The sequence below is a fragment of the Melanotaenia boesemani genome, chromosome 22, assembly GCF_017639745.1.
Source record: "Melanotaenia boesemani isolate fMelBoe1 chromosome 22, fMelBoe1.pri, whole genome shotgun sequence".
Classification (NCBI taxonomy): domain Eukaryota; kingdom Metazoa; phylum Chordata; class Actinopteri; order Atheriniformes; family Melanotaeniidae; genus Melanotaenia; species Melanotaenia boesemani.
Window position 1 is genome coordinate 314,788 of NC_055703.1, and position 71,867 is coordinate 386,654.

The 71,867-nt window shown below is 41.1% G+C and overlaps 2 protein-coding genes and 1 long non-coding RNA gene across 3 annotated transcripts in view; 2 read left to right on the forward strand and 1 right to left on the reverse strand.

Annotated features, from left to right (window-relative positions):
• LOC121634241 (leucine-rich repeat and fibronectin type-III domain-containing protein 2-like) overlaps positions 1-14,859 on the reverse strand; it is a 16,262-nt gene extending 1,403 nt beyond the window's left edge. The window contains exons 1-4 of the mRNA XM_041976772.1: positions 14,539-14,859; positions 6,253-6,313; positions 4,099-5,489; positions 1-148 (exon numbers count right to left, since the gene is read on the reverse strand). The exon at positions 1-148 is cut by the window's left edge and continues 1,403 nt beyond it. Coding sequence (XP_041832706.1) covers positions 1-148; positions 4,099-5,468 — 1,518 coding nt within the window. The 5' untranslated portion in view covers positions 5,469-5,489; positions 6,253-6,313; positions 14,539-14,859. The remainder of the gene's footprint in view (positions 149-4,098; positions 5,490-6,252; positions 6,314-14,538) is intronic.
• Positions 14,860-33,615: 18,756 nt separating this feature from the next.
• kcnk10a (potassium channel, subfamily K, member 10a) lies at positions 33,616-60,009 on the forward strand. Its single transcript, XM_041975068.1, has 7 exons — positions 33,616-33,810; positions 40,228-40,613; positions 49,198-49,315; positions 52,241-52,401; positions 55,635-55,827; positions 57,058-57,200; positions 59,335-60,009. Exons 1-7 carry the CDS (start codon positions 33,756-33,758, stop codon positions 59,971-59,973), a joined length of 1,695 nt encoding a protein of 564 aa, XP_041831002.1. The 5' UTR covers positions 33,616-33,755; the 3' UTR covers positions 59,974-60,009.
• LOC121633233 lies at positions 40,892-41,805 on the forward strand. Its single transcript, XR_006009018.1, has 2 exons — positions 40,892-41,303; positions 41,593-41,805. It is a non-coding gene; the product is annotated as an uncharacterized LOC121633233 (long non-coding RNA).
• Positions 60,010-71,867: the final 11,858 nt, after the last annotated feature.

Sequence of the window (71,867 nt, forward strand, 5' to 3'; positions counted from 1 at the left end):
CTGGGTGAAGAAACGTGTGCAGCCCATCGCGCTGGTGGCTGTGACTGTGGTAGTAGTGTCATCCCAGGCAGCCAGCATGCACAGATCATAGCGGGTTCCCGACACCAGATTTGTCAACAAGAAATTTTTCTTTGAAGCTGGAATCATCCTTTAAAACAGACAAATAGATTGCATGTTACAGTATGAAATTAACATTGGGCCTTATTCACTAATATCTTCTGATGAATCTTCTAAAAATTGGTTCTTAAATTGTACTTAAGAATTTCTTTCTGAAAACCATCAGATTCACAAATGTGTTTGTAGACCTTGAAATTGTTTGTATTGTTCCTCTTATATTGGTGAATACCAATCTCTGTAAGTTGAAAGGACGGATCAGCTGGGTCTACTTTGCAGGTAAATGCCCTAAAATGCCCATAAGGTTCAGTTTTACAGGCCGTGTGCAGAGACACAGACAATGGTGCGAGAAAGACAAATCAAATAATAAAGATGTGCACTGAAACCTGTTTGTCCCGATTTCAAAGTGATAACGTGTTTATAAATAATCACAGTGAGATTCAAATCATATAAAAGCACTTTTATGTAAAAATGGGTCATTAATTACTCTGAACTCAGAAAGCAGCCTGCAGTCTGGTCCCATGAATGCATCAGGGTGAACATCCTCGAGGTGAAGTGGATAAAGAGGAAAGGAAAGTGGTACATGTAGAATAAATTTTCATCTCTTTTTTTTTTTTTTACCCTGTCCTGTCCAGCATCCTAACATACAGAACGGTGGTCTGTGTGCATGGCTGCCCTTGATATTTTTATTATTTTTATTGTAATCTTATTTTCTTTAGTCTTTATATGTCAGTGCCGAACCTGACAGGGAGATAGAGGAAGAGAGAGAGAGAAAAAAGGGAGAAAAGGACAGGATTAAAATGTGGAAATAACAGTTGTCTAGGCTGCCTAAAACACACCTAAAAAACAATATAAACAACCACAGTACTATATGATACATAAAGAAAACTGGATAATAATGATATGAAAAAGTACAGTAGTCATCAAACGTACCTGCAGAGAAACGTACCAACACACAAACATCAGCAACATCTAGTCAGAAGCAGATGGAGAGACGAGCATGTTTGTGAGCATGCACGTGTGAACGTGCGTGTGTGGCCATGCAACAAGGAAGAAATGTGTGGTTGCAAGGGGGCTGTGATCACACCGCACCCCGAAGCATCAGCTGAGGACGGGAGGAGCCCGAGGCCCTTAAGGCCCAGCAGGTCCACAGAGCACCAAGCCCAGGACGGCCAAAGCAGACAGAGCAGCGGCCCACTCAGACCAGAGCAGAGGGGCCGCCAGACTGGAGCCCCCCGGCACGACGGGGCAGGGGCACCGGGCAGCACAGGGTGACGGTGAGCAGGCCCAATGGGCGCCGCAGCGCAGGCCGCACGGAGGGCAGGCACCCCACAGGCCCAAGGGCCACCCATTTCCCCCAGCAGAGCCCCGCCCAGGAACCCGACGGGGCCCGACCGCCCCAGGCAAAACCACCGCGGGCCATGCCAACCCAACACCAAGATTAGGCACCCTACGGACAAGAACATGTCCGCAGGTCCTCCAAGCCCTGGTGTCTAGGTTGTTATTAAAATCTAGTGGGGCAGGCAGTCGCAGGAGACAACCGGGGAATCCCGCAATGGGGGCCCCTCCGCCAAACCCACTGCCTCCACCCGCCCTACAGAGCCCTGTGTGTGGTGTGTATAATGTGGGGTGGCGGGGGAAGAGAGGGGCACAACCAGGAGAGAGATCTCTCTTCCAGGCAGCCAACTCCTCAGCTGGCTGCTGTAGGCGTCCCCGCCTCCCCAAGACCACGCCACCACACCAGGGGACCAGAGAGCCCCAGGTTGTGTGTCCTGGTGGGGCCCAAGGCACAGCGTCCCCACCCACCCCGAAGGAGCCCCCGGCGGGAGGGGAGAGAGCTGGAAGGAGAGCAGACTCCACCCCCCCATGAGCCCTAATCCCCCCCACTGCCCACCAGGACCAAAACTGCCCCCCTTCCCCCTACCCCTCCCTTCGTTCCTAACAACACATTGTAATGCCAAGGGCGCCTGCCCGGCATCGGATCAGCCCGACCCCGATGGCATGCCCAGGGCGACCAAGCCCCCCCCGAGGCCCTGGCAGGGTCTCCCTGGGGCACCCCCTAGACACCCGATTGCCCCCCGGCCCGCCCCCAGGGAGCACCAGCCCCCAGGTCACCAAGGCCCCGGATCCGGTCAGACACACAGTTAGATTAGATTGTTTTTTCTTCAAGTTCATTAGAATAGTTTTCTTTGCGATACATAAGGCCGTGAGGACCATGTGTGCTTTGTTAGTGTATAAATCTAAACTACGGAAACAGGCTTCAGCTTGAGCAGCCATTTCCCGCTTGGTCCTAGTGCTGGATGTGTCTCTATTTACTATAACGAAACATTTTTTTTGTGCAAGGGACATTTCCCCTGTGTCCCCTCCTAAAATTACGCCCATGTGTATAGCCTTATCTCTTTCAGAAAGTACATGTATTCACCACTAAAACATTGAAGTTAGGCAAGACTTTATCCAAAATATACAGGCAAAAACTGACAATCAACAAAGCAATCTTTAGTTTTTGGAATTTGTCTAAATACCACTTGAAACCATGTACAGCCTCTGTAAAAAAAATGATATTTCTTCATTTTTTAAAATACTCCACCTCTATGGGAACCCTGACAAGATCTTTATTCGTTCCCAGCAGGGAAAATTCTAGTGCAACAGCAGCAAGACAGAAGGACCAGCAGCGAAATCCCCCAAAAAATTATAAATAAAGTCATTGAGATGTAAACATAAAGGGGAAGAATTAAGAAATTAAAACAATAATACAATATTAATTCATGCTGTCTTTTTACAGTGCATTTGTGTTTTTGGTCTACTGGGAGCAGTGCTGGTTTCCAGTCTAATTGCTGCTGGAACGAAGGGTGTGTGATAGCGCTCCTTCACACATTCGAGATGAAGAAGTCTGTCACTGAAGGATGAAGTTTTAATTATGGACTCCAAACAAAATAAATGCATCATTTTTAAATAATTGTTCACGGTTTCACGGTTTAATAAAGGCCACATTGGAGTGAGACTTGAAAACTAACAGATGGGCAGTGGCGTGGTTCATTCTCCAAATGTGCCTGCCACAGCTTAATCCTATGCAAAATCCTCCACAGCATCCACTACACTTTTTACCCTTGACGTACCCTATGCTTAGTGGTGCTTGCCACAGATAAAAACAAATTCCTGTCAGTTGAATTCGTATGTTTTGGCCTCAAAGCCTAAAGAGGTGTCACCCCTGTGTTCCAGAATACAAGAAAACCCCTACAACAACATTACCATCTTCCTTTGGGGATTAATAGTATTTTTCATTTAATCTTTCATTTCATTTGTCTATTTTTTGCTGATCTTTACATTTGAAGAGCTCCATCTCTTTAAGGTGCACTTTTTTATACCCCAACACATTACTGACCTGTTGCCAATTAACCTAATTACTCACGAGCTGTTTAATTTTAGTACCACTTACTTTTTCAGCCTTTAGTTTCCTCATCTCAATATCAGGGGGAAATAGAGCCAGCATGACATTTAGGAAGGGATCATTCTTTTCATGAAATAGCAAAATATTTTACTTTCAACATTTAACATGCTTTCTGTGTTCTATTCTAAATAATTTATTGGCTCATAAGATGTGCAAATCATTGCATTGGTTTGAATAAATATTTTAGATAAAGCCTCAGCTTTTTTTCCCATCTTTGAATAAATCTTTAGGTAAGTCCTGTCATCAGTTAATCAGTGATCTCATTTGGCAGAGATCACCAACTCTGGACCTCTTGAGCTACTGTTCTGCAGGTTTTAGATATTTTCCTGCTTTGACACATCTTACTCCAATTAAAGGGCCATTGTGCAGAACTTAGCAAGCTGTTGGGGAACCATTTCATTTGAATCAGGTGTGTTGCAGCAGGGAAACATTGAAAACCTGCAGGATAGTGGCCTAAGAGGCCCAGAGGTGGTGATCCCTGTTAAATGGGCTGCACCAACATTGTTTAAAAAAAATAAATAAATAAAAATATTTACCTGTAGATTAGAACCTCATCAGAGCAATTGTACTGGAGTTGGTACATTTTCACCCTTGGAACAGACTTTCTCATTGTCCACTTGACCAGTGCTGTAGTAGTTGTCACTTCTGAGACAGATACGGTCATCTCTGGTCGGCCTTTTGAAGTCTTGCTAATTTTTGTAGTGTTTGCAATGTCAGACAGATGAGAGTTTTGTTGTTCTGGCTTTCCAGTGCCATTGCTTAGATGTGGGAGCTGCATGATGGACACCTCCACAGAGGCACTGGATTCCCCAGCAACATTGGAAGCAATGCAAGTGAACGTACCATAGTCCTTGGAGGTGGCAATAGTGATACTCAGAGTTCCATTGCTGAACACTGTGATTTGAGAAGAGTTGCCAAGCAGCTGCTCATCAGGTGACATCCAGTGGATGGTAGGGTTGGGGTCTCCAGTGGCCTCACAACTTAAAGTTGCCATCTGGCCTTCTAAAATAAGCATCCTATGTGTATGCTGTATAATACGAGGTGGTTGACAAACAAAGTCCTCTTCCTTTACATACCAAAAGTAAAGACCCTTCAGGGCAGGTGGGGAAGCACAGGTCTCCAGTTCATTCAGTCTTTCAAGCCTACGCAGCCACAACATCTCACAGTTACAGTGCAATGGGTTCCCACCAAGGCTCAGGGACAGTTGAGGAGCATACAGTGCTGTCAGGATCATTGGATCCTGTGCTCGAGCAAAGGCTGAATCTGGGGGAAGCTTCTGCAAGTGGTTTGATGTCAAATCAAGTCTTGCCAACTTTTCCAGGTTTGCAAAGGTGCCCTCTGGAATAAATTCCAAGAGATTGTGGTCCACACTAAGCTGGTGGAGATTAATCATCTGTTGGACGGAGTTCCAGGGCAGAAACATCAAATTGTTGTAGGAAAGATCTAAATCCTCCAAAGCTAGTGCCAGGTCTTCAAAAGCCTTGTCATGGATGCGTCCCAACTGGTTGTTGTTTATAATCAGATGCTGCAGGTTGACCAAGCCTCGCAAGTCGTTAGGGCCTAGCTCTATTAAACGGTTATTGTCAAGATGAAGTGAGCGAAGCATTTCCAGGTCGCCAAACGAAAAGGGCTGAATGTAGCTAATTGTGTTCCTTGAGAGGGTCAGGTCCACTAAGTCACTCATGTTAGCAAAGTCCTGCTGCATGATGCAGAGGATGTAGTTGCCTCCCAGCCGTAGCTCCACTGTGCTGCGGTCAATGTCTGAAGGCACAAAAAGAAGACCTTTGGAGGGGCACAATGTCCCCAGAGACTCTGAAAGATTACGGCATTCACAGTACATGGGGCACTTGTGGGCAGTGATCACTGTGGCTCCCAGGACCAGTAGGCAGCAGATGATGTGGTCCATGGTGGAATCCTACACATAAATCTGGGCAATAAACAGATTTAAAAATAGAGTGATTAACGGTAGCACACAACAGTTCAACAGACAGTTGCATTAAACTTCTCTTATTTTACAGCAGCCTTATTGGTTAATGTGCTTCTGTTTCAAGCCGTCTCTGCTTGACCAGCGGACCAGGGAACAAAATGGCGGCAGAGGACGTCAAAAGTCTGAAATAACTTCACGTTAAACTTACAAAATAAATTAATTACATGTGAGACCTGCTGTAACTGGGAACGGCAAATTACTTAATCGGCTTGCTTGTGAGCAGATGTATTCATGGTTTGTTTTATTTTTTTTAAAAGCAGGTTTGGTTAAACAAAAAGAGAGAATTATATAACATGTCCCCATACTTCAGAGTCAGAGCAGAACCTGTTGTGTATTTGGAAAGACATTATTTTCTATGTGTTTGAATACAGAATGTATGTCCCAAATTACTTTGAAATGTTGAATATGATTTTAAAAAATATATGAAGAATTGCATGTCTATTACAAATTTATCTGAACTTGACATTTAAAAAAGCAAAAAGTCAAAACTCCCACTCTTCAGTTTTCACATAAGCATAATTTTTTCATAATTGTCTTTACAGAAAAAAAAACAAACATTTTTTCCAAGTTCATCCAGCAGAACTCTCATTCAGGATAATATGGATGGTTTATTTAGAATATTTTGACCTTTACTGAAGCTGTCTTTGTTATTATTATTCTGGGGAAATTTAATGGTTTAGAAATGAAGTTATTTATCACTAACCTGTAAACTGCTGAGAAGTGGTTGCCAAGATGCAGCTTCGTGATAAAGCTTAAGGCCATCCCTGCAGGAAGAACACCAAACATGAACATTAGTTTTTAAGGTGATCTACTGTTCATGAAGAAATAATAATAATAATAAATAACTTCAAACAATCTGCAGTAAACAAGAAAAACTTGACCAGATCCATAATTAAGGGAGGGTAGTTTGTCTTTGTCCTTGGTACACTTACACTCAGTATCTTTGAGTGTGTGGTTGTGATTATGTAAGCAAGCAGCAAGGTTAGGCTAACCCTTTGAGTGCCAAAGTCACAAAACTGTGACAAGCACCAGGTTATCTCTCGGGGAGAGATTCAACCTGTTACTTATGGCTTGTATTTTTCTATAAATGTCTGAAATTCTGCCCTTTGTATAAGGATTAATCTCCAGCGTGTAGTCTATAATACTCATGGGGGACAGCGTAGGAAATGGAAGGTGTTTTTAGAAATGTGGTCCTGAAAGTATTTAAATAGGTCAGAATGAGGGAGGCTATAATCACGCAAGACTGTATCAAAAGAAGCTAAAGTGGCTTCTACAAAAAGGTCCCTGAAGAAAGTCCGGCCTTTTTTTCTCCATTGTTTGAAGCCTGTGTCCAGCTCAGATATGCCAAAAAGTAGCAACTGGTTAAAGAAACGACTCCCTTCTGCAAGTTGAAATAGTTTCCTCAGGTGGAATCTTTTCTAATGCAGTTTCTGACAACTGGATTGAAAACTTAAAGGTTTGTGTGCATAGACAGTAGACAGCCTATGATGGCCACAGGGTTAGTCAATGAGCAGGATGACAATTTCATTTTGGCCCACAGGAGGCCCTTGTCCCAAATCAAATCAAATTCTATTTGTATAGCCCTTTACAATAATCAAAAAGTACTCAAAGTGCCTCACAGCAGTCATAAAAAGTATGTAAAAATGCATAAAAGCGTAAAATAATTAAAACAACACATAGAAGCACAACTGGGAAGTGCTACAGTGCTGCAGGGTTTTAAAAGCTTTCCAGAAGTGCATAAAAAGAACAAAACAAGAATAACAAAATAGACCTAAAAACAAAACTGTCCTAGTAGAAACGAAGACAAGAGTTTATAAAAACAAGCAGGTTCGAACCTACAGAATTAAAAACGTTTAAACATTTTAGAGGAATGATGTTTAATGCTGGGCTTACACCAAACAGTTCATAGCTGCAGACTAAAAACGGAAGTTTTTAGGAGTTTTACAGGAGTCACAGCGCGCTCCAGTTATCTTAAACGTTAGATGTAAGGTGGTAATCTGTGCTGTTTAATGTCAGTCTTTCTCTAGTCTTGGGTCTGTAACAATATCAAACGTGGTTGATATTATCGCAAGTCACAGTGACATCATACAATCAACAACCAATAGATAAGCTCTGACAAAAGCAGAAACAGGTACCTTGACAGTCAGAACACGGCATACATATATACACATATATATATATATGTATATATATATATATATATATATATATATATATATATATATATATATATATATATATATATATGTATATATATATATATATATATATATATATATATATATATATATATATATATATACACACATACACATGTACATATGTATGTATGTATATGTGTATGTGTGTATATTTTTTTATTGTTACAGACCCAAGACTAGAGAAAGACTGACATTAAACAGCACAGATTACCACCTTAAATCTAACGTTTAACATAACTGGAGCGCGCTGTGACTCCTGTAAAACTCCTAAAAACTTCCAATTTATAGAATCTAATATGGCTGTCGGCCTGTGATGCCACAATATGAAATTAGATGAGTAATTTTACTGCCGTCGTAATTCTGGTTCATATTCAGTTGCCTTAAAAACTTAAGTTCTTCCATTCCAGACTCACTGTGTCCACACAGAAGACACAGCTTTGTCGTTTACATCCGCAAACATCTTCTCTGTTTTCTAAGTCCACTTTTTATTAAGCCATTTTTTGGGGAGAGGGGTCGTTGACGAAGGTGAGCAGCTCAGTCAGGCTGCTAGCGAACAAGCAAGTTACACGCTTGCCGATGGCAGTGCATTGTGGGACTTGTAGTCCCATAGTGGAGCATGCACTCTACCAGCGGGCCAGCTCTAATAGTGATTAGATATTATCATGCAGGCCAAAGATAATTCATCCACAGGCTTTGGGCCTTGAGTTTGACACATATGTTGCAGCTAATGTAAAGATGTTTTATTTCTCATGTCTCTCTAATGTGACCACAGTTATCACAGGAGTGTATGCGAGTCTGTGTTAGAGAGAGGAACACAATAATTTCCTTTCTTACTATATAAACCCTGCCAGATAAAGTCTTGCCCACCCTCAGGTACATTCTTGCCCCAGAATGTACCAGAAATCTACTATAACGTTTACAGGGGAACTTCATTTGCCTTTCTCTGAACTTCTGAATGGACCTAAGTACTTATTGTATAGCATACTGTACTTCAAGTTCTGGTTCAATAACAACTTCCTCATTCATTAGTTGGAGCGTAGCCAATGCTTATTCTGCTTTCATTCTTCTGCTTCTGTTAATGTTTTTATTTGTATTTTTGTATTTGTATTTTACTATTATTATGATTATTGGGTTTAAATCAATTTTCCATCACTATAATGTGTGAAATCACCTCAACTTTTTATGCCAAAATAACTAATTAATTTAATAACAAAGTAACTAAGAAGCCTCATTCCAGCTAAATATCTTCTCCTGTATGAAGAATAAATTAATCCTACACATTAACTCTGGATTTCTCTCAGATGGAAAAGGCTGCAGGTGCTCTACCTGGACGTGGGAGGCTTTTTCTGTAAACCCCGTTATAATGATTTTCAACATTTTTTTTCAACCTGTGTAGATAGTTTAGAAACAGGAAAAAACATCCAGCTAGCTTTGACTTCCAGCTGTCCTCCAGCAGAATAGCTGCCGTTTCTTTTCTCTGTAGGTAACGTTCGAGAACACTGCTGAACGCGTTGGGCTGCGCTTAAACACCAACCCGAGTCGGAATGACATAACATTTCATTTCAGTGCTGTTAGAAAAATATTAGTCGTTTATCCAAACTATTGTGCATATATCTTTACTGTAGCATAAAAGGCTGCTGGTTATCCTACAGGTGGTGAAATGTACTGGATGTATTTCCTCCTTTCTCTGCAACCTTTTACAGGCTGGTGGGCCGTCCTCCACAATGACACCTTTATGGGGCGCCAAGTGTAACTTTTACTTTTACTGTTAGCTAGCTACTTAGCTGTAGCTAACGTCCAGGGCAAATTTATCGCTATCACTGCCGTCACGTCACAAAGAAAAGTGAAGTGAACCAAGAATGCATTTCCTAATCCTTAACTGAGTAAATGTAATGTCCAAAGTTTGTGTGTGTATTATTTAAAAGCCACTACCTGTACTCAGTCCATTAAGAGAAATCTTTGTTTTCTCTTTTTCAATAGGCTCCTCTGCCATCTATCCCTTGACGAAATGGGGCTTCATCAGGCTACTTGAGCCAAAGTCAAAACATATAAAAACAAGATGCTTGCCTTTTTCTCCAGAAGCATCAGTCTTTGTCATACCCAGACCAGATTAGCTTAGGCTGGTCTCGTTGGAAATTTTTCCTTTTCCACATCATGGTCTAAAGATCAACTAAAGAGCTGAAATGTCCGCAAAATGTTGTTTAGAAAGTTAAAAATAAATATATGCATCTTACCATTAATGGTGTGAGTGGTTGGTTGGAAGTGTATTTTGAAGTGCAGCTCGTCAATGCAGAAAGACTTTCACAGTAAAGACGTGTGTTTGTGTGTGTGTGCGTGCGAGCGAGTGTTTCCCTACTAGCGTATTGGTTGAGGTTAAAAGGGGCGGGGTTAGTTAGCATATATTCGAAATATTTAGGTTAAACATTTAGATTTAGATTTAACATTTAACATTTAGATATAAGATTTAACATTTAGATTTAGATTTAACATTTAGATATAACATATAACATTTAGATTTAACATATAACATTTAGATTTAGATTTAAACATTTAGATTTAACATATAAAATTTAGATTTAGATTTAAACATTTAGATTTAACATATAACATTTAGATTTAGATTTAAACATTTAGATTTAGATTTAAACATTTAGATTTAGATTTAACATTTAGATTTAGATTTAACATTTAGATATAACATATAACATTTAGATTTAACATATAACATTTAGATTTAGATTTAAACATTTAGATTTAACATATAAAATTTAGATTTAGATTTAAACATTTAGATTTAACATATAACATTTAGATTTAGATTTAACATTTAGATTTAGATTTAACATTTAGATATAACATATAATATTTAGATTTAACATATAGCATTTAGATTTAGATTTAACATTTAGATATAACATATAACATTTAGATTTAGATTTAACATTTAGATTTAGATTTAACATTTAGATATAACATATAACATTTAGATTTAACACATAGCATTTAGATTTAACATATAACATTTAGATTTAGATTTAACATTTAGATTTAGATTTAACATTTAGATATATAACATTTAGATTTAGATTTAACATTTAGATATAACATATAACATTTAGATTTAGATTTAACATTTAGATATAACATATAACATTTAGATTTAGATTTAACATTTAGATATAACATATAACATTTAGATTTAACACATAGCATTTAGATTTAACATATAACATTTAGATTTAGATTTAACATTTAGATTTAGATTTAACATTTAGATATAACATATAACATTTAGATTTAGATTTAACATTTAGATATAACATATAACATTTAGATTTAACATATAGCATTTAGATTTAGATTTAACATTTAGATATAACATATAACATTTAGATTTAGATTTAACATTTAGATATAACATATAACATTTAGATTTAGATTTAACATTTAGATTTAGATTTAACATTTAGATATAACATATAACATTTAGATTTAACATATAGCATTTAGATTTAGATTTAACATTTAGATTTAACATATAGCATTTAGATTTAGATTTAACATTTAGATATAACATATAACATTTAGATTTAGATTTAACATTTAGATTTAGATTTAACATTTAGATATAACATATAACATTTAGATTTAGATTTAACATTTAGATTTAGATTTAACATTTAGATATAACATATAACATTTAGATTTAACATATAGCATTTAGATTTAGATTTAACATTTAGATATAACATATAACATTTAGATTTAGATTTAACATTTAGATTTAGATTTAACATTTAGATATAACATATAACATTTAGATTTAGATTTAACATTTAGATTTAGATTTAACATTTAGATATAACATATAACATTTAGATTTAACACATAGCATTTAGATTTAACATATAACATTTAGATTTAGATTTAACATTTAGATTTAGATTTAACATTTAGATATAACATATAACATTTAGATTTAACACATAGCATTTAGATTTAACATATAACATTTAGATTTAGATTTAACATTTAGATATAACATATAACATTTAGATTTAGATTTAACATTTAGATTTAGATTTAACATTTAGATTTAGATTTAACATTTAGATATAACATATAACATTTAGATTTAACATATAGCATTTAGATTTAGATTTAAAATTTAGATTTAGATGTTCTATTTGACCATTATACATGTGGTTAAAAGTTATGTTAAATGTAGGAAAATGTAGGAAAAATGTGCTAAATGTGAGAAAAGTGAGATAAATAATGAAAATGTGTCAGCTACAACTTTTATACTGAATTTTTACACTTGGCGCCCCATACACCTTGTCATCTTTTTTCTTTAACCCATAAATAAAAAAGTCTGACAAGCATGTCCTAATCCGTTTATTTGAAGGGGAAAGCTCTTTCGCTATCAGGTGTCCCACCCAGGCCGCCGTGGGGTCCCACTCGGGCCGCCGTGGGGTCTCACCCGGGCCGCCGTGGGGTCCCACTCAGGCCGCCGTGGGGTCCCACTCAGGCTGCCTCTTCTGCAACGCTCACAGAACCAAAACAAAGCAACACAGGCGGCAACATGTGGAAGTGGTGGAACGTTGTTTTCATTATATAATAATTCATACATAATATTTTATATAAAGTGATGATTTTGAGGGATCTTTATGATTGATTAATCGTAGCGTTTACTACTGCCATTAACTGTAAAAGTAAACAATCGTGACATCCCAAGTCTCTGTCTAGGCCTCAGTCAAGATTAAGATAAATGTGGACTGCTGGCCCCAGTGAAGCTTAGTATGAGGCTTAGTGTATGTAAGCCAAGAGCATGGTGACACATGCGGCAGTATTTATAGCAGATCCTTTGAGAGCCCAGGGGCTGCTTATAGAAAGTATTACTTAAGAGCCCAAAGGCTAACCTGGCCATCATGGAGCTCAAAGGAAACTGGGTTACAAAATGAAACACACGCAGAGGCTACAGCTAATCTCTTTTAAAAAGAGGAAACAGTGCTCTCATCCGAACACAACTCACTTGTCTTAAGAGAAAGATAAGAAGTAATGCCTTGGCGTAACAGAAAGAACAGCATCCCTGTCTACAGCTCTTACGTGACATTTTCTGGACATCAAACAGTAAAAAGGTTTTGCTCATCTTAATGTTTTAAGAAAAGAACTTTTCCTTATATCCCATTCAGTAAACTTGCAAAGGAATGCACGTCACAGTTTAATGTATTCATTCAATGAAGGGATTAGCAGTTTTACTGTGCGGTCTGGCCTGTGACCTCAGCAATGGACCATGAGATAGATTATTCTCCCCTTCCCCCAACAATCAGCACAGTATGTGACTGGAACTGCTGAAGCTTAACCACCTCTGGCTTAACAGTAAAATAAGTATAAAGGTTAATGGTAAATCAGTTAGGATTAAGGCTGGGCACTCCCTCATTTGGTACTCTACTTAATCTGAATCCATGCTGCTTGCAGAAGAAAAGCTGCAGGGCTGTAAACAACTTCCAGAGTTCATTCCTCTTATTAACAAGATCGTCACTAAGACAACTATATAAGACAATATGTATAAGACAAGTATGCAATTTTCTGCTTTCCTCTGGATGCAGGAAAGCAGAGCGAGAGTTAAGGTTGCAAACCATGTCTTAATAAAAGCCTGACAATTTCACAACTATGCTCCTGTGGCCCACAGAAAAATCAAAAAGGGAAAGTCAGTACTCATAATGCTCCATTATCAAGCTATAAATTTAACGTTAGTGCAGATTAATTTCTGCTCATTTTCAGTGGCTAATAAAATTTTAAGGATGTACTAACATTTCATGCCTGCAAGAGCATTCCCAGTGCAGCCCTCTGCTTTGTGAATATTTCAACAGTTACTCTAAATCCATCTAAGCACGTGATCATGACTGTAGATGTTCATTGTTTGTACATTATGCTGAATGTAGCATTAGATGTAAACTTTTTACATGAAAATGACAAAACTCATAAAACCAGGTGTGAAACACATGAAACATGTCAAACCCATGTGAATTCCAGTGTGACTTGTGTAATTCAAAGTAAAAACTCATGTAATTTGTCCACGTGAAATACATTTAAGCACATGTGAGACACATGGAAATGTCCAACTGAAACTCACATCCCATAAAACTTACAAGGGTTATTACCATAAAAATGTTCCAAATCTTCATGTTTCCTACCTACCTGCAAAATGTGTTTCATTATATATATATATTACATGTGCAAACTACACGTGATCACACGTAAACACGTGTTTTTAAAGCAGCCTACTAGAACATAATTTGCTCCAGAGTAATGATATTAACAGTATGGAAACATGCTTTTAGAACATCCTGTCAGTGAAATTCTTAGTGACAACATTGTGGTGTTAACAGCTATCCTTGACTGGAGATGCAGAAGGTAAAAAATGAGGACAGAGGGCAGTTACACTAGGCTCTTCTTATTGGGGGGCAGACCGAACTTATCACCTGAAAACCCGCTTGGTGCCGTCGATCACATCAAAAGTCACACTGTCATGTCCGCTAGACAAGACAAGCAAGTGTGACACACTTCACACACCAGGCAGCGCAATGTGCTAAAGAACTGCGGGTTTGGTGTCGTACACAATTAAGATACTGCAAAAAATATTTCCCTACATCTTCCAAACAGCTATAAGGCCCATGTTTCTGTTGCGCGCAGCAATGTTTGAGGCAGCTGGAAATATAAAGCCTGCTTTCTGCTTCCACACCCGCTGCAGACATTTTAATGCACTGTGCCTCAAAATGTCTTACCTCTTATCAATGTCGTTATCAAACGGTTTCTCTGTCCCGGTTATGCAGTCAATGGTTAAAAAACAAACTAGTTTCAAATTATGCAGTATTCCAGCTCCGTTCCCATCATGCGTGTTGCCAACATAATATCTTCTGTTTGGACAGAAAGCTGTGGAGAAACGAGCCCTTAAGCAGATCGCATCGTTCAGTGTGGAAATATGAGCAGTTCAAATCAAGCCAGTAGAAAAGGTACGAGTCCATTTTCACAGGCTCGAAAGACGCTTAAACAGGATTGAATGTCCACTGCGCTTACAGAGAAAAGACGATACTATCCTCTCTGGATTGTTGTACGGAAGCCCTGAAGAGCATTTCGCATTTCTCATTCAATTAATATAAAACCAACCAATCAATAAATAAATGAACAATCAAACACAGGTGAAACCGTACATTTAGAGACCAGTGGCACCTGCAGTGATTTTCCAGATGCTGAAGAATGAGAGAATATGGAACACTCAAAAAGATTATAACTAAAATGATCTCACACGCACACACACGTATACACGTGTGTGTGTGTGTGTGTGTATGTGTGTGTGCCTGCCTACGTCTTCTACCAGGAATCTTGGTGTCATGGTAGACAACCAGCTGACCTTTAAGGACCATGTTGCCTCGGTTTCCCGGTCTTGCCGATTTGCTCTCTACAACATCAGGAGGATCAGACCCTACCTGACTGAACACACGGCCCAGCTCCTGGTCCAGGCTCTGGTCATTTCACGCATTGACTACTGCAACTCCTTACTGGCTGGCCTGCCTGCATTGCTCAGTTAAACCTCTGCAGATGATCCAGAACGCAGCAGCACGTCTGGTCTTCAACCAGCCCAAAAGAGCTCATGTCACTCCGCTGCTAATCGCTCTCCACTGGCTTCCAGTTGCAGCGCATCAGATTCAAAGCTCTGCTTCTGGCTTACAAAACAATAACCCAAACGGCTCCGGTCTACCTCCACTCCTTAATCCAGAGCTACACCCCCTCTCCACAGTTAAGCTCTGCCAGTGAAAGACGCCTAGTGCTCCCACCACAAGGTGGCGCCACATCAGTAGCTAGACTCTTCTCCTCTGTTGTTCCCCGGTGGTGGAACCATCTACCAAACTACCTCTGATCTGCAGAGTCCGTTTCCACTTTTAAAAGCAAGCTAAAGACTCAGTTGTTTAAGGAGCATTTCCACACTTAGCTTACCTCTTCTACTCAGAATGAGGTAGAAAGATTTGTCCAGCTCTTTGGCTCAACCAGGTACTGAAGAAGCTGCTGCACTTATGCCCAAGATGATGCTGTTGGATGAAATCGTGATCTTGTATTTAAGTAAAATGACTTACAAAAAACTTAAAAAAAAAAAAAGAAAAAAAAGAAGATATGCCCTGCTTCTAGCACTACATGACAGCACCTGGTCCACCTGGACTCCAGCAGTCTGAATACCACTTAAAGATGACGTCCATCTTGTTTGAATTCATGCTTGTGTTGTTCTTACTTTCAAATGTAAGTCGCTTTGGATAAAAGCGTCTGCTAAATGACTGTAGAATAGAATAGAATAGAATAGAAGAAACATGAGTTTGATTAACACCACAGGTTAACTTTTGTTTCATTTCTTGCACACATTTTATTCATTTTGACAAATTACATTGGCCTGAAATAAGATTCTGGTTGAACATTATATTTTTCATTTCACAATGTTTGATTCATTTTCCCATTAAAATCCTCTGTAAATATTTTCCCTGGACATTTATGGATGATTAGACTAGTAATAAGTATCTTATTTATCCTAAACTAGTCGAATTTGTGAATCTCCTTCTTTGAATCATCTTTTAATTAAGAATTCACGTTATTAGCATCTAGAGACGGATTGATTGATAACTGATTGATTGGAAATGAATTACTTTAGTACTCTAATGGTGTCCACACTGCCATTAGGTTGGTATTAAACTCTAGTGTTGTGGTACTCCCCAGGTTTTTTTTATTAAAAAATCTTAATTTTATGTAATTATTAAAAGTAATAATTTCATCAAACATTTTTAGTGTTTAATGATGCTAAATCATGACAAGTTAAAAGAAAATGAGGAAGTGTTTAAAGATGAGCTGGGTAGGTTTAATGGACCACCAGCTAAAATCTACAATGATAAAGAGGCCGTCCCCAAGTTTTTTAAAGCCAGGCTGGTACCTTATACCATGAAAAGCTGAGGTGAGGCTGAACTGGACCGTTTGTTAGATCAGGAGATCATCGAGCTGGTCAAATATACCGAATGGGCAGCTCCAGTGGTCCCAGTTCTTAAACCAGACGACACTGTTAGACTGTGTGGGGATTATAAGCTGACAGTAATCAAGGTGTCAAAGCTGACCAGGACAGATGTGGACAGATGTGGATAGTAGCCTATGTAGGCAAGGCAAATTTATTTGTATAAAACATTTAACATACAAGACAATTCAAAGTGTTGTACATAATTAAAAGCATTAAAGCAGGGTGCAGGAAGCAATAACAAGTGCATAAAAACAAACTTTTAAAGAAATAAAAGAAATAAAAACAAAGTAAAAGCTAAAAAGATAAATGCAAGAATAAGTTTCAGTGTGGCAAAAAACAATAGTAAAACATGATCAAGTTTTTTTTTTTTCTTAAATAACTTGTCCTGTCCTGCATCATAGCAGCAAAATGATAATCTGGTTGCTGTATCGTGCTGAACAAATTTGCTCTGCCGAAGGGAGGCTGGTAGGTTCATACTGGGTCAAGAAGTCACTGATGTATTTTGGTCCTAAACCATTCAGATCTTTATAGACCAGCAGCAGAACTTTAAAGTCTAGCCTCTGACTGACCGGCAGCCAGTGTAAAGACCTCAGAGCTGGACTGATGTGGTCCACTTTCTTGGTCTTAGTGAGGACTGGAGCAGCAGAGTTCTGGATCAGCTGCAGGTGTCTGATGTTTTAGGTAGAACCTGTAAAAATACTGTTACAATAATCAAGCCGACTAAAGATGGTGGTTTTTAGGTCTGAGTCCATCACTAGACCCAGATTTCTGGCCTGGTTGGTGGTTTTTAGGTGTATAGACTGAAGTTCTGTGGTGACCTTTAATCGTTTCTCTTTGGCTCCAAAAACCATCACCTCAGTTTAGTTTTTGTTTAAATGGATAAAGTTCAGACACATCCAGTCATTTATCTCCTCAATGCACTTACCAAGAGCCAGGAGACCAAGACCCATACGGTCTCGGTCTCCTGGTGACATTGTAATAAATATTTGTGTGTCATCTGCGTAGCTATGGTAACTAATTTTGTTTTTCCTCATGACATGTGCCAGTGGGAGCATGTAGATGTTAAACAGAAAAGGTGCCAGGATGGAACCTTGGAGAACTCCATGTGTAATTTTTGTCTGCTCAGATCTGAAGTTACCTATTGACATGAAGTGCTTCCCGTTCTCTAAATAAGATTTAAACCAGTGTAATGCAGCACCAGAGAGGCCCACCTAGTTCTCCAGTTGTTGGAGTAATATATTGTGGTTGACTGTATCAAACGCAGCACTGAGGTCCAGTAAGACTAAGACTGACATTTTTCCATCGTCTGTATTCAAACATGTGTCAATAGGCGTTTTCGGACAGAGAGGTTCTAAGAACACAGTTCTAAGAACTGTCCTGGTTCTATGAACTGCCCTTTCCATGGGAACTGTTTCATGTTGCATTTACACATGAGTTTGGGTGGGTGGGGGGTTAGGGGGACCGATGTGATGCAACCATCTGCGACAGTGATGTGTGACTTTAGTACCACACAACAAAACAAAAAGACAGCACAAGGCAACACCACCAAGCTAACATGGAGAAGGAAGAGATCACCATGTTCATGCTCTGCTTGACGGCGATGTTACTGATGGAAGATATAATCAGGCGTCTAACATCGAGGCTAGGAGGCTCCTGAAAGTCAGGAGATGAAGAGTCCAGTGGCAGGAGATACGCCGCAGAGAAAGGAGACGACGTGTAAGTTTAGCTTATTAAACATGCGCTGACTGTATGCGTGTCGTATGAGTAAACATGTCAGACGGTTTTCTACTGTCTGTGTTGAGCAGATTACAATAAGTAAATATTTCAGACGGCGGGTTTATTGTAACTCGTGTTCTGCGTTTCAGTCGTTGCTGCAGCTCATTGAACCTCCTCACCGTCCTGCTGGTCCGGAGCAAAGCTGATGACTAGTGGGAAAAGGTTGTTCCCAGTTTTACCGATGAGCAGCAGATAGAGAATTTCTGTATGTCCAGAGAATCATTTCAGTCTGTCGCCACCTGAAGCTGCACTGGAGAGGATGGACACAACCACCTGCTGCTTATACTGAAGGAGATGGAGAACAGCCTGGATGCTTTACCTCCTGCCTTCCAACAAATCACAACACACCTCTTCATAATAAGCATCATGTTCTGGAAGTTGGACAGACAGAACATACATGTATACATGATGTACACATTTAAAGAGAAAATGTTCCATAGAAAATGCATCACTTGTTCACTTTTTTGTTATGTGCAAAATAAAGATCTCATCACCTGCTTTAAAGGCAAAATAAGTAGAATTGGCACCTGGTGTTTCAAATCAGAACTGCAGTCGAAAGAGGAAAACATGGACAGCGTTCTTCCTCCCTCCCGGAGAGTTTCCCGCAGGTTGCCAGTTTGTGAAAGTCTACGGAGAACATAGCGCCAGCAAACGTAACGATGACGAGCGAAGATGATTCACACACACAGTAAGTTGCTATGCTTTGCAATGCTAGAGCTAATTTCACACGCTAATTTACATTAGCTTAAAATAGTGTAAACAAACGCTACGTTAATCAACAAATGCCACGCAGCGGCAGTTTTCTCTTAGTCTCAATAAATGAATTTGATATTAATTTCATAAGTTTATAAGGACAAACAGCATTCACATGGCCCAAACATCATTACATTTGTTGTTGTAAACCAGGACCACTCAATTCGGTCCTACGAGGGCCGCAATCCAGCAGGTTTTCCATGTATCCCTGCACCAACACACCTGAGTCAAATTAATGAGTCATTGTGTAGAACCCGATTAGCTGTTAGAGCCACCTAATTTGACTCAGGTGTGTTGGTGCAGGGATACATGGAAAACCTGCTGGATTGCGGCCCTCGTAGGACTGAATTGAGTAGCCCTGTTGTAAACTAACAGGTCACCAATTTACTCCACTAATACATCCATACAGTCACACAAATTCATTTAATGAGTGCAGAGAAATAAATTAGACTCTTTGTAAATCAAGATAAACTTTTCGGTTAATTTAAGCAAAATTCCGGCGCTTACCCTTCTTTTACTAGCTTCCATACACACCTGCAGGCTGCTGCTCTTTTGCTGACATAAAATACCAAACACTGCGTTGTTTGGCAACCGTGGGGAGTTGCATATGATAAGAGCAACACAGTGCACCGCAGTTATTCCGTCACGTAACTTAGTTTGAAAGGAAAAAACTTGACGAAAACATTGTTAATGTAGAGAGACAGATTGTTTATAGGCAAGCTTCCTTTATCCCCTCGCAACAAAAAGAACATTTTAAATAATTTTCACAGAAAAAAATCCATCAGTCGAAATGTTAAGGAGTAATCTGTCACTGTTACTGAGATATGGTTTAGAAGAATTAGAGGACATAGTCACACAGAATTAGCAGTATGAAGGTTAAAATGTAGAACGGGTGGTGAGATGTGTACTTTTATAAGTGTACACAAGTGTTAGTTAATAACAACTTAATATACTTATTAGCTAATATTTTATAGATGTGGCCAAACCGCATCTAACTGACAAAACTGAAAACTTCTGACTCTTTACAAAGTCATTTATTTTTTATAGTGAATAAAGCAGTGCAAAAATAACTATTGACATGTACATACATGATGATGCATATCGCTTTGGCTTTTCCTGCCATTCTGTCCAGTACACCCAGGGACCCTCCATCACAGATCTGTGCTGGCTTCAGCTCTGCCCGTCAAGCCGCTCGCTCTGTGTCTGTTCCTGGAAGTCCTGCAGCATGTTGAAGCTGCATGACTTTGCCTCTGCTGCTCAGCATCTAACAGCTGGTCCTGCACAGCAGCCAGATGAGTGTCGGCCCTTTTTCTATTTCATGGAAAAAACCGAGGGTGGAGACAGATACTTAACACGCAGCAACTATAATAAAATATTTTGAATTATAATATAGTGACACTCAACAAGCACTGTGTAGTAACACCACTAATATTTCTGAAAAATATTTCTGGCTACTCTTATAGCTGTAATAAGGTAGCAAGCATGTGTAACACGGGGGGGACGACCCGGATCGTGACCAAGGACGGGACTGCAGGGGTCCTCTGGTAGACCAAACCAATTTCTAAAATAAGGTCTAGAGCTGCCTATGATGAAATGCACAAGTTTGTTCAGGCTACTGATTGACAGAAACGAACAGTCATACAAAAATAATTTCTTTATTCACATTAAATTCTTTAAAACATGCCTTTGAGCAGACGGGAATTACAAACATAAAGAAATCACTGCAAACAAAAGAAAATAAAGAAAACCAAACAATTAACGAATTAGTAATCAAACTCAAACAAAATTAGTAAACTAAGTGCAAACTTAAACTTATCAAAAGAAAATCCCTCATCACTCAAACTCCTAAAACTCTTGTGCAAACCCTCCACGCCAAACCCATAAATGTGGAAGGAAAGCCAAATAAAACTAAATGCGCGCATAAACCGTGGGGCAGGAACAACCACGTCACCCCTACGGCTCAAGCTTAGCCAGCTTAGACGATCTAACAATGCGAGGTGTGGCAGGCAACAACTGAAATAGCAGCCTAGCGTCACGCTGAAGATGCTATTGATGCTGACGAACTAAAGAAACACAGCAGGGACTAAAGAACCTAGTAGGAGCTAAAGAACATAGCAGGACAGGGGCAATCTGTAACACCAAAGAACAGAATTAGCCATCCAACCTGTCCATCATTTTACATGTTCGCATCTGCTGCGCATAACTCCTACCTGCACACAGCTCCCTTCACGCACCCACACGAACACCCCTCAGCACAGCCTGGTGAGGAACAGTTAACGTCAGCTTGATGTCAACAGCCACACACACTGCCTTTAACTGCCAATGTCATTTACCTTCACCAGCCAGACTGGGGGACATCCGCGGCTCCAATGACAAACTCCACAGTTCTGCTTTAAACCCACACTGCCAGAACCCCGCAGCGACACACTCCAATGCTGCATACAGCCGAAAACCAGAGAGCTACAATGCGGCTACCCGCACCTGTTTATAATCCCCTTGATCAGCCAGCGCGGGCAACATGGAGGTGGAAACACGCCCTGCCACGCCCCCACGGCTGCACATAGCGTCGGAAACATCAGCCTCCCTCACTATGCAGAACCACCTGGTTACACATGAATCAATAAAATACAAACCAGTCCAAACAGTAGATATGTCTGTCCTGTTTTAACGGTATCTGCCCAGACATGCTAGCAGCTAACTGGTGCAGTAATGCTAGCATCAGTTAGCTGATACCTTTATTAAATGACTGAAAATCTGATTGTGTTTGAATAATGAAATGTGTAACTTGCCTTCCTTCTACATTAATCTATAACAAACTGCACAACACTCCTCAACAATTCCTACACTACCGTTCAAAAGTTTGGGGTCACTTACCTATTGAATCCCATGGCAAAGTGACCCCAAACTTTTGAACAGTAGTGTATATCATTTTAACTTAAAGGTAGGTTAAAACTTACCTGTGTGGATGTCAAGTGAAAATTGCCAACAAGATAGGATTTAATACAAGGGACAACATTTCTGCTAACTTAAGGATGTTAACTCACCTACAATAGTTGTGTAATCTTGGTTATTGGTTGGAGGACCGTGATTATTATTTGCACGTTTTTGGTTCCGACCCCTTGTTTTAGGGGAAGAGAAAAAAAGAGGGGCTGGTGAAGTGTGGTTGCGACGTGAGCGACACGAGGCTGGTTGTAAGTTGTTGTTCTGCCGTTTGGCTTAAATAAAGATACCTAAAACATCTCCACTGTAGCCCACCTTAATCCACATCCTTCGGAGACTGAAGTCCACGCTACCGGCGAGGAAAAAAAGAGGGTTACAGACTGGTGGCAGCGGTGTTTCCCTCATCTTTGGGAGTAGCCAAGGCAGTCAACCAGCAACGCCAGTGAGAAACTCCTGCTACGGGTGCAGTCTGTGAGTTGCACGTTTCCTCGAGGGGCCTCGTCACGTTACAGACATTTGCAACGGCAGGAAAGCAGTCTGTGCTGTTACTTCACCGTTAAGTTGGACAGTAGTATTTCTTTTTTTTCTCACGATGTCGCAGCAGCCACAGGATGCCGCCGCCGTCTTGCCAGACGCGCAACGTGAGTCTACAAAAACTGTGGTGCATTACCGAGTGGAATTGCCTCCGTATTTCCACGGTGATGGTAGGAATAAGGAAAGTTTCTCTCTGTGGAAAAGGAGACTGGAACTGGCAGTGAAGGCATGTGCAGATACACAGCAACTTGATATTGCCACGATCCTTCCCACCCGTCTTAGCGGAGATGCACTGGCTTACTGGTTGTCTTTAGCACCAGATGTGAAGCAGGACTATGACAAGTGTGTAGAAAAACTAAATGACGTCTTCGGGAGGAAACAATTTTTGCTTCACTTTCAGACCTTTGTCAATGCCAGGCAGAGGCTGCCCAAGGAATCACTGGAAGTTTATGCTGCAGAAATTACAAGACTGGTGTTAGAGGCATTTCCAAATTATGGTGATGCAGCCATTACAATGGAACGCTTTCGCCGCTTTGTTGCTGGGTTGGATCCCATTCTCCAAGCAAAATGTCATGAACATGGGGCAGCTACGCTGGAGGACGCCTTGGCTGTTGCATGTAAATGGGAGCGTGCTCAGGAAGCACTGAAACTTCTCCCTCCACCTCTGTCTTCACCTGCTCTGACGTCACACGCTGCTTCCCCACTTGCAAGTGATGACACACTGACGGCTATGGTGTCCACCATACAGGACAAATCTCATGCTGACCCGTCTGCAGGACTGCTCAGTGCTGTCAGCCAGCTTTCTAAGGACGTTCAGAATCTCAGGCATGAGCTTTCTCAGCTGAAACTCCAGTGTGCCCACACCGCTCGACACAGGTCTGCTGATTTGGGAACATACAAACACAGGAGTGACCGTGCAGAGGACGTACGTGGCGAATGTGGTCGAGACAGATATCGCCGCTCTCCATCTTCATCACCTGACCGGGGCGCCTACTATTCTACCTTAAACCGGCCGGGTTCCAGCAGGATGCATGGTGACCATCTCCAGCCGGGATATTCTCCTCACAACCGCGACAGGCGTTTTTCACCTACTTCATCCTCTCCTCCCTCTTGCCATGGCCAACCATCTGCAGGCAGTCGGGAGCGCTTCAGACAGCATAGCCCGGAGAGATGCCGCTCACCTGACCATCCCAGTGCAAGGTCTCCATACAGCCATGACTCATACAGACGCCCCCCTTACTCTGCTGCTCATGACTCAGGTGGACCTAGACATGACTTTTACTTCTCGGATTTGACTAAAGACAGACACGCCCACCTACCATGTGAGCTTTACTGACGAATGCCAGGATCGGGGAAACGAATGGTAGCAGGTATGGAGGGCCACGTGTCTGCTTCTACTGTTGAGGCCCATGCACGGGTGACATCACCCGCATGCAGCACACCCTCACGCCATGTGTTAGCTGTTATTGAGAATGTTGCTACTAAAGTCTATCTAGACACAGGCTCAGATATTTCACTAATTAGTGAAGCTTTCAGGATGTCCATTCCCTCCTTGCGCACAAAGCCAATGCAGCGTGCTCAGGTTTTCCCTAAAGCTGTGACAGGCGATTATCTGGACAACCTAGGTTCCCTTCCTATTTCTATTAGGATAGGTAGTGATGTTTTCATCCACATGGTACAGGTTGTCAGAAATGTCACACAGCCAGTAATCTTAGGCTGGGACTTCCTGCTTTTACATCATGCTGTTTTAGATCTGAATGAAGGCACTATGAAGGTAGGGAGTCGCACCTGTGTCCCTTTCCTGTCTGCTACTGACTCCTCCCCTTTGAGCTGTAATGCTGTTACCTTAGCCCCAGTGGTAATTCCTGCGATGTCACAGATGACTGTTTTAGCTAAGGTTCAGCCCACTATTGGTGTGCCTGACCTGGAGATGGACTATACAGGTGTTTTGGAGCCTGGACCGCCTAGCAGCCAAGGTTTGTTTGCGGCGCGCACGCTTGCTCAGGTTCGGGCAGGTGTGGCCTATGTTAGGGTTATGAATCCTACTAACACTGATCTCCAAGTCCCTTCTGACACACGATTAGGGGATTTCCATCCACTGGGTACAGAGGGAGACAGTGACTATTGTATAGTGGAGACTAATGTAGCCACTGTGGGGAGTACGACTGTACCCCCTCCACCACGACCAGTACCAGATGTTGCTATTGATCACTCTGTACTCACCGATGAACAAAGACAGCGACTGGAAGCTCTGTTGTTATCGTATAGTGACGTCTTTAGTGCTCATGACCAAGATTACGGGCGTACAGATGTAGTCACACACAATATCAGAACGGATTCTGCTCCACCCATCAAACAAAGAGCTTACAGAACCTCACCTCACGTCAGAGCAGAAACAGGTGCAGCAGCTCCTCTCTCAGGACATCACTGAGGAGAGTAGCAGCCCCTGGTCTTCTCCTGTTGTCCTTGTTAGGAAAAAAGATGGCAGCTACCGATTCTGCATTGACTATAGGAGGGTAAATGCAGCGACTGTGAAAGACTCATATCCCCTCCCACGTCCTGCCGACGCCCTGGACAGCCTGTCTGGCGCGTGCTGGTTCAGCACAATGGACTTATCCAGCGGCTACTGGCAGGTCGAACTTGACCCACAGGACAGAGAAAAGTCAGCATTTACCACTGGCAGTGGCCTGTACCAGTTCAAGGTCATGCCAATGGGGTTGACAAATGCCCCGCCAACCTTTCAGAGACTGATGGAGCTGGTGCTCCACGTCTTGCACTGGAGAGAATGTTTGATTTACCTGGATGACGTCCTTGTCTTCAGTCGGTCCTTCACTGATCATCTTCAGAGCCTCGGTGAGGTGTTTAGCAGATTTCGTGCAGCCGGTCTCAAGCTAAAGGCCAGAAAGTGCCAGCTGGCACAGACACAAGTAACTTTCCTTGGACATGTGGTTTCCGGCCAGGGTCTTCAGCCAGATGCGAAGAATCTGGAGAAAGTGCGTGGGTGGCCTACTCCCAGGACGGCCACAGAGGTGAGAGCATTTGTTGGACTGTGCTCCTACTATCGGAGGTTTGTTAAGAACTTTTCTGTCATTGCTGCTCCTCTACATGCACTCACACACAAGGGGGCTGTATTCACATGGACTGTCGAATGTGAAGATGCATTTCTGTCACTGAAATATGCCCTCACAAATCCGCCAGTTGTGGCCCATCCCATCTTCACACAACCTTTTTTACTGTATACTGATGCATCACAGATGGGCATTGGTGCAGTACTTGCACAGCATCAGGACAATAGGGAACATGTTATTGCCTACGCTAGCCACTCCCTCAGTTCTTCTGAAAGAAAGTGGTCTACCTTTGACCGGGAGCTTTGGGCAGTTGTTTGGTCTGTGAGACATTTTAAACATTTTCTTGCGGGCAGTTCATTCACAGTGATCACGGATCATAAGCCCCTCCTGAGTCTAAAGAAAACTGCTGTGGATAATGATCCTACAGGCAGGCGTAGCAGATGGATATTAGAACTGGACATATATGACTTTAACCTCACACACAGAGAAGGTAAGCAACATGCTAATGCAGATGCCTTGTCTAGGTGTCCCGAGGCTGAGACCCATGACAAGGCTGTTCAGTGTGTCTTCTCTGTCAGCACCACCACCGACAGTTCCACCCCTGCCGACAGTGGCACCAGGGACAGTGACGCTGTCCCTCCTGAAATTAGCCACACGCTTTCAGTGGATCTTGACATGCTACAACAACAACAACGTGAGGATGACTGTCTCTCTACAGTTTTCGCATTGGATGAAGGACAATGCACGTAGGCCACCTATGGGTCAGCTGAAGAATTCTCCTCCCGCACTCCGGAAATTGTGGCATGAGTTTCCCAAATTAGCCATCCGACAGGGAATCCTTTGCAGAACATTCAAGGCTAGTCCCCACTCTCCCACAACCTTTCAAGTTGTGTTGCCAGCAGCTCTCATTCCTACAGCGCTAACAGCTCTGCATAGCAATCAGTTCAGCGGTCATTTAAGTTCAGGGCGTACAATCCTCAGAGCTAGACGTAACTGTTATTGGCCGTATATGGACCGTGATATTACCAAGTTTTGTGCTGAGTGCTTGCCATGCCAAAAACGGTCCTCTCCTACTCCTCATGAAAAGGCCCCACTGCAATCCATTCAGGCAGGACGACCATTCCAGAGGGTTGCGGCAGATATCACTGAGCTACCTGTGTGGTTATGGACTATTTCACCCGTTATGTCATCCTCTTTCCTCTGAAAGACCAGCGTGCCACCACTGTGGCTAAGTGCATTTTCGAGGATTACATAAGACAGCATGGCTTGCCAGAGTCTATTCACACAGACCAGGGACGGCAGTTTGAATCGGACCTCGTTAAGCATCTTTGTACTTTGCTGGGCATCGCTAAGACCCACACTTCACCATATCATGCACAGTCTGATGGCATGGTTGAAAGACTGAATAGGACACTTAAAGATCAGCTGGCCAAGTACATGTCACAGAGCGGTGGTGAATGGGACCAGTACTTGCCACAGGTTGAACTTGCTTATAACTCGAGTGTTCATTCTAGTACTGGCTTATCTCCTTTTTTTTTTGTTCATGGGAGAGAGCCTAACTTGCCCCTTCATGTTGTGTTAAACTGTGGTTCTGCAGCGACTACGCACACTCCAGGGACACCTGCGGCATACGCCTCAGATATAGCCTCACGCTTGGCATACGCTTTTCAGGATGCAGCCCGCACCTCAGCCGTACACAAAAAACAGCAAAAGACTCAATATGACAAGAAGGTTGTGTTGCCCGCACATATCACATCTAGGCGTGGCCGTAGGGTTAGGCTACCCTGCAGATTTAATGACTGTCTGTCAGTGATGACTCTGTTATGTGTATGCTTAGTCAGTGGTTGTTGTACTATTATGTTGTTATGCTGTGTATGTTCCGGTCACAGGCTATACATGTTTTGGGTTGTTTCCCTGTACAGTCTTAGTACTGTGTTACTATACTGACATGGAGGTTCTTGATTTCCTGCCTTATTTTTCATGACCTCGGATTTTATGTTTACAGTTATGGAAATGTGGACATTTCTTCTGTAGCAGGGAACGACTGTAATCTTGGTTATTGGTTGGAGGACAGTGATTATTATTTGCACGTTTTTGGTTCCGACCCCTTGTTTTAGGGGAAGAGAAAAAAAGAGGGGCTGGTGAAGTGTGGTTGCGACGTGAGCGACACGAGGCTGGTTGTAAGTTGTTGTTCTGCCGTTTGGCTTAAATAAAGATACTGTTGTGGAAATTTCATATTATTCCCTTTTACTATATTGTGTCTACTGATCACTCTCAGGGTAAACAGCTTGTTTAAGTTCTTGGTAATTGAGTTTAATACTGAGTAGCCTGTTGCTATCATGCATTCTTTAGAACAGTTCACCCTGACCTGTGTGACTTATCTGATACCAGCCAGGCGCCTCAGGATGACCCAGCCGGGCATCCTGCCTTAATGTCACTGGGGTTGTTTATGTGCTCAATAAACTGAAAAAGCTCATTAGGTTTGCTGAAGTGTCTAATCCTGTGTGAGGAACAGACAATCTCTTTGTTTTTATTTCATGATGTACTGTGACGTGATCATTCTGCTTAAAAGATGCTGCATGTGTGTTTCTTATCAGATTCTGTTCAGATCTCTGTGCTGTCAGACCTCTGAGCAGTCTCTCAGGAATTGCAATTCTATTCTTTCTATTCTTTGTATTTTTCCTATTCTGTTCTATTCTTTGTATTTTATTCTGTGTTCGAATAAACTTGTAATCATTCTTGACTTCAGAACCAGACTCCTCATTCCTTGACAGAGTAACTTTTTGCCTCAACAGATACCTAAAACATCTCCACTGTAGCCCGCCTTAATCCACATCCTTCGGAGACTGAAGTCCACGCTACCGGCGAGGAAAAAAAGAGGGTTACAGTTGTTTAGCAGCAAACAACTGGCTTGCTTTGTTGTGTTATTGCCTTAAATGGCAATTTTAATTTTCAAGGTTTACCCACCTAAAATGACTGATTTAGGCCAAAAATTGGAAGTTGAATTTTTTGCTATTCATTTCCATGCAAGGTTTGATATTTATTAATTTGAACATTTATTAATTATTAATTTATTAATTTGGGGTGTGGGATCACGATCAAATTTCACAACAGGTCTAACATCGTGTACAGTTTGTGTATAGTTTGAATCAGTATGGATTCATGGTTGAACACAGCAGACCCTGAAAATAATTATTCGACAAACCTCAAACCATCTGAGCATTAGCAGCCGCATTCAGTACTCAGAATTAAACCATTTACAAAAAAAAAAACAAAACAACAACAACAACAACAACAACAACAACAGCATTAAAATAAATTCCCCAAACTAGTAAAATATAGCTTCCTGATACTGAATGCACATCAACACATTTAAAATGATTTGGGAAAATAAACATTTTAAACTACCTAAACCCACACACAACAATTACAACAGCTCACATGGAATAGGCCCATAAATCATTTTAAACAATTTGAAATAACGATAAATACAAACAGATCAGTGTTTGCAAACAAACTCATACCAATATTCACTCAGAGCATCTCATCCCGTCCGCTGGCAAACCCTGCCACAGAGCAGGAGCACAGGTTCAACAGTGCACACACACCTGCACGGTGGAGGCTGTTTCAGGTTGCTGAAGGACAGGTGGATGTGTCTCAGACCAGTGGTGAGGACGCTGCTGTACTCTCCAGAGAAAGTCTGCAACAGAATTCTGTTCTGTGCAGTCCTGCACACCTTGCTCTGGCTAATGGAGACTTTTGATGCCCCGACGCAGCCAGGGGAGGATGTCCAGGGAACCGAGCCCACCACAGCCTCCACTGGGGGCTATACAGAGGAGACAGGAACCGACTCGCCTTTTCCAACAACCTTAAAGTTGTAGAACTGCTCTTTTTAAATCAGGCTAATGTTTCCCATGCTGTGAAAATGCTAGAGGTTACCAGTCTTCTCATTTGGAGGTATAAAAGTGGTTTCATATGACAGACTCGAACAGAACAATGTTTAGCTAATGCAGGTAAACACATGTTTATTGGTTTGAAAAAATTTTATTCACCGTTTTCATTCATCTTAGCGTTTTTTTTTTATTTACAAGTGTACAAAGTAAACTGTGACTTTCAGTTACCAGGCATGGGCTATTTACCAAATTAAAAAACATCACGGGCATTTATATATGCTACTTGTTGAGAATTTTTATTCATACCTCAGCCGGAGTCGGCCCAACAACAGCAAGGCTATTAATCACTTCCATGAAGCGTTTTTGCTTGATCTCAAGTTTTGAAGTTTTTTGGCAGACCTTCTCCTCTCCATGGTTTGACCACACTGGGCGTGGCCTCTGGACCACATGTAAATGAAGATGGATTTCAGCGCCCGCGTTTATCAAGCCCGATCATTCCTACGCTGGGATCAGACACAAATGTTTTATAATTGGCTCAAAAGATCAATCCTGCAGTCAGATGTGCGCTCATTTCCATGCTTGTTTGATTGGCCATTGTCCCCATTTTAAGAAAGAAAAGTAAGGCTACGTGATGTTAACTGAACTTTGGCTTTACTGAAAGACAGGACTCAGCCAGAATACATAAAAATCTCACTTTTGAAAGCATGAATTCAAGCCTGGTTTCAGCTCGGAGTGGGGCAGGGGTCCATGGCTTTTTAGCATTTTTAGGGAACCACTGCTTTAACACATTCTGAGGATAATGCACTTTTGTTTTTAAGAATCATTTTGGAACCTGAGCCAGAGGGTCGAGGGTTGTTTACAAACACATACTGTAACTTTACAAAGTAAAATGACAAATTGCAGTACTGAGAAAGCTACATCTGAAATTGCCATTTTAAAACTAGCTCCTCCCCAAAAAAGTTAGTGATGGGAAAACCAGCATGGATGAAAGAGGATGACAACACAATGGCACATGTACTTGACAATTAACATGCCTGAAGGTCCACCCTAAACTCTGATCACAAATAACACCTAAACACCATTTCTTACCTTTGCCCATTCCCATTGGGTGTTTCAGCATCTTCTTCCATACACCAAAAACCTGCAGCTTCTGGTAGAAGTCATACCATCTTTCCTTGAGCTCATGGATGAAGTTGCCATTATCTTTATCTAAAATGTGATTAAGCTCCTGCGTCACCTTTGAAATATTCAGTATTGTCATGATGCAAAAAAATAAGACAGATCCAAGGAGCAGACACTAACCACCATTAATGCAACACATGAAATCTTTAACCAACTGGCACGCATGGCAAAGCAAAGAGGGGTGGGAGGGTCTCCACTGCATTCCGAAGGAGAGTCAAAGTTACCTGATTACCAGATACAAGTCAGGTGTACGAGAGAAGATCCAAACAGGCTGAAGTGCTGCCCACACTCCACCTGCAGCTGAAAGCAATCAATCTAAAAGATTCAATTTAAAAAGTCCCGAGCTTAGCCAACCACCCCATGACAGGTATACCAGTACAGACATGAGAATTCATCACTAAGGAGGAGGAAATTGGTATATTAAACATTGTGTGTGATTTTAATCATACAGTCATTAACAACTTACATGCCAAATATATATATATATATATATATATATATATATATATATATATATATATATATATATATCCAAAATAATAAATCAAAACAGGCACACACACTAAGGTCTCCTCATCCTCCATGTCTGACCCCTCCGACCCATCTGCTGACTCCCCACTTTGCTCGTGGCTTCTGAACCTTTGATGTAGGTTCAGCAAAGCATTGTGAACCTGGCCTCCGGCCCATGGTAAAAACATGCTCACACACCCATGAAAGATGCTGTTAATCCTCGCTTGCTCCAACCATCTACACATAGGCTCAGCTTCCTCGCCTCCTTTATGATATCTTTTAACTTCTGCTTAGCCTCCATCTTAGCTCCAATGAGGTTATTGACTCTTGCAGCTCCGAATGATTCGAGTGAAGTGCTGAACTTTTTGAAAGCAATCGAGTCACAGTCGTGTAGACATTCCTGTATCAATAAACATATTTACCAAAGCTTCTTCCCGCTTGTGGTGTTCCTGTGTATTTACTGACCAGCAGCTATTTGGTTGCCGGTGGAAACAGTCCATTATGGATGCTGCTGGCTCACCTTCCTTCCCCATGCTGCTCGACTTGGCTGAAGCCTCTCTTTCAGTGGAGGGGGCTACCTTGTCCAGGTACTCCTGGTTAGCATTCTTGTGCCAGACTTTCAAATTCGTGGGGTTTTCTCCCTAGAGAAGTATTCCACATATTTTGTCACCTGCTTCTACTACAAGGTATTTACTTCTGTTGTTGACATGATCATATTCAAAGAAATCCCAAACAGCACTCTATTGCTTTCTCCAAACTCTCTGTGTGGCATCACGCTAGCGGGTGCGGGCGGACACGCTGTTGATACATGACATCATGGACCTTCAGGTGTCGTACGACGCAGACACCTTTATGTATGAATAAATTTACAGGAATGAAAACTGACATTTTTGCTTTAATTTTAGTTCATTTTATTTCTTTTTGTAAACACACAATTTTCGTTTTTTAAAACTCTTGTTTTTATTTTGAGTCCAGTTCGAGAATGTTTTTTTAACTCTAGTTTTCGTTTTTTCATTCATTTTTGTTAACTATAATAACCTTGGTGTAATGCAGGGTGGGCGGGGCTGCTCATGTGGCCTCACCACAAAGTTTATATTGGACCAACCCAGATGGTAGCAGAGGAAGGCCCCAGCCAGAGCCCCACTTGGTCACAGGGCACAGGCCCCGGCGAGCATCGGCCATCCAAGGCCACCCCACCCTCCCTCCTCTACCCACTCCCACCCTCCTCCACCCACACCCCAGCTCCCCTAATCTATCCACCCCATAACCCCTCACTCACAGCCTCTCCCATGCCGTACCCACAAACACTCCCTTTCACACACCCACATCACACTTAACCCTCCCACCATGCCCTGTGGGAGACATCACCTGCAGACCAGAAGACAGCGAGCCCCAAAACTGAGGGGCAGTAACCACGTCAGACTGGGAGCGGGCGGGGGGGGGGTGGGGGCTTGGTTCGTGCTCCGGGATTGCTGCTCATCTCTGCTCGCTCCTGATTCCTACACAGTCACTGAGTTTTCTAGTGGATTTATACAAGAGCTACTGTGTGTAGGGTAAATTCTTTTATTTTTTTTAATTTATTTATTTTTTAGCTGCGTCTTTGGTACTTTGGTTGTTGTCATGATATGTCTTGTTGTTGCTGTCCTGGTTTTTTTTTTTTTTTAGGAACTCCTGATGATTGTCAGCTTAGGTAAAAGCTGTAGGAAATTCTCTGTAGTGTTTCTGTACAGGTGTAGCAGCTGGTTGTCTGCTGTTAGGTTGGATTGAAGCTCGTTGCTTCTGTCTACTGGATCTTTGTCCCCTCTTCCTTTTTTCTACTTTCTTTTTTTTACCTTGCTTAATTATTCTCCTTTTTTTCTGTCCCCTCCAGTCAGGTCCAGCAAGATTAATAAATTCCATAATTCAAAATAAATAAGATAAAACAATATATTTTAGAAATAAAGAAATAAAAATCAACTGAGTTGCAACATGAGGTTTATTTCATATTTTACTTATTTATTTTTATTTTTATTTTCTTTTAGTGTGGCAGGACAAGGTTTCCATACATTGAGTACTTGTACTTGTACACACATGCACGCGCACGAAGTCCCATCCCAACGTGAGGTGTTTGAACAGAGCACGCGCCATGCTGTGTTGATTATTGGGTGCAGAGGGTGATGCGGCGAGCAGCGTGCGTGCACTCGTGAGGACCTTCGTTGTAGAGAGAAAACAAGCCACAGGCTGCGGATGACGCGTTTTTACCTCGTGCGGTTCTGACAATACGGACATTGATTATTTAATCAGAACCAGAGGTCAAGATGAGATTTCCGACGGAGAATCCGAGAAAACCGGAGAACATGAACCCTCCACCAGGTTAGAGCAACAACCAGCTCGTTATTCTGTCATGCTGCTGTGTTCTTCCTCTCAGTGCTGCAGTTCCTGCAGGGTGATGATGAGACCTGCAGCTTGAGGAGGAATCAGGAGGCGGAGGATGATGCTGCATGCAGAAGTTCACTCTGCAGCCTCGCTGCAACTCCTCCAGACAGACAGAGGCTGCGTGATGATGATGAGAAATGGTTTACAGAGAGAATTGATTCATTCTGCTTATTACCTAAATCCATGTGGGAAAGTCTGGTTAAACATGACCTCATCTTAAAATCTTGGATGTGTCACTTAGGACACACACCCCTACAGCATCCTGTCCTGTTTGCCTTCAAGTTCAGGTTATTTATAATAGTCTACAAATATGACATCTGTCCTCCATTTTCAAGTGTTGCTAATCTATTGATTTCTGAAGCCAGACGTTATCTAGATGTGCACGTGAGCAGGGCAGAGGAAACAGTAACTACACAATAATTCCTGACAAGAATGAAAGCTTCACGATTGTATTTTACAAAAATAGCTTAAATATTTCAAAGTAAAAAATGAGATCACATTCCATTTTTAGCTGATCAGTGACTGGATTAAGATGAGGTGAGTGCAGGTAGAGCATGCTGCAGCAGTCATCAGCCTCATGTTTGGTTATTGGTCGCTTCCTCAACTGTGGAGCCCCGGCTGCTTTTTGATCAGTTGTTGTATATCTCAGTTTTTCTAATGCTGAAGAGGAGCTGCAGGGATTGTGTATGATGTTTTTTAGTCCTGCAAACATCTGGACAACCCATAAAAACACAAGAAGATTCAACTAAACAATCCAAAAATATCGAAACCTCTTAAATGTGAAACAGAAGTTTCAGCTCCATAATTTCTGTAAAAGACAGCTTTACGTTAAAAAAATTGGCTAAGTTAAAAACCCCTCAATTAGAAACAGAACTCCAGATTTTTGCAGGATTGTGAAGAAGGGTCAGGGAAAGTTAAAGAAACAAACAAAAACAAAACAAAAAACAAACAACAACAAAAACTGTCATCTAAAGTTTGGGCAGAAATGTTTTATGGAAGCTGTTACATACAGGTGACTAACTGTATATTTCAATAGAAAATTTTCCAGTTGCTGAGTATAGCAATAGCAATAGCAGTAGCATATATATATATATATATATATATTCATGAGTATATATATATATATATATATATATACTCATGAATATTTAATGGTTCAGACACAGAAACAGCCCGATGCCAGTAGAGCTACTTTTGGAAAAGCTGAAATTAAGGACCAAGGCTGAATTTGGGTTAATACACCTTGAAAACAATGTTACTGGACCTCTGAAACCCATATGAAATTGTTGAAAAAATGTATAATATGGGAGCTTTAATTTATGAATTAATTGTGTTAAAAAATTTGAACACAATTAACTCATCCGTCATTTCTCTGTTATGACGGCATGACGTGGAGAAGCACGATGGAAGAGATCTGTTCATTTTGGAAAATGATATTTTCTATTTCTTTTTCTTCTGGTTGGAATTGAAATGCAATTAAATGCATTTTATCAGACATTACTAGAGCTTGAGTTTACAATATATGTATTATTTGATTCAGTCGTCCACTAAAACCCATTTGGGGGGCAGCTGCCTAAGCAGGGAAACCCAGACTTCCCTCTCCCCGGCCACATTCACCAGCTCATCCGAAGGGATCCCGAGGCGTTCCCAGGCAAGCCGCGAGATGTAGTCTGTCCAGCGTGTCCTGGGTCTGCCCCGGGGCCTCTTTCCGGTGGGACGTGCCCGGAACACCTCACCAGGGAGGCATCCAGGAGGCATCCTGACCAGATGCCCGAGCCACCTCATCTGGCTCCTCTCAATGTGGAGGAGAAGCGGCTCTACTCTGAGCCCCTCCCGGATCACCGAGCTTCTCACCCTATCTCTAAGGGAGAGCCCGGCCACCCTGCGGAGGAAACTCATTTCGGCCGCTTGTATTCGAGATCTCGTTCTTTCGGTCATTACCCACAGTTCGTGACCATAGGTGAGGGTAGGAACATAGATCGACCAGTAAATCGAGAGCTTTGTCTTTTGGCTCAGCTCCTTCTTCACCCCGACAGACCGATGCAGAGCCCGCATCACTGCAGACGCCGCACCGATCCGCTTGTCCATCTCCCGCTCCATCCTTCCCTCACTCCTGAACAAGACCCCGAGATATGTAAACTCCTCCACTTGGGGCAGGACCCTATCGCAGACCCGGAGAGAGCACTCCACCCTTTTCCGGCTGAGGACCATGGTCTCGGACTTGGAGGTGCTGATTCTCATCCCAGCCGCTTCACACTCGGCTGCGAATCGCTCCAGTGAGAGCTGAAAATCACGGCCCGATGAAGCCACCGGAACCACATCATCCGCAAAGAGCAGAGACCCAATCCTGAGGCCACTGTATGTATGTCATATACATATATATATATATTTATATATATATATATGACATACAACTGTCCGGTCAGCAGCCTTCCTCATGATTGTGTAGCCAACAGAACTAGACTAAGAGACCATTTAAAGCCCTTTGCAGGTGTTTTGAGTTAATTATCTGATTAGAGTGTGGCACCAGGTGTCTTCAATATTGAACCTTTCCACAATGTTCTAATTTTCTGAGATACTTCTTTTGGGGTTTTCATTAGTTGTCCGTTAAAAACATCAGAATAAAAAGAAATAAACATTTGAAATATGTCAGTCTGTGAGGAATGAATGTCTACATTATACAAGTTTTACTTTTGGAATTGAATTACTGAAATAAATCAACTTTTTAATGATATTCTAATTTTAGGACGAGCACCTGTATACTGTAGAGCGGATGGATGGTCAGTTGCCAGGGCATCTGTCTGCCATGAAGTAGACCGGAGTTGGGTCTTTAGGCAAGACCCTTAATGCTACTGCCTAACCTTCTCATCAGGATTCAGCCGAAGAGAGAGATACTGGCTCAGACATCGTTAAACGAGGTCTGCATCAGGTACTGAGGAACCAGGGTTCTAGGGAGAGAACTGGACTACTGGAACACAAAATAGAAGCCACTGGGCACAAAATGCAAACAAGGCACTGCTCTAGTAATCCTACTGAGCGGGGATACATGGAAGAGAATGTGGGATATATGGACACTTTGATACCCACATTCTACACTGACACTGAAGCAACTTGTAGCTCAATGTTCCAACATCCACAAACAGCAACTGCTATCCCAGTTAAAGACTGATAGATGCAACACACTACTGCTATGACAAGGGTGAGCCAGGACGACCAGTCAGAAGAGGGAGTTAACATCAACTACCCTCCAGAGATTTGGTACCAGCCCCAATGATGAACGAGAGAGCAACTGACCTGAAAGACACAGTAAGATCATGCCTAAAATAAAAGTCTGTCAATCTAGCAAGGGCATCTGTCTGCCATGTCTGATATATCTGTCTGATATACAATTTAGTATATCAGCTCTCCTTCTCCATTATATCTGCAATATGAAGGACAAGAAGGAGCCACCAAAGAGGAGGAGTTTAAAAGCCAAAATCAAGGCAACTCGGAGGGAAGTTAGTCAACTGTCAGAACTCCAGAAAAGTACAACACAAAAGGGATACCCAAGAGGTACAGCCAGATGTACAAACCTGAGGCTCTGGAAACTGCCAAACAAGGACTCAAAGCACTGGCTGCACAACTGAGGAGATACACAAGAGAAATAGAGGCCAAGAAAATAAACCAAATGTTTTTCATTAACCAAGCTAAACTGTACTCCCATTGGCAGGATAATCAGGAGATGATATCAGGGATGGGACCCACCCTGAATGGCTGACCAAATTAGTCCTAAAACTGAAAGATCCCCAGAAGGAAACAGTCTCATCAACTATCAGCCAATAACCTCTCACTGCAGACGTACCAGTCCCGGTACATGACTACTAATCAACAAGATTGCAGCCATGTGTGCAAGCCCCTCCATCATGAATGCCCACAATATCCACATCAAATGAAAGCTCAAAGTCTCGTCTTTTCGATTATATAAACCATTTTGACACGCAACAACCACATCACTAACACTAAAGCCTTTTTTACAGAAAAGCAGAAAGTTTAAATGTTGACTTTCCTTACCTTTGAGGGCTCTCTATAGGTCAAACATCAATATTTCCCATCAAGTTTAGTCTCATTCTGTCCGTACAGGTTAGGCAAGGACAAAAAAAAATAGTTTTTTCTGTGTGTTCTAAAGTGTATAACTTTTTATCAGTAATACTTACAGTGATTCTGATTGCTGTGGGTGAAACTAGAGAGTGTTACCTTTACAAAGAGCTCAAGCCTGTACTTGCAATCCAGAGGATTCAATAACAGCAGTAATTCTAACTTGGAGAGGTCATATTACAGGCGTTTTTGCCAAAATGACCCCGCTTGATAAGGGGTTAAGCTAAGTGGGCACATGGATCAATACATAACAGGGACACAGAAAGGCATTGGTAAAGGGACCACAAAGGCCAAACACAAGCTGCTGGTTGATGCAACACTAGACAGACAACCCTGTGCACTGCCTGGATTGATTACCATAAAGTCTGTGACTCAGTGCTACATATATGGATCCTGGAATGCCTGACTGATGGATGGATGGATGGATGGATGGATGGATGGATGGACGGATGGATGGACGGACGGACATATGGATGGATGGATGGATCGATGGATGGATGGACGGACGGACGGATGATGGACGGACGGACATATGGATGGATGGACGGATGGATGGATGGATGGATGGACGGACGGACATATGGATGGATGGACGGATGGATGGATGGATGGATGGACGGACGGACGGATGATGGACGGACGGACATATGGATGGATGGACGGATGGATGGATGGACGGACGGACGGACATATGGATGGATGGACGGATGGATGGATGGACGGACGGACGGACATATGGATGGATGGACGGATGGATGAATGGATGGATGGATGGATGGATGGATGGATGGATGGACGGACGGATGGACGGACGGACATATGGATGGATGGATGGATGGACGGATGGATGGATGGATGGACGGACGGACATATGGATGGGTGGACAGATGGATGGATGGAAGGAAGGATGGATGGATAGACGGATGGACGGATGGATGGATGGATGGATGGATGGACGGACGGACGGACATATGGATGGATGGACGGATGGATGGATGGAAGGATGGATGGATGGATGGTTGGATGGATGGATGGAAGGAAGGAAGGATGGATGGATGGATGGATGGATGGATGGATGGATGGATGGAAGAACAGCTGATGGATGAGGTCAGTACAAAGTTCAGAACATAGTTGTTGGCTCAACTCTCTCTAGAAAGCTTTGTCCTGCTGGTAATTCCTGTAAAGCTTGTATAATGTACTTTATTATCGAGGGAGTGGCAGCCTAGTGGTTAGTTAGTTCACTTTATTAAAGACATTCATCGGTCCATAGTAAAACCAGAAGGAAAAAAGAAGAAAAATAAAAGGAGATTAAATCCAGTGTCACAAGCGGGTCCTGACGGCATCTCAGGACAGGTGCTGAGGGATTGTACGGATCAGCAGGGCAGGCTCTTCACCACCATCTTCAACCGGTCCTTTAATCAGGCTGCTGTCCCTCTCCATCTGAAGTACTCCACCATTGTCCCCCTCCCTAAGAAAAACACCATTAGTGAATCGAATGAGTATTGCTCAGTGGCACATAGTTGTAAAGTGCTTTAAAAACTGGTCCAGGCCCACTTCAGTTCCTGTTTTCGTCCTGGGTTTGACCCTCATCAGTTTGCCTATCGAGCCAACAGATCCACAGAGGAACAGTTTCTATGCAAATGCCATCTATATGCTAAATTCTAGTTTTAAGAGGTTTTATTGAATGGTTTTATGAATGTTATGTTTTACCTAGAATTTTTATTAATTTATTGTATTTTATTTTAATTATTACTTATGCACTTTAAGGACTGTACCTTCAGTTTTTTTGTTTTCATACCATGACAATTAAGACATTCTGATTCTGATTCTGAGTCTGAGTCTGCCAGACTTGTTCATGTATTCATTTATTATTGCATTATCTACTTCTGTTATTTCAATTGCAAAGGATTTTTAGAAAATGACCAGTAAGGTAATAACTTATTTATTACATATAATTACAACATGTTATTGACAAGTTATTAGATTATAATGTTGATTACATGATTTAAGTTTATGACATAATGATGTTTCAGCCTTAATCTTAAGTTTTTTAGCTGAATGATGACCTTGTATAATTTTAGAAAGATTGACTGTTGGCTCAGAAGGAATTGTGAGATATCTTTAAATTATCTGAAATATCAGCAGCCATTTTGCCTGTTTATTTTCAGCAGACTTAACAGGATGCAGATAATTCATCTCTTCTTTTGTCTCTTGTTTCAGTGGCAGTTCAGACTAACCTAGTTCCTCCAAAGAAGGTCCAGCCTGGCATGCTTCAGTCCAGCCTGGTACATGCCAGCGTGGCCACCATGCAGAACCCGATGGGCTGCGTTTTGCCGCGGCTCTCTGTCTCCTCCCGCCCCGCCAGCATGGTGGCCAGCATGGAGGTGGTGGCAGATGGCTCAACCCCGTTCACTATGATGAAGCTAAAGACTGTTCTGGCTGTATTTGTGGTGGTGGTGGTCTACCTGGTGGCAGGTGGACTGATGTTTCAGGCTCTCGAACAGCCGTTTGAAAATAACCAGAAGATCGCCATTACATCAGAGAAAGCAACTTTCTTGCAGAAACATCAGTGTGTGTCCCGGGATGAGCTGGAGGCCATTATCAAGGTAGGAGCATGTCAAGTCCATACCCCCACCTATAAACAGCTCTAAAACCTCTTTTCCACTAGTACATATGCTGCCCTACCTTACTCAACTCTCAAAGGTTTCTGGGGTTTTCCACTCGGGGTTTCCCAGACTGAGTAGATACTTGGCACCAACTCCATAGACGTTCCAAGCGGGTAGAGTTGGGTTAAAAAAATGTGACGTCCACAGAATGCAGGTGGACTGATTGATGAGGGAGTGGCTTCAAAGGACTTTTTTAAAAACCCAGCAACACTGACCTAGTTATATCTTTGTTTACTAATCACCACTAAACACTAAAAGAAGAGGAATTTGTCGCTTTATTGTGTCTGTAGTCTTCGACTGGTAAATGGCTGCATAGAAACCATCACAATGCCCCCCCAAGAGGTGCAGGTTTTTTCTGCTTGGTGGCTGATGCTCATACCCAGAGGGAGCTGCTTGGAGCAACCCGAAAATGAGAAGGTTTACCAGGTGGTCTCCAAGCTGATGGCTGCTCAGGGGTCCAACGGACTTCTAAACAATGTAGAAAGAAACTTTTTAAAATACTGAAATACTAGTCACTACTGGACCATCAAAGACTGAAAAGGCTGGAGTGGGTCCAACTGGAAGGACTGGAAGTTCGTCAAATGGACACTTTCCAGGCAATTCGGCCACTAGATGTTTTGATAGCTGATGGTGAGTGTTTAGTGAATTTAAGCATCTTTGTTACATATCACGTTGGTGACAAGCTCACTGGAAACAATAAGGATATTTCGAAGTAGCACCATTGTTTCCTGTATGCAGACAACGAGCTAGCTAGTTAGCTACTGATACTAGCTCCGTGTCCTGCTTGCATTCTGAAGTATTTCCTACTGAAATTTAAAAGTAAAGTCAGCATGTCCACGTTTTCTTACAGATTGAAAAGTTGTTTATTACATCTGATCCAATGCATGGACTTAAGTTTTTTTGTGTATTTTCATTCAAGAATCCACCTCCGTCATGGACCCGAGCTCCTCTCCTCCGCCCCAGCTGCAGCTACCAAACCGACTCCAGTACCATGTGCAGCATCGACCACGGCGGACGCTTCCGAGCTGACAGCAACGGTCCCATTCCCTAATTTGGTTTGAATGTATTTTTGCACAGTGTACAGGTCTAAGGAATTTGCTCCTGACTTTAATAAATCATTCAGTGAACGTTATTTGATTGCGTCATGTTTTTTTTATTATGTGTTAAGACACTGGGGGGGACACAAGACATTCCTCAAATTTACTGCACTCTGGACAACTTCAGTGTAGAAATAACGAATTAAACATTGATCATATGCTGATTTAGATTCACACACAGTAAAAAAAATAATTCATGGGAAAACGGTTGGATCTGGTGTACGAGCAAGTCAGACAAAACAGCTGCTTTTTTTTAAATGGATTTTTCTTACAAACTACTTTGTAAAAGTTTATTTTCGTTTATTTTGTGGACTTCAATGTTTATTATCAAAAGAAATAGTCAACAGTGATGTATTGGCCACATTTATTTTAGCACACTAACGATAACTAACTAGCAGTCTGGCTCTAACTAGCAGTCTGGCTCTAACTAGCACTCTGGCTCTAACTAGCACTCTGGCTAACCAGAATTCAGGATCAGCTAGTAAACAGACTGACACATGGCAGCCACAAGACTTTTGCTTCTATCAGGACTCAGGATACCAGCAGGTCTAGGCTACCCCCTAGGTATCAGGCTATCCACAGTACCTGGCTTTCTCCAGGCCACCAGGTTACCAGCTATCATTTGCTATCACTAGGCCCAGGCTTCCGCCAGGGCTCCAGGTTACCACCAGGCCTAGGGTTCAAACAGGGCTCTAGCAAGCCTCCTGTCTGCCAACAGGACCAGGATTTTCCAGACCTCCAGGCTACCAGCTATTTCAGGCTCCCTACAGGCTGTCAGGCTACCACCAGACATTTTGGCTATCAGAAGGCCAAGATTACCTTGAGCTTATCTTTTATGTACCATAGTTTTCTTATTTAGTTTAAACCTACTAAAATGCCACCTAAGATAAGTGAAGAAGATTTAATTTTTCTCAGTTTTTCATGTGCTTTTGGATTAGCAAAATCTACTATAAAGACCTCATCACGCAACATGAAAACAGCTTCAAGGTCTTTGTACAAATGTTGAATGACTCAAGCAATAAACGTTATAAAGACTTGTTTAGAAAATTGCAGGAGGTCAAAAAGGAGCCTTGAAATGCCAACACGGAGGTTCTTCTAGCTGATAACAAACGCTGGTTGGACAAAGTTGAGCATCTGGAAAATCAGTCTGGAAGAAACAATATTGTCACTGATGGTATCCGAGAATCACCTGAAGAAAGCTGAAAAGAAATTCAGAGAAATCTTAAGTGAAAAAATTAAAATTGATCACAAACAGATAGAAACAGAAAGAGGACACTGCAAAGGTAGGCCACCAACCAAAAGGCCAAAATCTATTATAGTGAAGTTATGCAGGTATAAAGATAGATTTACATGAACGAAGAGTCAGGGATGCTGCTAAACAAAAACACAAAGAACTGCTATCTGAGATGAGAGCTGCAAGAGCAGTGGGAGAATATCTGAAGGCATATCTGAAATTTGATCGACTCATCCTGTGTCCCAGGAGAGATCCGCTGTAGTAAGCTGTAGTAATAAAATGTCACACAAGGTTTGTAAATCATGAAGCCATTTGTCTTCCACATTATGTCCAAACAAGCGCAGTATTTACATGCTGAAGGGGGAACCATCTCATGTTATAATTTTACCACTGGTAAAATCTAATGTACTATTTAATAATGAATATCTGTTACTTCAACTTCTGATGATACAAAGGTCTATAATAATTAATTTAATCCTGATTTATTTTTGTCTTTAAATAATGTATCTACAAACTTGCATGATTTTACTCATTGTCCATCATCATGTGATTATTTTTACTGAAAATAATATTAATTATTATTAATTATTTTCTATTTCAACATACAAGGAGTCCAGCATCTTTTCTACTCTACATCTGAATATAAGTCTTTCTAAAAAGCTATAGTTTTTATCATTATCTCTCATTGAATCTTGTCTTCTCAATTGTTGTATTAACTAAAACAAACAGGATATCAGCTCAGTGATATAACCGTTTTTATTTTCTATTCTGTCAGGAGAAGACAAAATGAAAATCTTTGAGCTCACTATATGAAACCGCTGACTATACAGCCCCAGAAGAAGTAGAGGAGGTGTATGGGAGCATTTTCCTTTCTTTAGGGAGGCACTGCGTCCGTGTGCACCATCATTCATCTGTAATCAAGAGCAAGATTTGATTTGAGCAAGTTTTCTTGTTTTCATGCTCAAATATGTTCCTCTCTGTCAAAACTCTGCTCTCACACTCAGAAAGTCCCGTCTTGTTCTCAAATATATTGTCTTCCTTTCAAAACTCTGCTCGGCTCTTCTCAGGCTTAGTGTTGCAGGTTCAAATCTCCTGCTCCAGCTCGGTCTCTTCCCCTCACACTCAGACACATTCACTGCTCTCACAACTTCTGCTCTTGGATGTTTTCCTCTCTCTCGGGTTACTGAATGAGCTGTCTGTCAAACGTCCTCCACCTTCTTCAGGGTGTGCTTGTTTTACTCAACACTGTGTGCTCAGAAAATTGGTACGTAACTGGGCTCATCAGTAAACACATGGATCACCTCGACCAGCAATCTCTAGTAAGATTAGTTTTACTATGCTTTTCTTTTGATACATGCACGTGAGGTTTTTTTTTCAACGGCAGAAAAACACAGTAACTTATTTACTCATAAAGTACTCATTTAAAAACTAACTCTACAAATGTACAGTATTCTATGCTAAGGAAATCACAAATTCAATGACTAGATATGAATATTTATAAACTAAATAAATATTCTGCTTTTATGATATTATAGAGTTAACCTACGATAAATTAGCATGCATAAGGGGCTGAACATTATTCCTATAGGTTAGTTAAATATCACTATTATCACATTATCACTACTCATAGTGTTGAGTAATTGTTACCATGATGTCTTTTTCACACACACACATAGTCAGCCATCCTGATGTAGATTTATTATCTCCACTTTGTGTGTCCTCATCTTAGTGGAGGCCGTAGCTGATTACAGATGCTTGTAAATGTTCTGAGAAAACTCTTTCAAGATGAGAACCAAGAAGTCATTCCATCTGTTAGAAATCAGAGGGCACCCCAAATTTACCAAAATTTCAACAAGAAAAATGCCTTATGATAAAAAGGTTTGTTTGACACCGGTTTGCCAGTCCTGTGCACAGAAAGCTGTCTGAACAGAGTACGGTGGAGCAGAGCCAGGGCCGCTATGCAGAGTGCTCTGTCAGGGCACCCCTCTCTCCTTCATGTGGGTACCAACCACAAACTCATAAGGTTTGTAAGTTTTAAAATGCATTTTAAAATAAACTGTTATTCTGTCCCAAACACATTCACAATGACTTTTTTTCTTAACAGGTTTAACATAATAATCTTCGGAGGCTTTGATGGCTTTTCCAGAAAGGTATTGTATTTCTAATGTTTTTTTTTACTTTTACTTAGTGATTTTGGAAAGGTTTTTAATTGTGAAATTATAAAATGTGACCAGAAGGAAAAGCAGTCAATAACATTCTGTGTTTACAACAGACTATTCATTAAGAACCTGGAACCTGCCAACAACAAGGCCTCTAATGGGCTCAACTCTTCCTGATCTTATGAGAGAGGAATAGGTTGCCCTCCAGGTACCCGGATAACAGAATGTCTTCCTAATTCACTTCTGTATCAGGACATGGAATAATTATTGCTCTTTTTAAATATATGCTAGGGTGAGAGGGGAGAACGTGGCTCGCTTCTTGTTCACTGTGCGGGGAACTGACTGAAGTTTTATCTCTGGAAAAAGTTCACAAACAGAGGTAAGCACAATTAAGAGTTTCTTAGATTAAACTGGTGTAATAGATCAACACTGGATTGATATTAAATTAATTTATACAATTATTTTTTTTAATAGCTGCACTTTTAAAACTAAAGATATTAGTTTGTTACTGGTATTTGCAGAATACAAAAGAAAAAATTCCCAATGCTCTTCCAGAAAGCTGCTGCTGGTCATTTTGCTGCTTCCGGCTTCTGGAACTCATTTCCTCATTATTCAATCAACTGTCCAGCTTTGTTATCAGACTTTCGAACACATTGGGCAGAATGCTCCCAAGAATTTTAATAATTATCACCTCACAGAGATGTTTAAAGCATAAACAGTTTTTATCAAACAGATGAAGTAATGTAATAGATACCCCAGAGCTTTTATTTCAGTGTGTAGACTTCATGTTTTTTAGAAATTGTGTCATAATTTTTGGGAAGAGGTAAATAATGTAATTATGGTAATAATGATACACTAAAGGTTACAAACTACTCGTTTTACATTAATACCATCTTCTTCTAAACAGGATTGAACGACTGTGGCGTGATGTCTGGACAGCAGCAGCCAGCATCTGTTGTCCTGCACAGTCTGGAGGAAGATGGACTGCTGGATATTTTAAACTCACTTCATCATTTTTTGGTGGCATTTTGTGTTTTTACCCCGGCTCAGGAGTGACCTTGTAACATTTACTCAGGGCTGGAACCATCACCCTCTCCACACCGAGGGAAACATGACCCCTCAGCAGTTGTAGGATGCAGGCCTACTGCAGCACAGAACAATGGAGGATGTAAATGAGGTGCATGCTCTCTTGTCCTTCACTTTTCTACTGAATCTATTTGTTTGTGCAGGACTTACCTTTGTCTCCAGCATGCTTTGCACAGTTGTGAACTATGTGAGCCATACAATTTGCCTTAATGATGTCGCTGTTGTCTGCCTTTAGCTTCTGGAAAACAGAAGTGTTTGTTCCGTAGTTTAGACCAGCGTTATCAGCAGCATCTGCTGAAATCGTGCCCAGTTTCCCTCTAACTTACTTGTAGTCTATCTCAGAGACAGTGGGAACAGTTTAGTTGTATCTGAAGCCACAGAAAAAAATGGCATGTGGACCTTTTTGTTGCTTGGGAGAGGTTGAACCACTGGTGATTTCATTCTCCAAAACAGATTTCTACAGAGACAGGTGCAAGCACATCTGTCACAATGGATGCTGCTTTTGTATGACTACATGACATTTTCTTTTCTCTCAGAGTCTGGAAACATGACTGATGTTGGCTTGTTGCCACAGTCTTCTGACCTGCATGACTAGGAGTGTTGCACAGTGTGGTAAACAGTTGTTACTTCAGCAGCTGTTGTCTGTGTTAGAATCTTGTTCAGGCTTTAGCAGGAACCGGTCCATTGACTGGGAAACCTCCTTTTGAGCAACATGTTTTTGTGGCGCTCTCATTTTCTGTGCCGTTTTATGTCGTATTCCCCACCATGAAAAAACCTGAACAGGTCTAACCCACGAGTACACGCTTTTCCAGTCTTTGTTGTAACAGCATTTTCTCTTTTTTTTTTATCTCCCTGTCCTCCATGTTCACTCTGTTATTTATGTATTTATTTTTTTACTGTTTGTTTGGGGTGGTGCACCCTGGACCTGCGTTAGTTCCGGCTCCTAGTTTGACTGACATTCATGCCAATTAAATCAGCCAGACAGGCTGTGTGATATCACAGCCCTGGCTTTTATACACATTGTGTATAAATGCCAAATCTGACAACAAAACGGGAGCCTGTTAATAACAATGCAGGACAACACCTCAATTTGCAGGACATGGGAAAAGTAATGGAAATGCAGGACTGTCCCACACAAAGTGATGCTGACAGAGCTACAGGTATCAAAACCTTCTATTATTGGAAGACTTTGCACTGAAGAGCAAGTTCACATTCACCCCGCTGAGTGATCTGTGGAGGTCCTACATGCAGGGAAGAAAGTGGGCAGGGATGAACTGTATGAAGAGTACTGTGTGACTGCCACACCAGCAGGAAATTGTAGAGAGGAGAGCTCCTGATGTGAGAAATGGTCCATCTTGCTTAAAGGCACAAAGACACCAAATCTGACTGCTGTTGCATCCTTTCTCTTCAGCATCCCCATAACCAACGCTTCTGTGGAGAGGGTGTTTTCCCCCCTGACTGCAGCATGGACTGTCCAGAGGAGCCGTCGGTCTGTGGAGCTCATCATGAGTAAAAATTCAAGTCAAGACCAGCTTTGAGTACAGTTGTAAGGAATTCGACAGCTATGCGCTTAATCAGACCTTATTGGAAGCCGCATGCTCAAGCAAAAAATATAAAGCCAAGAGGATCACCTAAAGTAAGACAAACATTGTATAAGATATAGATTAGAACATTGTGGGCTCTGAGTCAGTGCTAGATCTGAACACCGTCTGCTGTTGTGGTGTTTCCCCACCAGGTGCTGGAAGTGTTGCCCGTGTGGGCCAAGCCTGCAGTTGTTGCTGCGATGGAGAAAACTGGAAGACTTGTGATTGACACAACTTAGAAGATTTTTTTTAGCCAGATTTCCTTGGTGCTGAAAGAGCATTGCTGAAATGATAATCATTTTTATTTATTACAGTTTCTGCTTTCTCCTTATAAATTTTCAATTTCAGGTTTTATTTGTTGTTCTATGTTGTGCCTAATTTTATACCCAGTGGTGCCTTTACTGGGTGGCATTGTCCAGTAAATACAGATAATGCAAATGCATGTGTGGTGAGTGAATCAGGGCTAAGTGAGATGAGCTCTTTCTGTAGTTAATGTTCTGTTCGGACAGTCAGCCTATGTGTTGCATGTAGCAGGCTTCAATACATGTTGTACTTGAATATGTGGGTTCAGTATGTTTTTCTACTAGAGCAAACCCTTAAATGTTGTGGTGTTTGGAGTTGTACTGGCGTTGTGTACATGCAAGCCAAACCTTTTAAAGCACATTAAAGAACAGTTGAAAGAACAATTGAAGCCTTGTCTGCTCATTCGGTTTAATTGTACAAAGTTTGGTTTGGTAACTTGAGAGGTACTGATAGATAGATAGATAGATAGATAGATAGATAGATAGATAGATAGATAGATAGATAGATAGATAGATAGATAGATAGGAGCAAAAGACTCAGAAAGCTTCCATATATATATATATATATATATATATATATATATATATATATATATAACATATAAATGTGTGCACAACATATACAAATCAACAAACAAGAGAGCAAGAGAGAATAAGAAAGAAGAATAGATATAAATGGATATAAATGTAAATAAGGAGAAAAAAAATACAAATGTAAGAAAAATAATGTAAAAAAACAAAAAACATAAGAATTTAAAAAGTATGTATTTTAAATTGTATGAAAGTTTTGTTGTTTGCTTATGTCAGAGGATTTGAAAAAGTTGAATTTCAATAAAATGTAATATATTTGTTATGTTTTAATAGTAATGGTAAAGTTAAAGGGGCTGATCTAGAACTTTTTTTTCTTATTTTAGACTTTATCTTGATCACACATTGTCCCACACTTCTATAGTCTGTGTCCCACATTTGGTGAGTTGGGATCTGGTCACCCTACCCTGACATGATACTGATCAGTATATTGATCATGCTTTTCCTGTGCATCTGTTTGTGTTTGTCTTCCCAGCGCTCCATGGAAGCTGTGAATGCTGGAGTGAATCCTGTTGGTGACACTTCCTACAACTTCAGCCACTGGGATCTGGGTAGTGCGTTTTTCTTTGCTGGAACTGTGATCACAACAATAGGTAAAGTGATTATTGTATTACAGATAATCTCACGTAGAAGAGATGAACATAATTCAGTGGAGGGAATGCATGGTTTCTCCATTAAACATAATTGGTAAAGCACTGATTAAAAGTGATGAATATTTGAAGATTAAATTAAAGATTAAAAAAATACTTTTCTTTGTAATTAACCCCCTTTTATGTTAATGTGTGTGTTTTCTATATTCAATATTGCACAAACAAGGTGTAGGCCTATTATTTACAAAACCTATACTTAGAAAGCTATTCAGGTTTAAAAGGAAAGAATAATCAATGTTTGGTAATTTGTCACTATTACAGTTTAGCTGTTGTGGTTTATTCAATATATTTCTGTATTTAAAAAATAGTTATTAGTTATTATTAAGACTGTCAAAAATAATGTAGTAACTAATTTATGTAATTAATTGTGTTATAATTTTTAATGCAAATAAAACATGTTGCAGCATCCGTCATTTATAACGGATGCTGCAACATGAGGCAACTAGATGAAAAAAGCTGGTTGGCTCTTGAATTTAGAATAGGTTAAACATTAACAGAGAATATCTGACTCCAATAAAACTTTATGTATTCAGCACTGTTCAAGAAGAAACCCACACTCAACCCAGCCCAGGTTGGAAACTACCGGCCGGTCTCACTGCTTCCATTCATGTCTAAACTACTAGAGCGTGCCGTCTTCAGTCAGGTCTCACAGTTCCTCCAAGACAACAACCTGTTAGATCCATATCAGTCTGGCTATAGGCAAGGCCGCTCTACTGAAACTGCTCTCCTGTCAGTTACTGATTCCCTACCGGTTGCCAGATCGGCTGGTCAATCCTCAGTCCTTATACTGCTGGACCTGTCTGCTGCCTTTGACACAGTCAACCATCATATACTGTTCTCCACATGCTCGGAGCTTGGCATCTCAGGATCTGTTCTCTCGTGGTTTATGTCCTACCTCACAGGGAGATCCTTTAAAGCATCTTGGAAAGGGCGAGTGTCCAGATCACATGGGCTGACAACAGGGGTGCCGCAGGGCTCGGTGCTTGGCCCTCTTCTCTTTTCACTATACACCTCCTCACTCTGTGCAGTCATTAGCTCTCATGGTTTCTCCTACCACTGCTATGCAGATGACACTCAGCTTTTCCTTTCTTTCCCACCTGATGACACAACTGTCTCAATGTGAATATCAGCATGCCTTGCTGATATCTCTGCATGGATGAAGGATCGCCACCTTCAGCTAAATCTGTCCAAGACTGAGCTTATTGTCTTTCCAGCCAATCCTTCTTTACCGCCACAGATAAGCGTGCAGCTTGACTCCATCACGCTTGTACCTACGTCTTCTACCAGGAATCTTGGTGTCATGGTAGACAACCAGCTGACCTTTAAGGACCATGTTGCCTCGGTTTCCCGGTCTTGCCGATTTACTCTCTACAACATCAGGAGGATCAGACCCTACCTGACTGAACACACGGCCCAGCTCCTGGTCCAGACTCTGGTCATTTCACGCATTGACTACTGCAACTCCTTACTGGCTGGCCTGCCTGCATGCTCAGTTAAACCTCTGCAGATGATCCAGAACGCAGCAGCACGTCTGGTCTTCAACCAGCCCAAAAGAGCTCATGTCACTCCACTGCTAATCGCTCTCCACTGGCTTCCAGTTGCAGCGCATCAGATTCAAAGCTCTGCTTCTGGCTTACAAAACAATAACCCAAACGGCTCCGGTCTACCTCCACTCCTTAATCCAGAGCTACACCCCCTCTCCACAGTTACGCTCTGCCAGTGAAAGACGCCTAGTGCTCCCACCACAAGGTGGCGCCACATCAGTAGCTAGACTCTTCTCCTCTGTTGTTCCCCGGTGGTGGAACCATCTACCAAACTCCTGTCCGATCCGCAGAGTCCTTATCCACTTTTAAAAGCAAGCTAAAGACTCAGTTGTTTAAGGAGCATTTCCACACTTAGCTTAACTCTTCTACTCAGAATGAGGTAGAAAGATTTGTCCAGCTCTTTGGCTCAACCAGTTACTGAAGAAGCTGCTGCACTTATGCCCAAGATGATGCTGTTTGATGAAATCGTGATGTTTGTATTTAAACAAAATGACTTACAAAAAATTACAAAAAAACTTAAAAAAAAATAAATAATGTGCACTGCCTCTAGCACTACATGACAGCAACTGGTCCAACTGGACTCCCAGCAGTCTGACTACCACTTAATGATGACGTCCATCTTGTTTGAATTCTTGCTTGTGTAGTTCTTACTCTCAAGTGTAAGTCGCTTTGGATAAAAGCGTCTGCTAAATGAATGTAGAATACAATAGAATAGAATAGAATCAGAAATGAGGAGGACGACATCAAGGATCAATTTAACAATTTATTAACAGATCAAAAGCAATTTAGTTACAGAGTCTCTGTGTTCAGAGTACTTAACCAAACAGAACGTGGGTCAGGTCGAGAAGTCTGAAGCCCCGTCCATGCTTTTAACAAGGCTTTTATAGAGTGTAGGTTGTTCTGTGGGGAGGTCCTCTATCTTATCACACACACACACACACACACACACACACACACACACACACACACACACACACACACACACACACACACACACACACACACACACACACAGCTGTGAACAACTATGAGCCAGTTGAGGCATATATATATATATATATATATATATATATATGTATGTATATATATGTATATATACATAGGATTAATGAAATGTGTTTTGATTTGACAAAGAATTTTATCAGATTGTTTATTTGCAACAAAATAATTTACTTCAGTTCAGTTTTCAGAAATGAGAAAATAAATGAATATCCACTGTATTTATTTTATTAATTTATTGAATTGTGTGACTAAATCTTCCGTGTGCTTTTATGTTCTTCACTTAGTCCTGTCAAACCCCTTCTTTCTCCTTTTCACCCTCCAGGATATGGAAACATTGCTCCGAGCACTGAGGGAGGGAAGACTTTCTGCATTCTTTATGCTATTTTTGGAATCCCACTGTTTGGATTTCTGTTAGCGGGTGTAGGGGACCAGCTCGGTACAATATTTGTCAAAAGCATTGCAAAGGTGGAGAAAATGTTCCGGGTGAGTCACATTGAAAATGTGCTCTTATTTCAAATTCTTCTGCATGTAAATGATATAATTATGGGTCAGTTATATTTTACAATCTAATATAAATGTTGAGCACATGATGCAATGTGAAAACATTTAGCTGTAGATGTAGTGGTAAGGACTAACTCAGTGCTAAACAAAAGTATTTTGATCAGTTGAGTCATAGGGAATTTGAATTGCTGCAATGAGAAAACACACAATATGAAAGAGTATATAAATATATATTTACTACATTTAAAAAAAAATACTTAAAAAGTAGCATCACTAGTTGTTCAGTTTTACTGAATAAATTCACTTGTTTCCCCCCAACATGGCGCTATGGCAGACGGCCTGCTAAACAGCAGCTAAACTTTTAATTTACTTTATCTTTCTAATGACCTTTTTCCTGTTTTGTGTGTCTTTCATAAATCCGACTGAACATCCCACCCCGGTGGGCAGACTTTTGTGTATTTATGTACGTGGTGGTGTTCTTTGCTCAGGACAATAGCTTTGATCACACCGTGGCCAGCTCATCGTGATGTAAAGCATCAACCAAGATCAGTTCTGACATCCCCAGTGGATGTCCCAGCAGGTTCAATCCAACGTCAGACCGTGCAATGCTCAGAGAAACCGGACAAAAGCCACATCTCAGTTACAATCCTCAGTTAACATGTTCAGTGTTCATGACAGTCCAATTAGAAAAAGACTGAACCAGTATGGCATGTTTGGAAGGGTTGCAGGAGAAGCCTCTTCTCTCTTAAAACATGGTAGCATGGCTTAGGCTGGCAAAGCTGCATCTAAACAAACCACAGGACATCTGGAACAATGTCCTTTGGACAGACCACATCAAAGTGAGGATGTTTTGGTCAGAATGCAGAAAAAAACAGCACATCAGCATGAACGCCTCATAGCAACTGTCAGCACGGTGGTGGAGGGATGATGATCTGACACCTTGCAGTCACTGAGTGGACCATGAACGCCTCTGGATACCAAAGTATTCTAGAGTCAGATGTGAGTCCATCTTTCTGACAGCTAAACACAGCAATAGATCTGCAACAGAGTCAAGGTGTTCATATGATCCAGTCAAAGCCTGACACCATCTGGACCTGCAGCATTGCTCTGGTTCAGTCTCTCCAGCTACTTCACCTGACTGCAGGAGTCTGACAGGCTGGAGGGGGAGGCAGAGGTCCAGTCAAAGTCAGACCTCAGCTTGACTGGGACCTTCAGAACGTTGCAGAAACTAATGCTGCAAACCTCAATGAACTGAAGCAACATTCAATAAGAGTGGAGTAACCACATCATTAAGAAAACCATTACTGCAACTTGCTGCTGCTGGAGAAGCTTCTACAGGCTGCTGGATGAATGAACAAACACGTTTCTAAATTATCTGTATTCTGACATTTTTAGGACATTGATGTTTAAAATACAACGATTAATAGAAACAAAAACAAAGACTAAGGACCAAGCAAAACACTCTGGGCAACAAAGTTCCGGAGGTCGGCCCGGAGGCCGAGAAGACCGGTGCAGGATCTCTGGAGGCCGGCCCGGAGGCCGAGAAGACCGGTGCAGGATCTCTGGAGGCCGGCCCGGAGGCCGAGAAGACCGGTGCAGGATCTCTGGAGGCCGGCCCGGAGGCCGAGAAGACCGGTGCAGGATCTCTGGAGGTCGACCCGGAGGCTGAGAAGACCGGCTCTTTGGCGGACGGCCAGAGGGCTGCACAGATTAGAACTGGACCTTCGGAAGACGCGCAGACTGAAGCTGGATCTCATGGAGGCGCACTGACTGGATCTCTGGAAGACAAACAGATGTTAACATGATGTCTGGAGGGTGACTGGGAGGTCGCACAGACAGAAGCTTAATCTCTAGGGGGTTTTCTAGCATCCACATTATGGCGAGCCCAGCTGCTAGAGGCAGAGGAGGAGTGATCTCCTTGACGGCATGGACCACAGGCGGCAGCGGAGGAGCGATCTTCTCGGAGCTGTGAATCAATAGCAGGTGAGAAGCATCTCGACAAGAGACCCTCCTCAGAGACAGGAGCCAGAAGCCAGGGAGGAGCGTCTCGACCAGACCTCGTCAGAAACAGGAGCCGGTGTTCTGTCAGTTTAGCATACATTGTCAGATCAGCGTACTCATAGTGCAAACTGACGAATGCACCTAACCCTAACCTTAACCTTAACCCGCATGCGCATTAATGTAACGTATGCTACTCTGATGCGTATGCTAAACTGACAGAACACCGGCGGAGACTCTGGAGACGTGAGGCGTGGAGGTGGCGGAGACATGGACTGGCATCTGGGGGACTGGATGCCGACATCAGGGACATGGGTGGTCTTGGAACCAGTTGCCTGAAGAATTCCAAGAAACTTGTCATGGCCCTGTTGCACCATTGTCATTAAGTCCTCTGCGCCCAGTAGACCGAGGTACCAGGGTTTGGCCTTCAGTGAGGCTATGATCTAGCCCTGCAGCCCTCATGTGACTTTTTGGCCTGGTGCATCTCCTCAAAACACTTTTTGTACCTGCAGTGGGTTGCAAGGTCCTTGATGTACCGGAACCTTCTGTCTGCTGGGTTTCATATCTGTTCAGATCCTTCTGTTATGTGTTGGCGGAGGTGAGGACCCAAGCCAGGCAGAATCAGGCAGAAGGCAGAATTGTTGCAGATGAAAGGGTTTATTTTCCCAAAAACTCAGGGACAGGGAACCACACATTACAGGGATGAAACCATAAGGATCTGACAAGGGCAAACTGAAAACCATGGGGTATATATACACAGGGGGAGTAATGAGGAACAGATGAGGTGAATGAGTAATTAGACCAGATGAACTAACAAGCCAGAAAGAGAAACCACAGGAGCACAAGAGGGAAAACAGGAAAACTTAACTAAATGTGCCAAAACCCAGCATAATCGAACCATGACAAACGATGATCTTAACAGAAAGCTAAACAAGACAAAAACCAGAACTAGAAACCAAGATCAAAACAGAACTAAACATGAAAAACCAAAACCCTAAACCACGATCAACACAGAAAACCTGAAACCACAAACTATAAACCAAGATGAAAATATAACAAACCAAAGAACCGACCAAAACCCAACACAGGAACCAGGACACATATTTTTATGGTAGAAGGGAAACAGTAAACCTTCCTCAAATACCACATGGTGTTTAACGAGACAACATATTTTTCTACTTAAAGAATTTGCATGTGTGTGTGTTTGTGTCTCACAGAATAAACACAACCAGATCAGCCAGACAAAAATTCGTGTGGCCTCCACCCTCCTTTTCATCCTGGCTGGCTGCATCTTATTTGTCACCATCCCAGCTGTGATCTTCAAACACATCGAGGGTTGGACGGGCCTGGAGTCGACATATTTTGTTGTCATTACTCTGACTACAGTTGGAATAGGTGACTATGTGGCAGGTAAGTGTGGCTTGTTTTAAAAGCTGGGAAAAATAAACAGCATCAGATATTCACGTGTCTTCATGAACTCAAGAGGAGTTTTAGATGAATCGTGATCCACACACCCTTCTCACACTGCCTTTGTTTTTCTCTTGTTGATCAAAACTGTTCCAGCTCTGGTGCCAGCCAGTTCTAAGTCGTTTTACCATAAAGGCATGTCATTACATCACTATAATAATGTGACCAGTAATCGTTTGACCCTTCAGTGTACGAATAAATTTTACAAATCAATGTCTTTAATGTCTTTTTAAACATTCTTTTTAAAAACATGTGTTTCTGAACAATGACTGGTGCTAATTAACGCTTGTATATGTTTTATCCTTAAAGCAAACAAGACTCTTTATATGGGCAATTTAATTTTTAAATGTATAATATTAACAGCAATAATTAAAATTAATAGGGATGCAAACATGATCTTTTTCCTGCTTTGCAACCTATAATTTGAATGGATTTTTATTGGATGTAAAGAAAATGAGGTGATGAGTTAAGGGAAAAATAGTATATGATGGATTTAAACAAGTGGTGTGTGCATGTCTATATTCACCTCCTATTCTTTGAAGCCTCTAAAAAATCTCTACTGCCACCAGGCACTAGGGCTGGGCATAATGCTAATTTTGGTATTGATCCAATATCAAGTAAATCCAGCACACATATTGCCAATACAGATGCCGATACTTTTTGCTTGACATTTCACAATCATTTAATGATTTTGCCTTTAATTATTGATAATTATTATTATCATAATCAAACAGAATAAAGATTATTCTCAAAGAAAACATCTTTAATTAACAAACTGAAAGGCAAAACTGAAACATTTTAATTTAAATTTTTTTATTTGTAAACAATATAAAATAGCATCAAGATAATAAAATAACTTATTTACTTTTATCACAATTGTTTGAAAAAAAAGTCAAACATGCAAATTAGCTAAACAAAAGTGAAAACCTACTATTGGCTGGCTTTCTTTCACATTCTCTGGTTTTTGCCCACAAAGCACTCTGTAAGAAAAATATTGATCTCATCACGCTGGTATTGATCGATATCGTTACTAGCCTTGGTATTGATAATATTGATATTTGGGTCGATCCGCCCAGCCCTACCAGGTACTTTCAGACGTCACATCCATAGTTAAATAAGGTCACATGATCTCAGTAAGTTGCTTTATTAACACATCTAATGCTTTCTCATTAGGAGGAGATCGGAGAATCGAGTACCGCAAGTGGTACAGACCACTTGTGTGGTTCTGGATCCTGGGTGGCCTGGCCTACTTTGCTGCAGTGCTGAATATGATCAGTGACTGGCTGAGGGTGTTGTCCAAAAAAACAAAAGAAGAGGTATGCTCCTACACAAAGTCCTTAAAGCTATTTATGTTATTGTTTACGAACCTTTTCTAACCTGAACAGGGAGACTGTAGCCATTCAAAAGAAAGAATCCATCCATCTTTTTACTTCTGCTTAGCTATGATCAAGCTACGGGTGCAAGCCCAGACATCCTTCATCCAAAGACACTCTCAAGTTTTCCCTGGTGGATTCGGAAGTGTTTCCTTGCTAAGAGGGACATAAAATCCCTGCAGCATATTCAAAGTCTTGTTCCACTTGGACGTCCTCAAAATTCTTCCTCCACAGGCTGGTGTTTTTAGTGCATTCCAGTTGTCTTGGAATTCTAGATGGTCGAGAGTTGGTGATGCCATTACCAGGTAGTTGGCGTTCCAGCGGCTCCAAACAGCCATTTTGTGAGCATCTACAATGCTGTGTGTATCTGGGAATTGTAAAATATGTGCACCATGAAAACAGCAGACAGATTTGGTGATAATGATTAAAAAACACACATATTGATGCGATTTTGCGAACAAACCCACTGTAACAACAAAATGATGGATAATAACTAACTTCTGTTTACACTAGAAACATAACAGACACAAAATATATAAAATCTTAATACAGACAACAATTGACTACAAGTGGTACAGACCGCTGCTGTATTTAACCCTTTGATGCACAGTGTCCACTACAGAGGACACACATTTAGAGGCTGTTTTTAAATGTATGCATGGGTGTGGATCGTACATTAGCAACTTCATTGGACTTAAGTGAGTCACCGATACTCTGCCACGTATAAAGAATAACTATATTTAATATAGTTTATATACATACATTGTAATTACCAAGTTTGCCTCAGTGATAAACAGGAAAATGATCCAGGTGTTTTTATAGAAAATTTATATTATATTAATATTATAGGATATTATTTTATAAATATTTTCATAGATCAAAAAGAAAAATCAACACACTGTGTAAAAGTTAAAATAAGATTAAAAAACAGTAAAGCATCAATGTGCATGTCTGTAGAAGTACAATATTTTATTTGAAAAATATGTGGTACTGTTTTGTAATAATTCATGCACCAGAGGGTTAAATCTGGAAGCTCTGTGTCCTCTGAAACTTACGTGTTTGCTGTTCGGAAAAACAAGATCACGTCGTCATTCCTGGCATAAATTCCTCGGACTTCTGAGGTCTGAGGACAACTGGAATGCACAATTAGCTCAACTGGTTGAGCAACTCACAAACAGAAGGCACATTTTCTTGAGCTGGCAGTCCATCGGGTATTCCAGTTATTGGAGCTGAACGCAGAGCAAGGTATGTGACAAAACAATAGTTTTTATTGACAAATTAAAACTTGACAAATTAAAGCTTGCCCAAGACATATGGATCAAACGTTCCTTCTGTGGCACCATTTATTACACATTAAGTGTGCACTGTGTCAGTGCTGTCATTTCTGACGATGGCCAATACTGCCATTAAGAGAGGGATGGAAGATGGGGTAGGGGAGGTAAGGGCTCTTAATGCCACCAGACCCAAAGCCCAGCAGCAACAGCCCATCCTGCATAACAGGCATTCAACACAGCAACACAGCGACTTGTTCCAATAATCTTTGCTTCTGGTATTCCAAAAATATTTACACGATCAGAAAATATGTGGTCTCTTTGTCCCCTTTGAGGTGTCTAGCCTCCTCCTTGCAACAATAACTGCAGCCATTTCTGCATAAAGTTGTCCCAGTTAGTACCTGCCTTTCAGACGTGGTAAATATATATGCAAAATTAGAGCAATGTGATTTACCAAACAGATTCATGTTTGGTAAATCACAAAACGGCCATATTACATCCAGTGCTAATATGCTAAATGGATTGCACACATTATTTTGCCCGTTCAACTGCAACATCATTTTGCGTGTGCTATCAAGTTCGCACGTTTATACACACGCAAACCTTTAGTAAATTGGGCCCATACCATTTATTTTCCGTTATTAACACTTTTCTTTGTAACAAATGGGCATGTTTGCTTCTTTTACTGGATAATGTCATTGTATATATTATTGGTGATCCTCTGTTTCTTTGAAAATAGCAAAACCTGAGCAGCAGCAATGTGAAATACACATATACAGACGGCTTTAATAATTGTCTTTGTTCAGGTTGGGGAGATCAAGGCTCATGCAGCAGAGTGGAAAGCAAATGTACGAGCAGAGTTCCGGGAAACACGTCGGCGTATGAGTGTTGAAGTTCACGAAAAACTGCAGCGAGCCGCTACCATGAGGAGCATGGAGAGACGTCAGCTAGGCCTTGACCAGCGAGCAGTGTCCTTGGACATGCTTTCTCCGGAGCGCAGGGCAATCTTCAATAGCTTAGACACCAACAACTACAAGACGTCTTCCCAGGAAAGCATTGACAGTAAGTTAAATAACCTTCGGTTGCAAGGGTCTGAGCAGTGCAACCGAAACCCTGATCACCACACTACATCTGAGGATAACATTTTTAACCGCTTGGGCTCTGTCACCAAGCTGACTAAGCGCAACAGGAATAAGGACTTGAAGAAGAACATCCCAAATGAGGCACAACGGCCACAGAGTGAAGCCTTCTGTAGCAGTTTACACACTTTTGACTGCGGCACATCAATAGTTGATGAAGGAAAACTAAAAGATGAAGAAGCTGAGAATGAAGACAAGGAGTGCAATACCAGCTTGTCTAATTTTTCACTCCTTGTTGAACCTTGCAAAGGACTGAATGGATTAACTCCAGAGCAGACCAACGAGAACAAAAGTCAGAAAACGTAACACAAAAGGCCTATTTAGTTGGGTCAGCAGTTTATATCTGCTCTTAAAAGAAAAAAATGCCACCATTAGTGCCTTTGGTTTTTCACTCGTTTATGTGCACAAGCAAACAAACTCATGTTCTTTTGTGCTATATACCATAATGTTCACACTGACTGTGCCCTATGAACCTCAGAGACACATGGTCATCCATGGTGACCTGTTCAGGTTTGTGCACTTGTGTTATAACAAAAGATGGTCAAAATACAGCACATCAACAGTCATCAACCAGATTTTTTTAAGTTTTATATACATTTTAATTTCACAGCCAGATATGATGTTACTGTAATTTAGCAAATGGTTAACAGATACCTGTGCTTGTCTGTGAGGAACTGTGTATTTTTCTGGATTTTTGTGGTGATGGATATACGTGCATATATATATGTGCATATGTGCATATATGTGCAGATTAGACTTAGCATGCATGTACAGGTCAAAGTGGATACACAGCTGCTAATAATAATAATGGTAATTGGGATTGTACTTATATAGCACTTTCCAGTCATGTTGACTACTCAAAGCACTTTACACTGCATGTCACATTCACCCAATCAGTCGAACACACATTCATACCCCAACAGACACATAGGGAGGCAACGTGGGGCTCATCGTCTGGCACAAGGCAGAGCCGGTTTTGCCACTAAGCAGACTAAGAGACTGCTTAGGGTCCCGCACGGCTAGGGGGCCCCCCCACGGAAGAAGGTTGTTTCAGTGAATGGTTCATGGGCTTCATTATGAAGAGGAATTATCCATTTGGGGCAGAAAAAAGGGGGCAAAAAAGGCTGATAAACCGTCCCATAAAATACATAATTGTTCCTTATTTGACAATTAAACGTCTCTTCCCGACTTTTTATTGGTCCGTATTGAATGCAATTTGTTCGCGCGTGTGTTGGAGGGGTGTAGGGGTTTGAAGGGGGGGTTGAGTGGGGCTTGGAGATTCATGGGGGAGGTCCTGTGGTGTGTTTAGGCATGACACTGAGAAGTTTATGTGTGTGTGTGTGTGTGTGTGTGTGTGTCTAGTATTTTATTTCTTTGGCTTCATTATGTCAGATTCTGATATATATATATATATATATATATATATATATATATATATATATATATATATGTATATACAGTATATATAGTCTCTCTTCATTACCCACCGTTGACCATTACCTGGTCAAGCCTGGGGCAAGACATGCCTCATATTTTGTTGACGTTGTTTTGGTAGCTAAAATCTTTTGTTCTTCATTCATTGTTTGCCCATCTGTACTTTAAGAAATTTGTCCATGTTTTACTAGCAGTGCAAAAACTATAGTTTTATTTAGCCTTGCATTGCCCCCCCTGTCATAACAAGGGGTCTGGGAACCACTGTTTTAACCGAACAATTGCTGAACATTATTATCGAGATTGTTAGACACATCAGTAAGTTAAATTTGATCCATCCATCCATCCATCCATCCAACCATCCATCCATCCATCCATCCATCCATCCATCCATTCAACCATCCATCCATCCATCCAAGAAGGCGTCCAGGAGGCATCCTGACCAGATGTCCGAGCCACCTCATCTGGTTCCTCTCGATGTGGAGGAGCAGCGGCTCTACTTTGAGCCCCTCCCAGATCACCGAGCTTCTCACCCAATCTCTAAGGGAGAGCCCGGCCACCCTGCGGAGAAAACTCATTTCAGACGCATGTATTTGTGATCTTGTTCTTTCAGTCACTACCCACAGCTTGAGACCATAGGTGACGGTAGGAATGTAGATCAACCAGTAAATCAAGAGCTTTGCCTTTTGGCTCAGCTTCTTCTTCACCACAACAGACCGAGTCCGCATCACTGCAGATGCCACACCTTTCAATGTCCCGCTCCATCCTTCCCTTACTCGTAAACACCTAGAGATACTTGAAGTCCTCCACTAAGGCCAGGACCTCATTCCCAACCTGGAGAAAACACTTCACCATTTTCCAGCTGACCACCATAGTCTCGGATTTGGAGGTTCTGATTCTCACCCCAGACGCTTCACACTCTGCTGTGAATCGCTCCAGTCAGACCTGAAGATCATGGCCCGATGAAGCCAACAAAACCACATCTAAAAGAACCACTTCAAAAAACAGAGACCCAATCTAGAGGCCATCAAACGGGATCCCCTTAACACCTCGACTGCACTTAGAAATTCTGTCCTCAAAAGCTATGAACAGAATCGTGTCAACCAAGACGGCCCTACAGCATCCACAGCTTTAAGGAACTTTGGGTGGACCTTATCTGGCCCAGGGCCCTGCCATCAAGGAGTTTCTTAACCACCTCAGTGACCTCAGCCACAGAAATATCAGAACCCATGCCAGGGTCCTGACTTCCTCATTGGAAGACGTGTTGGTGGGATTGAGGAGGTCTTCATAGTAATCCTTCCACCGACCCACATATCCCGAGTTGAGGTCAGCAGACCCCATCCCCACTGTACACAGTGTTGATGGAGCACTGCTTTCCCCTCCTGAGCCACCGGGTGGTGGACCAGAATCTCCTTGAAGCCATCTGGAAGCCATTCTCAATGGCCTCTCTAAATTCCTCCCATGCTTGAGTGACCACCGAAGCCCCATTCCGCTTAGCCTGCCAATACCCCTCAGCTGCCTCCGGAGTCCCATGGGCCTTGATAGGGTTCCTTCTTCAGCTTGAGGACATCCACACGTGTCCACCAACGAGTTTGGTGATTGCCATGACCTTTAGTCCACAGCGCCAGTTGGCTGCCTCAACAATAGAAGCACGGAACACAGCCCACTTGGACTCAAGGTCCAGCAGCTTCTGAAGGAAAGGAGCCCTGCCTTTAGGTCTAGCGATAGGGCTCTCTACAGCACAGCCTGAGCCTGCCAGAAGAGAGGCATCAGTAAGGCTAAGTTGGACTACAGGAGGTGGATTGAGGACCATCTGGACAGCAAGACAGCAGGCAGGTGTGGCAGGGAGTCCAGCAACTCAATGGTGCTGGTGAAGGTGGTGCATCGTTGGGAGAGGAGCTAAACCTCTTCTTTGCTTGTTTTGAGGTGAAGCCACCAGATGCAACTTTACACCACCCTGAGGCCAACAGCAGCACCACCTTCATGGTGGAGGAGAGTGAGGTGAAGCGCACACTATGGGCCATCAACCTTAGAAAGGGTTGAAGGACTGCGTGGACCAGCTGGCTGGAGTCTTCACCAGGACTTTAACCAGACCCAATCCACGGTCCCTCTCTGCCTGAAATCATCCACCATAGTCCCACTACCCAAGAAACACCAAACCACCACCCTGAATAGCTATAGGCCAGTCACACTCATCCCAGTAATGATGAAGTGCTTCGAAAAACTGATACAGGGTCATATCACATCATTCTTCCCACTGACCTTTGACCCACACCAGTTTGCTTACGGGTGAACAGATCCACAGAAAATGATGTTGCAACAGTCCACATTGAGGAGGACCTGACCTGGAGCGTGAGCACCTTTGAGCTGCTGAAAAGGCACAGCAGAGACTGAACTTCCTGAGGGTTTATAAGGAAGAACAAAATTTCAAAGACTGCTGCCATCCTTCAATCGGTGCTCCATTGAAAGCATCTTGATGTATTGTATTTCTGTGGTACAGTAGCTGCACAGCAGCTCAGATGAAAGCGCTCCAGAGTGCCATCAAAAAGACTCAAAAGATTGTTGTCTGCCCTCTTCAAACACTAGATGTTTTACACAGTTCCTGTACCCTTAAAAAAGCACAGATTATTATTAAGGACACCTTGGATTTAATGCCCAATATGTTTTTGAAGGGATGAGTGCAATAACAGAATGTATACCTGTGTATGAGTGATGGGTCTCTGTTTGTGCTGCTTTTTTATGTTGCTTTTATTTGTACAGTTTATACTAATTTTATATATGAATTATCTGATTGGATGGCACTTTTAAATTTCGTTGTACTTGTTACAGTGACAATAAAGATATTATTTTCTATTCTCTATCATGGATTCGCGTTAGTAAATAGAAACATCAATTATCACTGCGCTCATACTTCATGGTTCCTTTATGTTGTCATGGTTGTCAGCCAATACATCCAATAGAGGGCAGGACAGAATTCAACGTTAATCCCCAGTGACATCAGTTTCAGACAAACATGGTGATGTGAGGAGATCATGATAATGTACGTTCTCAGAAAGAGAAAACACGGCAGTGCAATAGATGGAGGCTGTCTCTGTGGCCATTCAACACATTGCAGCTTCTTCTTCTTTGATTCTTTCACTGGTCACATGGCAGCAATGTCGGGCTACATAGCATATGGAGCAGCTTGGACCAAAGTATGTATGTAAAGGATGCAGAAGAAAGAGGGAAGGCTCTGTATCTGTCTGTAGTGGAGGGCATAAATGAGCCTTTAGTCAAACTCAAGTAACAAAGGCCACTTATAAAAAGTACATACAAAGTACATTAAAAGCCACATAATTGTCTAAAATATACTTAATAAATAAGTTATAAACATGAGGTAATTCTCAAGTTGTCATTATTAAAACATTTCAATGTCACCACTTTTAAAAGTCACTTACCAGACCAAATGAGTTAAGTCACACCCACAAACCCATTAATATGGAACCCATCTGTTGACTTTAACAGAGAAAAGTTAAAACATGTTATCAATGCATGACCACAAGATGTAAATTATTAACTTGTGGCCGTAGATAACTGGCCATGGGAACAGGATTTTCAATCAGTGTCACTAGTCGGGCTACGTAATTTATGTGAAGTCAATAGAACAAGAAAATGCAGGCCATTCTTTATTGTTTTTTTGTTTGTTTGTTTGTTTTTTTTTTGTTTGTTTGTTTTGTTTTAAAGGGACAATGCATATTCATGGACATAAAAATGTAAATATGCCAACACTAATGATAAACATCATCCACAGCAAAATCATTGGGGGTTACATGTCTGGCTCGTCTATGGCCAAAATTTGAGTTTTATTTGAAATATTTTGAATGTGGCACAGTGTCTAATATTAGCTGGGATGCTGTTCTAAATTTCAGTTTCTTTAACTGATCACACCTGTTGACTGAATGCTGTTCTTTTTTTTCTCGTTAAGACATCCTATGTGTGTTTAAAAATGCTTTCATTACCTCAGGGCTTCTTATGTTAATTTCTGTTTGGTCTGACAGGTTCTGCATTAACACTTGTGAGGCTCAGTGATTGTATCTGCGTTACAAGAAGTTCATGACAAATTCTGAAAGCCATAATACAAGATGAGGGTTTGAGCCCCAGTGAAGTAAAGGTTTGATTTGAGATCATGAATTTCACTGTTGAGATGGTGAGTTTATGTATTTTTTTGTTTTTCCTGACTCAAACGTGTTAACTGTCTATGGAATTCCTAAAGCAACACTGTAAAACCTGGAATTTGGTCTTCTGTGTAAAGCAGCCTGGAGAATTCACCTGAGTGAACTGGAATGCTTGGCAAGCTGAAACATAACCAAAATGCACTTCTTCAGAAGCCTTAATGTACCTTTGTTGGATTTTTAACTCACCGCGATGATACAAATGAAGCTCATTACAACCAAACATATTGTGGGGAAACAAAAGAAAATATTGGGACACTGTGAATGAAATTCAGTTTGTGAGGCTATATTTTTTGTGGCTGACATCTAGTGGTCATCTGTGGTACTGCATCCTAAAGCATTTGTGAATTAACTGCTGCTTTTAGCCATGCTGGTGAAAATTGTACAATGTTTTGGATGTTATTAACACTTGGTTTGTTTTAAATAAAAACAAGGAGTACCCACATTTGAATAAATAAATAAATCTACAATTAAAATAAAATTAAAAAAATATATAAACCTGCTTCCAGTGAATATGGAAATGTCGCAAGCAAACAATGACATGGAACAAAAATGGCATGTTATTTGAAAACCATGTGCTTAGGTGTGTTGATTGTGAACCACCATATGCTGTAAAGGGTGATGCTTACCCTGACATTTTGTTTTTAAGCAGCCTGTGTTAAATGGCAAAGCAGCATGTGCTGTGTACTTGGATGTTGCTAACCGTATATGTTGTGCAAACATTACTTAATATGTAATAATGTTCAAAATAAAGATCAATAAATGAATTTGCATTTCTGTGCAGAAATAAATGTCAAGGCTATTCTAAAAGTTTTTGTGTTAAGGCTCAGTTATACTCGCGTAGCGTCTGCGTCAGGTTGGTCATGGTGTCCCCGCCGTAAGCTCTGCGTCGAGGCTTGACGCATCCCAGACGTGCAGTCTGGCTATGCAAACGCGGCATCACGGAAGTGATCCATTGTGATTGGTCAGTTTGTGATTATTTGTTTCCAGATTTTTGGATCTTCTTGCTGAACGACTGCGGAGTGACATCTCCATTTGCTTGCGATGTAAAATGTTAAACAGATGCATAAGTTCATCGTCTGCTTCCATGATCTCTTGAAGACACTGCACCATGTCGGCCAACATAGTTATAACAGGAAATACTGGCCAGCACTGAGGACTTCCGGCAGATAGAGAGCTGGACAAGTTGGGAGTTTTAAGCTAGCTGTCTATTGCCCACAAAATTGTCTTTTATCTCAACGTCAGCCATTCGACAGACCCAAAGTTATAAAGGGAAACTTTGGCACTTTGGCATCTTGTCTCTACTACGCCGAATTATGTCAAGCAAGAAAAGCGAAATCAGGCTAACATCAACCCCCGGTCATGCTAACAAATCTGATCACGATTACACACAAATGGAATCCTTTGGCGGCAGCTACGTTAAGAGGAAAGACCACCCTGCTACCCAACAAAATCTTCTGCTCCTCCCAACAAAATTAAAACCATGCAAGAACAAACAGAAAACTCAAGCGTTCTTGTCGAGGCGATTGAAAAGCTAACTATGAAAATAGAAACATTTGGAGAGCAGTTACAAGAGACCTCTATTATGGTAGCTAACGTAGCCAAGCTTGCTGAAATTAATGCAGATATCAAGGAGTGCAAAACACAGTTAAAGGCTGTTGAAAAGGAAATGCCACAACTTATCAAAGACAATAAAGACTTTAAAGAAAGAGTCGCAGAGCTGGAAAGATACAAGCGGCGCAGGAACCTTAAAATACAAGGTATTAAAGAAAAGGAAAACGAACAGATCTGTCAAGAAATCATAAGCATCCTTTCAGAGATTGCACCACAGTGGGCTGTACCATGGAAACAGTGTTCATCGACTTGGGAAACGAGAAGATAGGAGGGATCGCCAAGTGACCATCCAATTCGTTATGAGGCATCATAGGGATGAAATTTGGAGATTGACTAAAAACCCAAAGTTCTGCAAAGAAGCTGTGATCCGTTTCAAGCAGGACTTTTGCAAAGAAGACGGAGAGGCTTGAGCAGCAGTTTGACCAAAAAATGGAGCAAGCTCGTGCAGTAGGGAAGAGCATCTACTATAGAGGCCATATGGGTTTTATTGATGGTAAAAAAGTTATTATTGACACCCAAGAATGTTTAATACTCTGATATCTTGAATATCTGACCACTTAGGTAACTCTGGCTACTTTTAATATCTCAAGTGCATAATATACGGTTAAAGTAGCCAAAAAAGAAGTTTAAATTAATTATGGCTGTGCAAATTTGCACATCTGGTTGAGGATATTTTCTATATTTTTGCACTGACGTTGCCGCCTCCGTCTATAAATACAGGTTCAGTTCACAGGCAGTTTGTTATACTACATTTAACAGCCTTCCATCTCTTTTAAGTTGTTTTTCATAAATTTTTTCTTGTTAATTTATGTCTAAACTCTAATTTCTCTTTTGCAACACTTAACGCTGGGGGTTTAAGAGATTCTATAAAAAGAAAAGCTACATTTTTGTACTTAAAAAACGGAAAAGCACGTGGTTATCTTATTCAAGAAACTCACAGCAATGAGACAGATGAAAAACTTTGGTCAAACCAGTGGGGAGACAAAATAAATTTTAGCCATGGTTCAAATAGGTCAGACATACTCCTGAATAATTTTCCTGGGAAAATAAAAGCCACAAAGAGGGACCCTCTGGGTCATTGGATAATTTGTGTTTTTGAAATGAAAGATTTCTTATCCTAGGGAATATTTATGGTTATAACAACCAGAACCAGAACAAAAAACTAGTAAGAGAAGTAACTACTATTGTAAAAGACTTAACTAAAATGTATGTAAACCATGACATCTTCATTGGAGGAGATCTTAATGCAGTAATGAATGATTGGCTTGACAGATGCCCCACAAGATTTCAAAATCATCACTATAATACAGTTTTAGTTCTTAATTAATTAATTCTGTAACTCGCTCAAACTGTCAGATGCTTGGCGTTATCTAAACCCACACACTCAAAGGTTTAGTGGAACAATTAAATCTAGATTAGACTACTGGTTTATTTCTAATACTAAACCTGACCCTGAAATAAAATGCATAATCTCAGCTGCACCACTAACCGATCGCTGTCTGGTTAAAATTAATGTTGCACCATCAAATATGGGCCAAGAAAGGATTTTGGAAATTCAACTCAAATCTCCTCAATCTTGATCCTTATTGTCAAGAAATAAAAAGAAAGACATAAACAGTGACTCATCACTCACCAGTTTTAGAGCCAAATGGGAATACTTAAAAGACTAAATACATCAAATCTCCATCTTGTTCAGCAAAGTTTTAAATAGACTGTAAACAAAAAGAAATGCATTTTTATAAAAGAAATCAGCAATATTTGCAACAAAACTTTGTTAAATGAGGATGATAAACAAAAATAATCCACTTTGCATTCTTCGCTGGACAGCATTTATATTAATAAAGCTAAAGGAGCTTTTATCTGTTCTCGAGTGAAATGGGTAGAAGAAGGAGAAAAGAGTTCGGCATACTTCTGTCGTCTAGAAAAAAGAAGACAGGAACGGTAAAAACGTTAATAACTGAAGATTAAGAACGCAGTGATCCAGCTAAGAACGACCAAGCAATTTTCCAGTTTTATGGTCGATTATATTCGTCTTCTTATTCACATGTGGCTACTGAAATTTTTTTAATCAGTCAAGGAACAGATCCCTGAGATCCCTAAGATTGATGAATGTTTTAAAAATACTTGTGATGCTGAAATTAAAATAGAAGAAGTTGAAAGAGCCCTAAATTGCCTAAAACTCAATAAATCCCCAACAAATAACGAATAACTTTTACAAGCATTTCTGGGAGGACCTCAGTGATCTATATATGCTAAAAGAAATGTGTAATACATTCATTTAACCAACTTCGATGAAGCAAGGAGTCATCACCCTAATTCCCAAGTCTGGTAAAAACTCCAAGATAATTGACAATCTCCGACCCATAACTCTCCTTTATAATGATTACAAACTGCTGACTCATATTTTTGCAAACAGACTTAGATTGGGGATTGAGGACATGGTCTCAGACACACAATCAGGCTTCATCAGGGACGTTCAATACACAACAACATACGACTTGTACTTGACTACAACTATCTAATAGAAGACGAGAATTTCATTTTTTTCTGGATTTATTAAAAGCTTTTGATTCAGTTTTGTTTCGTACACTAGAGCTATTAGGTTTTGGTGAACAATTTATAAACATAGTTAAATTAATTTATAGAGATACAAATAGTTGTTCTGACGCAAGTTACATCCCCAAGATTTCCGATTCAGAAAGGGATTAAGCAAGGATGTCCTGTCTCCCCGCTTTTATTTATTATTGCAGCCGAGATGCTATCAATTCTTATCAAGAAATCTGATTTTGAAAAACTAACTTTACTTGATAAACAACTGACTATAAGCCAACTTGCTGATGATACAGCATGATTTATGAAAAACAGCAACCAACTCCCAAAAATCCTCTTCTCAAGAGCGTCTGGCCTAAAATTGAACCTTAATAAACGTGAACTTCTGCCTGTTCATGATTGTAATTTGTCAACCATTCATTTCATCCCTGTGAAAACAACAGTTAAATATTTAGGCATGCAAATTACTAAAAATATGAATTTATTAACCAAGCTTAATATCTGGGGAAACTTGGAAAAATGTAAAGCCCATCTCAACTCTTGGTCTCAGAGGGAACTATCTATTATTGGTCGAACACTACTTACAAAACCTGAAACCATTTCTCGTTTCATTTACCAGCTCAGTCACTGTCAGCACCCAAAGAAGCAGTTAAAGCGATAAACCAAGCAAACCTTAATTTCATCTGGAAAGGTAAAACACACTACTTAAAAAAGAGTATAATGGTCCAAAATTATGAAGAAGGTGGCATCAAGGCCGTCGATTTTGAATGTTTTAATGGCACTATCAAAATCAGCTGGCTAAAACAATTTCTAAGGCAACCAAAACAAATTTGGTTTCACACTCCCAATGAAATCTTTATGAAACCAGGCGGCATTAAATTTCTCCTTAGTTGTGATTATGACCTGAAGAAACTCCCACACAAAGTCTCCTCATTTGTTTTGACTGTAATGAATGTATATTCTGTTTCAATCATACTGAAACCACAGATCACATGTTTTATGAGTGTATCTTCATCAGTGTGTTTTGGGAAGATTTATTTAATTGGTTATCTAAATTTCTGCCTGTTCCTGTTCTAAAAAGAGAAAATGCTTTATTTGGTTTTATTGTTAAAAATAACTGTCACAATATGTGGATCAACTCCATAGAAATACTTGGAAAGTTTTTCATACACAAGACCAGATTTATGAAATCCATTCCCAAATTGTTTGCTTTTCACAAAGAGTTATACCAGTTTTTCTATTCTCTATATCACATGAAAGGAAAGAATGCTGTGAGACGACAGAAGCTCTACGTATGTTTAAAAATCCCTAGCCCCTCTTTCTCTTTTGTTCTTTTCTTTTAATCTATCCCTATCTCTTGTATACTCACATCCCTTATTTGTTGTATTTGACTTTGTCTGTCAGCATGTTGAAAATTATTCTGTTCTGTTTGTAATCGAAAAACTTTGAGGTAAAAAAAAAAAAAAATAAAATAAAAATACTGGCCCGGACTGAAGTGAACCATTAAAGAAACTCCACCCTGTGGATTTACCAGCTGACACCAGCCCTACCGCCTCCTGCAGATCCTGAGAAGAAACTGCAACAAGACGCTGAGCTGTTACCCGGAATAAATACGTACATTTCATCTGCATCAGCATCACAGACCTGACCGGACTCAAACGCTGTGCGAGTATAACTCCAGCTTGAGACAGGACTATTTTCCTTTTAGACAATTTATTTGAAAAGGTCTCATCTCATGAGCTCATTTGTAGATGCTGATCGACACTTGTGTAGCCCTTTAAGATTAAATAAGGCTATAAACGGATAAGAGAATGTGCAACAGAAGCCACTTCAGATTTTTAGACCAAAGTGTCACAACAAAATGACACAGTTGTTCTTTTCACTGTAAATCACTGTACTGACGTATATAAGAAAAGATGACTCACAAAACACGGTTCATGCCGTAACACTCATTTAGGTTTATGTAGTTTAATCCAGGACTCCAAAACAAAAACACATTAAACCCAGATTAAGAAAGCTAAATGTGCCAGTTTAATTAGTTCAATTTAAGGTTTAACTAGTACATCTTAAGTAGTAACTAGTACAGGTCGATGTTTAACTAGAACATGTAGGGTCTGTTCCTGGCCTACTCTTAGTCTTGTCTCTGCCCATGATGATGATGATGACTAGAGGTTTACATTTTCATGTGGCTGAACAAGTCATTAACCCAGTCTGAACATCTTCCAGGGTTGGAAGATTATCTGGACAGCTACCACATCTCCAGCAGGCGGTGATGTTGAACCGTGCTGAACTTAGACATGTTGGTGACCAGCTGCACCAGCAGGGGGCGCTCCTGCTTAACACATCATTCAGGTTGTGAAGGTAATACCTTTCCAAACAGCTCTGTGCTAAGAC

What these genes read in the sequence shown, in the direction of transcription:
- kcnk10a (XM_041975068.1), top strand. Translation starts at nt 33,756, where the DNA reads ATGAGATTTCCGACGGAGAATCCGAGAAAACCGGAGAACATGAACCCT. An exon ending in AGGTGGAGAAAATGTTCCGG is followed by an intron (nt 52,402 to 55,634) that starts GTGAGTCACATT and finishes TGTGTCTCACAG; the next exon opens with AATAAACACAACCAGATCAG. An exon ending in AATAGGTGACTATGTGGCAG is followed by an intron (nt 55,828 to 57,057) that starts GTAAGTGTGGCT and finishes CTTTCTCATTAG; the next exon opens with GAGGAGATCGGAGAATCGAG.